Source organism: Hydra vulgaris, chromosome 10, assembly GCF_038396675.1.
Source record: "Hydra vulgaris chromosome 10, alternate assembly HydraT2T_AEP".
NCBI lineage: Eukaryota > Metazoa > Cnidaria > Hydrozoa > Anthoathecata > Hydridae > Hydra > Hydra vulgaris.
Genome location: NC_088929.1, coordinates 31,557,963 through 31,630,051, shown reverse-complemented (window position 1 = coordinate 31,630,051; position 72,089 = coordinate 31,557,963). Strand labels below are relative to the sequence as shown.

Below are 72,089 nucleotides of genomic sequence, written 5' to 3'. Positions count from 1 at the left end.
CAAAATGATCATTGACAACAATTAACATTTTGGCAAAGTTTTTAAAATTCTTAAAGGAGAACTGGGTGTGCTAATATTGGGGTGGGAGTGACAACCAGTCTCTCACTATCTGATTATCCAACCCTACTATTGAAAAAATAATATATGAAAACTCATTAGTCAAAAAAGAGAAGGGTTTCATTCATGAAGAACCTTCATATTATTTATGATATTAATCTTATCTATTCGATCTTTGCTTCTATTTTTAAAATAATCTGGATTCGGCATTTGGAAGGAAAGTAAAGCATCTGAAATGGCAATTTTTTTAACCATAGAAATATTTTTATCCAAAAGAGCCAAGGGAACAATCGTTGAATTAAGATACCATGTATCCTTATAAAGAGATGCTAATACAGAGTCAACTGGCTCCGGATTGGAGCAAACTTTCTTATACTCTTTCATCTGAAAGATTGCATTAAGATAAGACGTAGGAAATTGAATTGCTTTATGTGCTTGAAGGTACTACCTTGTGTAAAAAGATATGAATATACTATGAATTCACAGACGAGTTTCAAATCTTCGCGTAGATTATTATTTTCTTGCACAAATGTCAGTGCTTAGATAAAAGCTGAAGTGTATGGTAGTATAAACTCTTGTTTATAACCTAGTATGATGAACAGTTCCAGTTTTCTTTAATTTGCAATGTGCAGAAGGGGATAAATACTGCATGGTTAGTTCAGCCAACTCTCTTCAGTCATTCCTCATATTGCGTTTTTTAGTAATATAGGTCTCACAGTAATCTAAAGTTTGCCTTGCAGCTTCCTCAAAACTGTTCATTCTACGGTTTTTCGATCAAAAGAGGTCAGGTTATCTTTGTAGTATTCGAATTTAGGGTTCTCAAACTTATGTTTGAACTTTACGAATAAGGGATTTTCAGGCCCTATGCTATTCTCTTTTATCACTAATTCACAGAAATGAACCATTGTAAGCTCAATGATATGGTGTCTACATGCTAGTAGAAGAAGGTATTTGTCTACCTCTCTTGCAATCCTAATAAGTGATCCTTTCTTAGAACCAGTATTACTTGAAGTTGTATCAAGGCATACTCCGCATACATTTAAAAAGAGGTCTTATTCTTCTAGTATTTTTATGATTTCTATATACATATCTTCACCTAAAGAAGACGGCAAGGCAGGTACTCCAAGAAGATGTGACATCCCCTCAATGTTAACAAGCCCAGCTAATCTTTCATTCTTCTGTCTTTTTCCCTGATTCATTTCAAACAAAGTCTTTCCGTCAAAATGAATTATACATGGATAACAGCTTTTTTCCACGGCCTTTATATCTAATTTATCAATTTCTGCAGAATCCTCGGCAGTTTTTTTCATCTTCCTTAATGCTGTTAAAGCACTGGCTTTGCATTTTGCAATATCAACTCCACAATCTTGAAGAATTTCTCCAGTTACTTTTTGTAAGACATTGGGGGAGATATCATTTGCTGTAGCTATGATAGATACATTTCCATCAAAAATATTCTTAGGGAATTTGGCAATAATGTTACAACCATCTGCTCTTCTATGATGCCAAACTTCGGGTTCAAATTCTGAATCAGAATCAGCACTAGTGTCAGTGAAACTCTAATCTAGTTCTGAGGTAGCGTCAACCTTAAGAGATTTGTCTTCTAGCCTTGTCCTTTTCCTCACACCTTCAGAAACCTGAAATTTGTTTTAACATAGTGTTTATGTGTATTAACAAATAATTTATGTTAAATTAGCAAATTTTAATAAAATAGGTCAAATTAACCCACTAAAAACTACATAAAACCTTTTTGCTAAATTTTCTATCTTCTAATCCCAAAGTGAAATTTCTCGGTTGTTCCTGGTCTTCTAAAAAAGTTAAATCATCATGCTTATCTTTATCTGAACGTTTTTTATCCATCCTAATTTGGCTCTTCAAATTTGTAGAATCTTATCAAATCTGAATACTTCTTGTCCATCTTGATTAGGTTCTTAATAATATTTTTATCTGACATTACTTGAAATCCTGCTTTAAGCCATGATCTTTTAATCAAGTCTAAAATGCATTCACAATCATCTACTTCACATCTCTCTGGGACCCTTATAATCATCTACTTCACATCTCCCTGTAACCCTGTAAATCTTGTTAGGAGGACATGATAAAATTGCTGACTTTTTAATATTATGAGGAAGTAGTGATCTTCTGTAGGCAATGTGTTGAAGAATATCCATTCCAGTAGGGAGTTGAAGACCTTAAGAAAAAAAAATCAATATTTTAATTTTTTGAAAAAAATTTAAAATTCAAAACAATTTTTTTCAATTAGATATGTATATGTAATAGCTGGTTTAGCCTCACTTATGATAAAAAATTTGTTTTTGATTGATCTGAGAAATTTCCTCTTCCCAATATCTGTTACAATTTTTTTTCCATTTTTGAATTCAATCTAAATAGATTTAATGGTCTGTAATTAGTTAAACACTTCAATACAATTTTACTTTATATTGTAATTCGATAAATAACAATCAAGTAAATACGAAAGTTGTTTACAACAATAAAATAATGTAACGCAATTTTTTGTACATTTTGTTTATAAAAACTCTTAGCGACTTAAAAATACTGAAGATACTCAGCACATTTTCTCCAATATTATTTTAAAAGAATTTTTTTATTGATTTTCATAACCTAAAAAACCTGCGTAACATAAAATTTTCATTTTTCCTTTTGCAAATATTGTTTTAACAAAGAATATGTAAAATATATGATGACCCTTTTAAAATGAAAATAAAGATAAAAAATAACAACAACGAGAGAGAGAGACTCACAAATATAATACTCGTAAATACATGATGACCCTTTTAAAATGAAAATAAAGATAAAAAATAACAACAACGAGAGAAAGAGAGAGACTCACAAATATAATACTCGTAAATATTTTAAAAACAATTAAATTTAATAAAAATAATTTTTTCTTCAGGATGAGTGCTGCAGAAAGTAAAACTTACTTGAAAGCAATGTTTGACAATAAAGATGATTTATTAAATCATCTTTATTGTCAAACATTGAATCCATTAAATGGACTCTCTATTAGATTTGTTCCATTAAATGGACTCTCTATTAGTGAAACGAAGATTACCGCACTCTATATGTAATCTTTCAGCTTCAGATAACGATTCAGAAAATGAAGAAGCAGAAACTATAAATTTAGCAAAGCTAAACATTCAGAAGAAAATTTCCACAACCGTGAAGAGCAGAAAAAGTTTGATTCCTTTAGTGGTGAGAATGAAGAAGAAAATGAAGCAGAAAATGCATAGCCAGAAATTTCAGTAATCAACAGTTTTATTGCTAAAGATAAAACTGTGCTGGTGGAAACTTCACCAAATCAACATTAAGCTGGAGCTCACAATGTTTTACGACAGTGAAGTGGTTTTACGACAGGTGGTTACAAAGTGGTTCCCATCGCAGCACAGAGATGCTATTAGTTGTAGAAACCGTTTTTGGTTATCATAAAAAACAGTTTTTGGTTATCATGAAAAAGTGTCATTGTGTTCTTACGTACAAAAAATTAAACTCAATTCTACTATCAACACAGCATTCAGACAAGGCTGTGAGTGGCAATGCAATATAGAAACCGGATTTTATTAAATATTATAACAAATATATAGCTAGTGTTGATACTATGGATCAAATACTCAAAAGATACACAAGTCAACGACAATGTTCAAAATGGACAGTGGCAATTTTTTTTTGACATATTGGATATGAAAGTAATAAAATGATTAAGAAGAAAATTATGAAAAGGCGTAATTTTATGCACCTAATATAACTAAGTTAAGAACTTGTCAAGCCAATGATTAAATAACGAATGATAGTTGTGATGCGCAATTATAAAACTAAAAATGCTGTTGAAAATATCATAGGCCATCAAGTTACAACAATTTTAGTAGATCCCGGTTAATTGGCTTAGCGTGACACAACCGGAAGAAAAAAAGTCACGAGATGCTGTCACGTGTGCAACAAACTAATAATAAAAAGAAGAAGAAAAATACGTAAGACTTGTATTAAATGTCAACTGCCGGTTTATGATAAGCATCCAACAAATGTTATAAAATGTTTGGAATGCAAGAAAATTATTTTTATAACTAAATAATAGTTATTTTTCTTCTACTTTTTCCATAAAGTTTACTTGCATGCGTTCATAAACATACTTTTAGTTTTTTAGGGGTACAAAAACATTGTCGGTACCCCGTCGCTCTATTCATACCAGGTATGAATGGAGCGATGTTTAAAGTTTAAACAGATTTTTTATCCTTTTATTTTTATTTATTATTGCAATACAGTGGAAACCTGGTTATTAACAGGGTTAATCCTATTTTTTCAACTAAAAATTTTGATCAATAAGATGTTTTAAATTTCCTAAACAAAAACATTCTAATAGACGAAATAAACCCAAATCACAAATTATTCTCACAACTTGATTTTTAAAAACTTTTATCAACGTCACAAAAGAATAAATTAAAGATCAAAACAGCGTAAAAATCCATCAAGATAATTTCGCAATTTAGCTATAGATATATATAGGGTGTATACTTAATTTCTGACCCCCCACATGTTACAAACACAAGATTTGAGTTGCTCTCTTAAATGCAACTTTAGCCCGAAAAATACTATAGTATGTATTTTGGTGTAACTATACTTTCTGCACGTAAAACGCTCACTTCAGATAGGATATGACCTCAGAAAATGTTTATGGGAGCCATTTTGTCAACATACATAAAAATGATATTTTCATTCTCCTTGTCTTCCACGGCCTTTGGCATTATGACTATAGTTTTAGCACGATTTTTAAGTAAATTGTCCTTATTACTCCTTAATATGTGATCTTAGTTTGCCAATTAATAACACATTTTTTCTTCACTGTTTATGACGTATTGCTACTCTTCGAAACCGGGGTCAGAAATTAAGTTTACACTTTTTTAATGTTTAGAATTTTGGCTAAAAGAAATAATCAGCATTATTTTTATTTGCCTTATTTATATCAGTGATACTTAGTGTCTGTTTATGATTTACATTAATTACTCTGTGTGTATTTATATGTATTATATGTATATGTTACTAACATGTATTATATAACATGTGTTTTTTAGCAATTTACTCTGAAAATTTGTGCGGCCGTGGCGCAGTGGTTAGAGCGCTTGCTTTATAAGCAGGAGATCCAGGTTCGAAACGAGCTCTGGACAAATTTTCGCGTCATGGTAAGGAAGGAGGCGTGAACTTCCTGGTTAAATGCACTTCCGCAGTGCTCTGTGACAAGACCGTTAGGACTTCTTGGGGCACCTAAAATAAAAATTTAAAAAAAAAAAAAAAAAAAAAAAATGAGTTTTGATAAACAGTTACTTCGTCACCGAATTCAAGTTTTATGTAGTCAAGGATTAAGCATTAAAGAAATCACTAGACAGTGTAAAGTTTCTCGAAATACTGTAAGGAAGTGGGCAAGAAAACAAGAGGGTGACGTCGCAGATGCTCAGCGACCTGGAAAGCCAACAAAGTTTTCACCATGAACCAAGGACAAGGTCAGAAAGTGGGTCAAAGACAAAGTCGGAGTTGGAACAAGAACTGTAGCTAAGAAACTGAATTTTTCAGACAGTTACAAAGAAAGAGGAAAAACAATTTCACACAGTGCTATCAGTAAATACTTGCGCAAGACCACATGGGGAAAGCATGCCTATACACAGAAAGTGAAATCCATGTTGTCGCAGAAAAACATCACTTATCACGTAAATTTTTGTACTCGTTTGCAAGAAGAGGGATTCGCAGATGACTCACCGGATGGTAAAGTGAAACGAGCTCACGTATTGTGGACTGATGAGAGTCCAATTGAATTATATCCGGCTCCAAACCGTCAAAATCAAAGAGTACGTACAGCAACACCAGAGTCAATACCTTATGTTCGACGTCCGAAATTCGGTCTCAAGATTATGATAGCCGGCGGCATTTCTCGATATGGCAAAACTGATCTGGCTGTTGTTGAGCAAAATAAAACTGTTGATGGAAAATATTACCGTGATATTATTCTACCTGTGTACAAACGTGCAGCTGATGATAAGACCATCTTTCCTGTGAGAAATAAAGTTATTCTGATGCAAGATGGAGCAACTTGCCACACGGCAAGAGCAACAATGAATATGATCAACAGAGATTTTCCAGCAGTGTGGACCGACTGACCTGGCAACTCGCCCGACTTAAATGTCATCGAACATATTTTGTCAAGACTCCAGGACAGTGTTTTACACAATCCTCGACCTCGTAATCGTGAACAGTTGATCAGACGTGTTGAACAGGATTGGGCTGCCATTACGCAAGAAGAGTGTTTTCGCCTAGTAGAAAGCCTGCCAAGGAGAATTACCCAATGCATAGAAAGAAATGGACAAAATACTGATTACTGACTATTAACATATATTCTTTGTCTAATTAAATTGATATGACAGTAATAAAATGGTATGTGTTGAAATACCGTATTCTTAAACCGAGATATAGGGGGTCAGAAATTAAGTATACAACTAAAACTAGACATTAATAATATAAAATTAAACCCTAATATTTTAGTTTTTGCTGACAAAACAAGCAACATTTACCAAATTACCCCAGAAACTCATCAAAAAATACTGCGCGATAATATTTCTAATAATTATACAAAAGCACCAAAAAACTTGGAAAACGCCATTAATTTAGAAGCTCAAAACATCGTTAAAAATATTAATTTAGATGCGAGAATTGAATCAGTTGCACCAGCGCAAGCGTTTGTTACACTTAAAGATCACAAACCAAATTTTCAAAATAAACTCCCTTGTAGGCTACTAGTACCCTCAAAAAGTGAACTAGGGCACGTTAGTAAAATAAAACTAGACAAAATTGATAATTCTATTCGGAAAAAAAATAGGTTTACATCAGTGGAAAAATACCACTGATGTTTTAGATTGGTTTTCTAAAATTAACAATAAAAATGAATGCACATTTATACAATTTGATATTATTGATTTTTACCCCTCAATTACAGCAGAAATTTTAGATAAAACAATAGAATTTGGAAAATCCCATTTAGAAATTACTGAGGACACTATCCGTATAAGTAAGCACTGCAAAAAAACTTTACTCTATTTTGATAAGGAAACGTGGAAGAAAAAAACCACGCACGAATGCTTTGACGTAACAATAGGAAGTTACGACGGAGCAGAAATTTGCGAATTTGTAGGTTTATATATTTTAAATACCCTAGCTAAAATAATCCAAATTAATCAATTAGGTCTTTATCGCGACGACGGTTTAATAATAATGCATAAAAAATCAGGGCCACAACTCGATAAAATTAGAAAAGATATTATTAAAGTTTTTAAAAATATTGGCTTCCAAATTGAAATAAATATAAATTTAAAAATAGTGAATTTTCTTGATGTTACATTTAACCTCTCAGAAAGATCCTATAAGCCCTACAAAAAACCTAATGACGAATTATTGTATATTAATGTGAATTCGAACCATTCCCCTCAAATTCTAAAACAAATTCCAATTTCAATTAATAATAGGCTAAACCAAAACTCTTCTAATGAAAATATTTTTAACTCCTCTAAACGCGTTTATGAAGATGCCCTTAAAAAAAGTGGCTTTCAAAATTTCGAGCTAAAATTTGAAAAGAAAATTGCAAAAAAACGTAATAGAAATAGAAACATAATTTGGTTCAACAGCAAAAATGTTTCAACAAATATAGGTAAAATTTTTCTAAAATTAGTAGACAAACATTTTCCTCCCTCTAATAAATTACATAAGATTTTTAACAGAAATACCATTAAAGTAAGTTATAGTTGTACAAAAAATTTAGAAAGAATTATAAAAGGCCACAACTACGCGTTAATTAACAAAAATGAACATATAAAAGAAAAAAACACTGATTATTGTAATTGTAAACAAAAAATAGATTGCCCTCTAAATGGAAAATGCCTTTCGAAAAATGTAATTTACAAGTGCATTGTTTCCTCACGAAATAACCCTGATAAACAATATATTGGCTTAACCGAGGGGAATGGAAAAAACGTTATGCCAACCACAAACAATCGTTTAAACACAAAAAATATTCAAAAGAGACTATGCTGTGAAAATATATTTGGGATTTAAAAGAAAAAAATAAAAATTTTAATTTACAATGGTCTATTCTAAAATCTGCCCCTGCCTATAATAACATTTCCAAAAAATGTATGCTATGTTTGCAAGAAAAATTTGAAATAATTACTCATTTAAATCAAGAAAATTTATTAAATAAAAAATCTGAATTAATTTCTAAATGTAGGCACGAAAATAAATACCTCTTAAAAAATTATAAAAACAAATGACCAAATTAAACTATCCCCATTCCAAAGAAAATTATTTAATAATTACTTTCTGTAACTTCCAGTTAACAAAAAAATATAGTAATTAAAAATTTCTTTATAATAATTTATAACTTCCTGTAAAATATTTTTTTTTATAAATTGAATTTTTTTTGAGATTTAGTCACTCTTCCTGATGATCCAGCAATGGTGAAACTTAAAGTTAAAGATAAAAGTTAGATAAGTGTTTTTTACTAATTTATATATATATATATATATATATATATATATATATATATATATATATATATATATATATATATATATATATATATATATATATATATATATATATATATATATATATATATATATATATATATATATATATATATAGGGTCATTCCATGCCAAGTGGTGCAAAGGTCCCTTATGGACCATCTCAGATTTTATTGAAATTTTTTGATTTTGTACATATATATGTTAAAAGCATGTTTTGAAAATTTTAGATCAATATCTAATATGGTTCTTGAGAAAACGCTATTTAAGTAGTGGGCTATTTTGCATAAAATTTCACTCTACAAGAAAAAAGGGTTTTTTCATCATTTTTAACAGCCAATAACTTTTGAACAAGTTAGTTTTATACTTCAATTATTATAAGATAGCAAGTGTGCTGTGGATACTTTGAAAAAAGAAAAAAATATTATTTCTGGCATCTTAACTTTTTCCATAATGGCGGGCTAAAATTGATTTTTTTGTTTTAAGAATAAGTTTTTTTGTGATTTTAAAGACCTTAATCTTAAAAACTAGTTACAAAGTTAATACAAATCAAATTGCCTGCTGATCTACATGTGGTGGATAAACATTTTTAAAAAAATCAGTTGATTAAAGAGCTGCATTCAAAAGTTATAGGTCTCCAAAATGAGTCAGATTGAGATTTTCGTAAAATTGATCTGTGATGCAAAGCATCTGTTACCTAAGATGGCACTTTTTTTTTTATATAAAATTTTTTATACGCATCAATTAAAGACTGTTAATTAATAAAAACCAAAAAAATTAATGGGCGCTTATTTATAACCCCCAAAAGGTAGTCTCTAAAAGTCAGGTAAATTTTCTATAAAAAATTATTACTTTTTAAAAGTTTAGTTATTGTTTCATTTAATTCTATATTACTAGTATGTCAATCTAAAAAGTACTAATAAAACCAAATAAATTGTTGTATTTTAGAACTAATTAATAATAAGTAATATGCCTGAGCTTTCTACTTGCTGTATTGGTAAAGCATTAAATGAACAGTGCTATCTATCTAATAAAAGTAAACGCTACCAAGAACTGTCTAAACTAAACCAAGAGCTTATTTCTTTGAGAAGCAAAATAAATCCCATAGATTTTATTTGTAGCTATCACGAGAAAGTTTACTTGTCGAGGTATGAGAATGAACATCGCAGGTATTGTTGTAATCCGTTGAACAAGCATGCAAAAAATGTGAAAAGTAAGTTTCAATATTTAATATCTTAATTTAATAAAAATACCTTAATAACACTAAATAAATAAAAAAAAAATATTTAATAATTATTTCCGTTATTTTTTAGATTCTCTTAGAGTTATCAGTCTTTCATATGCCAAAGATTTTGGTTTAATACCTGGTCAAAAAATTTGCACTAGTTGCAGAAAAGTTCTGAATTGCAAACATAATACAAAAGAAAATGAACTCCAAGAAAAAGAAATTTATGTTGACAACCATACATTAAAAGAAGATCTTAATTCAAGTATTGCAAGTTTTGGATGCTCACCTCCAAAACTTGTTTCAAAAAAAGATAGAGTTGCATATGGAAAGCGTAAAATTGATAGCGTAAGAGCTCATACACAAAAGGCTGTTGCCAATGTGCTAGGTTTAGAAATAGCTGCACTTTGTGGAATTGAATCATCCTCAAAAAAATGTTTGAAAAAAACAAACACAGATTTAGACAATATTATGACTCAAATTAAGTCAAAATTTGAAAAAACATTGTCAAATTCTGAAAAAATCACACTTCTTACACTCACTCCAGACAGTTGGTCAATAGAGAAAACTCAGAAGTTTTTTTTTACTTCAAAAAAATCTGTAGTACAAGCCAGAAAATTAAGTAAAAAAAGTGGAATACTATCAAAACCTTCTCCAAAATCGGGTAGAAAACTAAGCGAAGATGTAATTACAGAGGTTGTTCATTTCTACGAATGCAATGAATATTCAAGGGTTTGTCCAGAAAAAAAAGAGTTTGTTTCAGTTAAAGTAGATAGTAAAAAGCAACATATCCAAAAGCGCCTTCTACTAGTCAATATGAAAGAGCTACATATTGAGTTTAAAAAGAAATATAATTATCTTAAAGTTGGATTTTCAAAATTTTGTGAGCTAAGGCCCAAGTGGTGCATTCCTGTGGGTGGTGCTTCTGGTCTGCATGCAGTTTGTGTTTGCCAGTACCATCAAAATGTAAAGCTCCTTGTACAGAAAATTCCTGGAATTTCTGATTACAAAATCTTATTAAAATTAATGGTTTGTAGCATTGAAAATAGAGATTGTATGCTGCATAGCTGCGATAAATGTCCTGCTAAAAAGGTTTTGTTAGACTACATTGACACTTTGTTTACAGAAAAAGAAATTAGTGAAGTTAACTTTTATCAATGGCAAAAATCAAATTACCAATGTACTTTAGTACCAGCAACTCTACCTTTAGATGAATTTATTGAAATGGTTTATGAACAGTTAGATAGTTTACGAGTGCATCATTTTATATCAAAAAGTCAAGCCACCTACTACCAACATTTGAAAACTAATTTAAAAGAAAATCAAGCTTTGGTTCTTCTTGACTTTGCAGAAAACTATAGTTTTCTAATACAGGATGCAGTGCAAGGTTTTCACTGGAATAACAGCCAAGCAACTGTGCACCCCTTTGTTGCGTATTTTATAAAAGATGGAAAACTTGATAGTCAAAGTTATTGTGTTATATCAGATCATCTGAAACATGGAACAGATGCTGTTCATTGCTTTATCGGTAATGTTATTGATAAACTTAAACAATTACAAACATTTGAACACATTATCTATTTTAGTGATGGAGCTGCATCACAATATAAAAATTACAAAAATCTTATCAACTTATGCTACCATAAACACGATTTTGACATGACTGCAGAGTGGCACTTTTTTGCAACATCGCATGGTAAAAGCCCTTGTGATGGTGTTGGTGGAACAGTGAAACGTCTTGTTGCACGAGCCAGTCTACAATCACTAAACGATCCTATTGACACACCAAGCAAAATGTACAGCTGGTGTGTTCAACACATCAAAGGAATATTTTTTTTTTTTGTTGACAAAGTTTCAATAGAAACACATACTACAAACTTCAATTTGGAAGAGAGATATCGTTCTTGTTCGACAATACCTGGGACACGAAACCACCACAGTTTTATCCCAATGTCACTTACCTCAATAAAAATAAGAAGAGTCTCATTTGATATTATTTGCACTAATGTGGATTTTTCTACTTGCAGAATTTATATTAATAAAATTTCCAGTTACTCACCAGGAGAATATGTGGCCTGCGTTTACGATGCTCAATGGTATTTAGGAAATATTCTTAGTATTTCAGAAGAGCATCAAGATCTTAATATGAAATTCATGAAAAAGTCTTTATGTAACAAGTTTACGTGGCCATGCAGAGATGATCTTTGTTGGGTACCTCTAATGCATATTTTATGCAAAGTGCAATCTCTTAAAGTCCAGTCAAACAGTGGAAGATTTTATAGTATTGACTTAAAAGAAATCAATGAGATTATTTTATTATTTGAGAAATTTAACTTTTTGTAAATTTTATTATTTTTGTTAATTTTCTTAAAAACATTTTGTTTGTTTTTCATTAAAAAAAATATTGTATTATAAAGAGGGGAGGGGACAGAGGGGAGGGGACTTTATCTATTGGGATTTAAAAGTTCTTTATCTAAAGGGATTAAAAGGCTTTAAGCATTGATATTTTTTAATTGATATTTCATAATAAATAACATTATATAATTCAATGCATTTATTTATTATGTCAATTTCAGAATTTTATGGAAAATTTACCTGACTTTTAGAGACTACCTTTTGGGGGTTATAAATAAGCGCCCATTAATTTTTTTGGTTTTTATTAATTAACAGCCTTTAATTGATGCGTATAAAAAATTTTATATAAAAAAAAAAGTGCCATCTTAGGTAACAGATGCTTTGCATCACAGATCAATTTTACGAAAATCTCGATCTGACTCATTTTGGAGACCTATAACTTTTGAATGCAGCTCTTTAATCAACTGATTTTTTTAAAAATGTTTATCCACCACATGTAGATCAGCAGGCAATTTGATTTGTATTAACTTTGTAACTAGTTTTTAAGATTAAGGTCTTTAAAATCACAAAAAAACTTATTCTTAAAACAAAAAAATCAACTTTAGCCCGCCATTATGGAAAAAGTTAAGATGCCAGAAATAATATTTTTTTCTTTTTTCAAAGTATCCACAGCACACTTGCTATCTTATAATAATTGAAGTATAAAACTAACTTGTTCAAAAGTTATTGGCTGTTAAAAATGATGAAAAAACCCTTTTTTCTTGTAGAGTGAAATTTTATGCAAAATAGCCCACTACTTAAATAGCGTTTTCTCAAGAACCATATTAGATATTGATCTAAAATTTTCAAAACATGCTTTTAACATATATATGTACAAAATCAAAAAATTTCAATAAAATCTGAGATGGTCCATAAGGGACCTTTGCACCACTTGGCATGGAATGACCCTATATGTAAAATTTGACCTAAAACATCAGTTTTTGTAATCTTGTTTGGCTATAATATTTGTCTTTTTTTGCCTGAAAAAAAGAAAAACTTCTTCATGTAAATGTAGTTTTTCCATTTGTTTTAGTCGGAATAATAAATTTTTTATATTTTAAAATAAGGTAGGTATGGGTATTAAGGCCCACCAAACAGACTTTTGGTTATCTTGGCCTTAAAAATTAAGTTTAAAAGAATATTTTTGATTGCTGCAAAAGATTAATCATTGTCAAAATGTAAAAATGTAAAAATGATATTGAGAAATTAATTATAACGAAAGTTATGTTTTTTTAACACCCCTTAAGTGGGCCTTATTACCCCCGTAGGGGGGTTATAAGGCCCATTTATAAACCCTCTACTTAGGTCAAATTTTTTATACAACAGTGAATAACAACAAAAAATTAAAAAATTCAATAAAAAAATGTTACAAAGAAAATCATAAATACTCACAGAATGGACATACTAACTCTTCCTAATCTTCAGGATCATACCCCATACTTGCCTCATGGTACCATACTTTACATTAACAACATTATCGCATACTTTCCACAGACTTTTGCTTGCACAATGAACAAAACCAATCACTCACATCCACATTTACAGACTTACTTTTCATTTGCTTTTCCTTTGCCCTTATTATTTTTATTAATAGCTTTAGAAATAAAAGGTTGAAAATCTTCTTTCGTCAGGGCTTTAGCAACATAGTTAAAACTTTTTCTGTGGCCGACCATAGCCATATTTTTCTTTTTAGCAGGACTCGGCATTAAATCAGTGAAACTTGCATTAAGTTTTATTTCAGATTGATCTACTGGAGCTGTTGAAGGACTAGGTTGATTGACTGAAACCATTGAGAGACAGGGTTGGGTAACTGAAGCTGTTGAGAGACCGGGTTGGGTGACTGAAACTGGTAAAGGACCGGGTCGGATGTTTGATGCTGATGAAGGACCTAGTTGGATGACTAGAGTTGTTGAAAGTCCTGGTTGGACAACTGAAGCTGTTGAAGAACCAGATTCAGTAATGCAAATGTTAAAAGATCATCAATTTCTGTCACAGTGCTAGGCAAAAAAGAAGTATCTGGAATGGCATTCGGGTTAAAAGGATAAATCCCAGTAGCCCTGAAACCACTAGTAATATTGCCAATTGACACGCACTTATTCCATGCTGTTATAAAAAGTTTGCCAAATAGAGATTTGGTTATTCTTCTGTCTGGATGTATCCTCAAATATTTTATGACTTCTTCATCCCAATAGGACTTGAAAGTTTTAAAGACAGATTTGTCCATTAGCTGCAGTTCATGAGTAGTATTGATTAGTAAACAAAAGGTGTGAGTTCCAAAGCTTTCTGCCTTTTTAACTATTCTAATATTGATATGGGAAGCAGCACCATCAATAATTAACAGAGTCTCTCCGCTTATTTTATATTTATTGAAGTGGTCAAGCCATAAAAGAAAGGATTCGATGGTCATCGACCCCTTCTCCGTCATTAATGCAGTTGAACCAGGAGGCAAATCGTCACTGAATTCACTCTTCAGCCAAATACCTTTAAAAAGCACCATTGGAGGTTTAGCATACCCCATAGCATTGGCACAGCTAACTACAGTCACATTTTCCGCATGTTCCTGAGCAACAAGACGAGTTATCTTTGCTCCCCGTTGTGCTAAAATAGCTTGCTGGTGATGAACTGTAAGTCTGACTCCTTTTTCATCCATGTTGTAGAGCCTTTCTGGAGTATTAAAAAAACCATGCAATACCATTAGTTTTTTTAATTTGGTGAAATAGTCCTTAACAATAAACGGATTCATTTTTTGTGCCCTTGCTAGGTTCATAAATTGCGCCTTTCGGCAGCTAATTTCTGGGCAGCGCCTTAAGAAATTAATACACCAGTCTCTACCTGCCAGCTTTTTGTTGACATTGAAGCAATTATTAATATTGTTTGCCTCCACAAACTCAAAAACATATGCCCTCAAGAGTTTTGGTGTTATTGGCATGCTAATGTCTGACAATCTGAAAATTCTTGATATCAGCTTTTGCTCCTACTCAGTAGAAAGTGTAGTTTTTCTTCCTAAAGACTTTTTCTGGGATCCTGTACACAAGTGATTTCATAGAGTTCTACAAGAAATTTTGTATTTTATGGCAGCTTCTTTTTGCGATGATCCATTTTGCACAGCTTTGAGAGCCTCCTGCAATTGACCTTCAATCCAATTAGCTCTACTTTTTCCATTAACAGTTGCCTATTCCAAAGAAAATATTTGAAAGCTGAAAGTAGAAGAAAAAATGTTTTTTTTTAATAAATATTATTTAAATCAATAAAAATAAACATATAAAATTAAAAAAAAAAGAAAAACATAAATATAAAAAGGAAAGCTAAATATAAATAAATATATAAAATTTTTTTTTTAAAAAAGCAACATTTTTTGAATGGACTGAAAAGTAAAAAATAAACTTCTTCTCGGGACCCAAGGGCTTTGTGTACGTACACAACATGAAATATCCATTAAAGTCAAAGACTGAAAATGTTGGGCGCCTATAGGAACGAGTTGTACTTAGTTGCCCAACATTTTCAGTCTTTAATTTTAATGGATATTTCAGGTTGTGTACGTATGCAAAGTCCTTGGGTCCCGAGAAGAAGCTTATTTTTTACTTTTTAGTCCATTCATAAAATGTTGCTTTTTTAAAAAAAAATTTTATGTATTTATTTATATTTAGTTTTCCTTTCTACGCATACACTTTAAAAACTTTAATTATTATTTTTAGTTACTATTTATAAGTAAAGTATTAAATCATTTACTTACTTTTTAAAAGTATAAAATCTATCAATTTCAGGTCAACAACGTTTTTTGTTATTTACACTAAACTAAAGTTTGTTATTTATTGTTTGTTTTAATTACTTTTCTTAACGATTTCTTTGGTTTACGCTAAACTCAAGACAGTTTCACGTTGTTTGTTTTAGTTACTTTTCTTAATGATTTCTTTTATTAACGCTAAACTAAAGTTTAGCGTATTTAACGCTAACACTAGATAACGTCAGATAACGCTAGATAACGCTAGATAATGCTAAACTAAAGTTTAGCGTATTTCTTTTATTATTACCGCTGACCTCGTGTTTAGGTTTAATAAGCCGATTGTTAATGGGCTTTATTACCCGCTTCGGAACTGCCACATTTATCGATAAAGAATCCTTTTGTTTCAACACGTTTATAAATATAACAAATGCAAATAAATGCACTCAAAAAAAAAATAGAAGCATTATAAAATATTTAAAAATGTAAAAATACGTACCTTAAAAAATAAACTTGAGCAATTATTGACGGAACCAACGAAGTAATCTTGCTTTGTCGAACGCACGGTAAAGAAAGGCTGAATTTTTTTTGCTGCTAGTGATAAAAATAGATAACTCTAATATTGCAATGCCGAAAAAAAGTTTCGCATTTTATATTTTCTCGTAGTTTGGACTAGTGGGCCTTAATACCCGTTAGGGCTTAATACCCACACCCACCTTATTAATCATGACCAGAACTCTATTGGAAATATTTTATTATACGGTTTAGCTGCCAATTCATACAAAAAAACTTGCAATTTTATTCATCATTTCATATTTGGTGGGAAAACTAATTAATAAAACACAGTTAAACGTTTACTAAATTGTCTCCAATAGAATATTAATAATAACACTCATCAAAGCTGAAACACATCTCTGCAAAACCTACCATTAGGTTATTGCAACCGCTGCTATAAATATAACCATACAACCAAAGCCGCTGCTTGAGGAGGACAACTACAAAACTAACCACTGCACCACTTTGCCGTGGCGCAGTGGTTAAAGGGCTTGCTTTAGAAGCAAGAGATCAAGGGTTTGAAGCTCTGGGCATTTTTGCGTACGATAAATTTTTTAATTTTGAAGGGATTCTTGTTACTTTGTGTTAAATTTTTTCATCCTTTCTATATCTCATTTTAGAAACGGACACCATATTACATTTGTGTATTCTAAATATGTTCGTGCAAACAATTTACACAAAATTTCAATCATTTATGTGTTTATTATGCTAAATGTTCTTTTTATCAGACCAATTATGGCATTTACTTTATTACATGTGTTTAGCACTTGCGTATTCCATTTCAAATCTGATCATAATGTGATTCTTGAATCTCTTTCTTTGTTCAATGATTCGAAAACTAGTTGTGTGCCATCTACTTTATGTATACTATAATAGTAGAATAAGTTTGGAGCTGTCCATCAACTACGTCAACAATTTTTTGACAAATTTTACCTCCCCTCCCCCTTATCAACAACGTGTCAAACTTCCAGAGACCCCTTATAAAATTACGTCAACATTTAATAACCTCCCCTCCCCCCTCCCCACGCACACACCTTCTTCCGAATGAATCAATAGTGATAATAGTGTTAAACATTTATCATAAATTATGTACAGTTCAGAGTCACAATCTGATAGGTCTCTAGACCTAATCCAATTTCGCAGCAAAAGCTTATTATTTCTAAGAGTCTTGTATAACAAAAAATGCATTTAACAAATTATATTAACCTTTTAAAAAAGAAGAGCCAAAAGTTGCAACTTACAAAAATTTTCAGTTTTAAAGGAGCTTTTAACATCTTTATTTCAATATTATATTATGATTTATGCATGGAACTAAAAAACCCCATCTTGACATCGGAAGAACCAAATGAGGCTTGCGAGTCGAAGGTTGTTTACCTCTGGTATAAACATTTATGTATGTAATGTAGAATATGCACTTTTTTGTTTGCACAGCAGACAACCAACAACAAATTTGAAAAATTAATAGTGTTATGAGTAAACATCTGGTGTGAGCCTATTTAGTTCTGTATATATATATATTTAAAAATATATTTAAAAAGATCCGATATATATCGGGTCTTTTTAAAGCACAACTTTTTTGAAAAGTAGAAATATAAAACCTTTATTAAAATACTGAACGTAGAGCGAGTATGTGAACGTAGAGCGAGTGTGTGAACGTAGAGCGAGTGTGTGAACGTAGAGCGAGTGTGTGAACGTAGAGCGAGTGTGTAATACAGGACGGCAAACGCTGCCTAATTTTTCTTTTATTAAGTAATTAAATTTATTTAAAAGAGTAAAAATGTTAACGTGAATATAAGAAATCTAAAATACATTTCGATAATTTGCCTTTTATACTATAAGCTGATAATTTTAACAATAATAATGTAACGCGGAGTTACTTTGACACGTGGATAACATTGGCATGTATTAGATTAAATGTTTTTACCAGTCATCCCTTGATTATTGTTTACAGATGTTGTAGCCAGATATTAAATGAACTAATATAACTATTTTTATTCACTTAGAAAGTGTACAACACAATACGGAGAGCATAAGTTAAAATAATTTCTTGTTTTTTTGTTGCTGAAAAACTTTTATCAAAAGATAGTTAAAACCATACATAATATCATTTTTACATGTTTTTGTGATGTTGTCTCTAAATACTAAGCATTTAAAGTAAACACATAGAATTATTTATATATTTATTCTTTTCATCACCTAAAATTACAGGTAAAAAATACAAAGGCCATAAAACTAATAGTTTATACTCTAAGTTGAAATTCTAATTTAGAATCTTCTTGGAATGCTTTCCTCCATTAAGTTTTTGAATATCATTCTTTGTTCTCTGATTTCCAGAATTCAAAGGGCTAGTTTAAATTTTCCGTCATATTATTTTCTACGTCATCATTATGACGTTTGGTAATGATTTTTTCCCCTTAATCAAACACTGAATGAAGCTTAGCTCCAGGCGGTTGCAAATTTTCATTACTTCGTTGATAAAGCAGCTATCCTTATTAACCTCAGATATTTGAGTTAAAATCAAGAAAAAACAAGTCGGATTGCTCAGTAATTTGATAAACAAATTCAATTTGTTTTGAACAAATATGGTAAATACGTCATCAATTTTAAAGTAGGAATGCAGATAGTTTTTGCTGTATTTTAAAATACCAAAAAGAAATTTTAATGGTGATCTTCCAACAGCGTCTAATTTATTAAGAAAAGTATTGCTAGAATCACAAATTTCTAATCCGTATGGTAGATTTGGTGTATAGCCAGAGATTTGGTGTATAGCCAGTATGGTAGATTTGGTGTATAGCCAGAGATTTAAACAAATGCACTATAGTTAATGGTTGACAAAAACGAATTCCAGATTTTATAAGAGCTCTAATAATGATTGTAGTGCGCGAACTACTGATAGCGGTAAGTTTTTGTTGTAATAAAGTTTCTCAAACAGCAAATTCCAGTTACAGCTATCGAAGGCCTAGTTTGCGTCTAAACTAAATATATACTGGCGAGTTATTATTATTATTGTGTTTTAATGTCTCACTCGGTAGGAACTCTGCATGCAAGGCGGAGCTACTTTGATTGAAACCAAATTGATGAGAGTGGCTGCCTGATATTTCTAGACATACTTGCATGATAATATATTCAAAGAGTTTTGTCAAGATAAGTGTGATACTAATACCGCGATAGTTATCTGAATTATTAAGAGATTTTTTATAGGATTTTACTATTGGAATAACTATGGAAGCTGATAAGTACTCTGGCACTGCTCCATTATTAAAGATACTGTTATAAAACTTCGAAAGCCATTTAAGGAGGTTGTTGTTAGAAGAGTATTTGAGATGTTCTGCAGTAGTTCCACAAGAGTCACGTAATCTATTAGACTTTAGCTTAGAGTACAAGATTCAATGTCGAAAGTTGATAGGAGTGTTTTATAAGGTTCAACTATAAGTTGGGTAATATTGCGATGTTTGGAATTGTTGTTAGTAATTGTGAGAGCGTCGAGAATCGTATTAAAGTTTTGTCGAAATTCTTCTACAATTTCCTTTCTATCTTGTGTCTTATTTATTGTAAAAATACTAGTGTTTGGGCTAAATTTAATTTTTAGGATATTGTTCCAAAACTTTTGAGGATTAGTTTTTCGAAGATATTCAATGTTTTTGGTAATTTTATTGATTTTTAGGTTTTGAGCTGCTTTTACAGTTTTACGAAAATTTTTTACTAGCTAGCTTGTATTTATTAAATGAAATGGATTCCTGTGATCTGTTATAGTTACATACATGTTGCATACCTAATTTAGTTTGTCACAGCTTAAAGAAAAATATTTTCTAAAGGTGTCAATGTTACCCCGATTTACCTTATCTGATGTGACAGAATCTCTGAGTCAAAGGTTTTAATAAAGTTGAAAAAATAATATTCACAGACTAATTTTGGGATAAATAATATGCAATTAAGTCCAAAGATTCTACTAAATTAGCGACGCATGATTTATTTTTCAAAAGTCTATGTTGATGTGTTTGATGTTTTTAAAAGTCTGTGTTGAATGTTGTTCAATAACTTTTCACCATCTGAAAAGTAAAGTATGCAGCCTATTTAATGGATTCTATTATTTTACATACAATAAATCTTAAAGATACAGAATAATGATATAAATAATAATGAAAAATATTTAAAATTTATAAAACTAATATACAAAATTATTATTCTTACTATATATATATATATATATATATATATATATATATATATATATATATATATATATATATATATATATATATATATATATATATATATATATATATATATATATATATATATATATATATATATATATATATATATATATATATATCTGTGTGTACAGCTTTTATACATATATATATATACGTTTGGATATATACTTTCTCATAAAATACTGCATCATTAGATAAGATTCTTGCAACTCTTTTTTTACACTGCTTTTCAAAACATTAAGTAATTTGAATCAACTCCGTAGTTAAAAGCATTGACATCACTCTATAATTATTAAAACTAATATGATGATTATTTGAAAAATAATCATTTGACATCCATATTTGACATAAATAATTATTTGACATCTTTTCACACTTTTAAATATCTTATTATCTGGTTAAAGGATATTTAAAAGCAAGTAATAAGCAAACCTTTTGGATTGATTTATTTGACTCGATTTATCAACACAATACTCTTGTGTTTTTATAAGTTGCAGTTTTCAGAAAGAAACCTATATTATATTATAATGTTTCTTTTTACGTGTGTTTTTTGTATTTATATAATCTATATGAAACCGCCCCCCTTCCTCCTTCTATAACACCACTGAATTCTGCATCTATTTACCCATCTAGTGATGGTTAAATAGATTATATAAATATAAAAATAATACACACCTATTTTTGATCGAACATGCTAAACAAATGTATCAATTTTTGTTAGAATAACTACAAATTCACAAAAAGAAATACAAAAACATGTTCGAGTTTTTTTTTTTTTTTTTAATGAAAAACAAATTTTTTACGTAAAGAACAACCAAATTGGAGGTTAGGTGGGGGGGGGGGGTAAAATCCATACTAGCTCCTGTGCATCCGCACCTGACCCTACCAGATGCATTGTGTTCAACTTTACTTGATGTAAAAGTCTGATAGTGATTAAACTTTATTAATTGTGATATGTTCAACCCGACTAGTTATAAAGTTTATATAAATTCTTTCCGAAAGCTTGTGCTTAAATAATTTCTGCAAACTTATACTAAAATTTTCTTTTATTAGTTTAAAATTTCTCTATATATTATACTTTATATAACCATTAGTCTTCTCAACAATTAATCTCTTCAACAGTTTTAAATAATGTTATAATACAGTATTATAATTACAGAAATCTTAAGTATAAATATAAAAAAAAAATCATTATTTTATATGTTAATGCTTTTGATTTTTTCACGTTCAGAAGGAAACAATAAACAAAGCGGTATACAGCGGTAAAATATTACTTTTTAATGTCTTCGAAATTAATGGCTTGACATATGATTATAACTTTCTTTTGAGTTGGCTGAAGTATTTTGAAAATTGATAATTTTGATATATATTTTTTTTAATTAAGCAATGCATTGTTCGAATATATTTTACGAATTTTAAATGAAATAAGTTCTTTAACGAATATCGAGTCTGGCCTCTCTGTTCTGGCTTAAAATTAAACACATACCAATTGTTTTTTTACAGCAGGCTTGAACCCAAACTGGGTAAACAAATTCTAAATAGAGATCATTCTGTTACGACATATCAAGAACTGGCCACACAAACATAAATTTATATTGCTTTTGAAGTCACGTATTGATGACAACAATTTTGTTTAAATTAAATTTAAACTCAAGCATGGCCTTACCAATTTATCTCAATTTACTTTGGATTGGTTCTACAGTGGTCAGAAATGCTAGAAAATGCGAATTAATTGTTTTCTTTCCCAAATTATTTAAACTGGGGAAAAATCAAAAAAGAAAAATTTTAAATAAATAAAATTTATTTGGTTTTTAACACTTTTGACACATTATAAAAGTAGTTAAGCTTTCCAATGAATACCCATGGGTATTCATTGGAAAGCTTAAAATTTAAGCTATGTAGTTAACATGCTCATTTTTACGAAATGTTTTCCAAAATTTTGCATTTTAAGAAATCCAAATATATTTATATAGAAATTTATAAATAGCTATCGATAACGGCTAGTTATAAATTTCTAGTTATGGATACAATTATACGATGCTCTGTGACCGTTAGTTTTTTTTTTTTTGAGCACAATAAAAATTAAAAAAAATTTAAAATAATCTAGTTTTGATCAATAACTGAAATAAATAAAATATTTTCATCGAAAACATCAAACTTTAAATTTTAGTATATTTTGTTGTTTGACTCGACGACTCAAAAAAAGTGTTTAGTCATGAATGACTTTTTTTTATTTTTTCATTTTAATAGCAATAACCCTCTTTCGGAGTCACTATTTTTTTCTTTTTGAAGGATGTTAAAAATTATACGTTGTTTATAAATTTATACATGCCCACTAAAGATTCGATTTTTTATAGAGTTTTTCTTTAATTTTTTTTTTGAATCTGTGTTAAGAAAAAATAGTACAGTTTTTATGCGCTTTTCTATAGTAGAAGTATTTTATTGCAAGTATCCAATTTTAATATTACTATGTTAGAGTTAAACAAATAGAATATATAATCTTCAATATAACTAAATGTTTTTTAAAATAATATATTTCAAACTATATACACAATAACATTTGCTATTTTGTAATAAAAATTCTGGTAAAAATAGCTAAAAATATTTAAATAATTTTTGTAAAAAACATTCAAAGTTTTAATTCATAATCATAAAAAAAAAATATTTAAAGTTTCGATTTATTAATACAAAATCTAAAAAAATTTTAAAGTTCCGATTCATTATCGCAACTCATATATTCAAAATCCATGTCTCTTCTATTTCTATGCCTTCTTTCAGACTTTCTGTCTCGATTTTTCAAGTCAAAAATACGATCATAAGAGTCAACTCGGCGTCTTTTTTTATCAGATAAACGATAACGATATTTACCCTGTTTAATATCATGTTGCTCATTAATAAATTGGATTGTTCGATCATTGTTTGTGACGTTTACTGGATACGATTCTGTAAAATCTGCTTTTCTTATTCGATCCCTTGATGAATTTAATGCTCTTCGTGGTGGGCTAAGTGACGATGCGCGTTGTCGATGGTGCTTATGCTTACGCCGACTCAAAATTAACTGTAAAAAAAATTTAAAAAATAATAACTAACAACTTATTTTTTCATCATAAATACTATGAAAAGAAATTGTAAGCATAATGAAAATTACCTCCGGTTCACTACCCCTAAATCGCTTATTAAGCTTTTGACGAACTTGATCAACAATTTGTTCAAATTCGTCAGAGCTTCCAACTATACTACGATGCTCTTTTCTGATATTTAGATCCGTGTCACTCTTTGTACGCCGTCTTCTTGAATGACTTCTACGTTTTATTTTCGCATCTATAGGAATTTCCATTATCGCATCAGCGTACACATAAGGGTCCTTATCTATTACGGTAGTTTCAAAATGCTTATTATTTTGATAATTTATTTTAGAAAGATCACTATCACTTTCAAAATGCGATACCCGACGATCTCTGGATGAAGAACGATATGTTCTACGCCTTGAACTGAATGGAACAGGCAACAACATTGGAGCACGAATTGTTGCTATTCGATGCTTTACATGTTCATTACTTTTTGTTAAGACGTCTTTGTGTCTTTCTAACATATCATCACTCGCTAATTTTCTATTATACCATTCATTATTTATTTGAGTATTTTGCCTGTAGTTGTTACTTACATTTTTATTTTCAAGGTAATCTACTCGCGTATTTTGTATGTAGTTTGGATTGTTAGTATTTTCATTTCGTCTGTATATACTATTACTTCTATCTTTGCTTTGTCTCTCATTAATATTATTACTATTTGCAGCATTAAACTCACGTTTCGTTCTGTTTATAGTATTATACTCATCAATGTTCGTCCTTGGGTTGAAATCTCTAAGCTCTGGATTAACTGGAAGCTTCCTCCTTGGATTACTAAATGATCCAGGGTTATTGGGTAACCCAGTAGTATTTGAGGAAAAAGGATTATCATCTGTTAGATCAAACCCATTGACATTAGATGGGCGTCGTCTTATATCTGATGGATCAAACGGTTTGTCAAGCTATTAGAAACAATAAAAAATTAAAAACATCGAAAAATATTTTTTTATTATACCCTAAAAACTTACTGGCAGCCTGATACAGAGCTATGTTTAAGAGAAGTCGAGATGAATGAAATCAATATTTAAATACTATAAAGTATAATACTGCTAATAAATAGAAACTTACATAACTTTTAATCACTAATATTTAAACAGTAAAGACATTTAAACAAAGGTTTTAGTGAACAAACAAAATTATCGAGACGAAATAAAAAAGGTTTAATAAACAAATTATTAAAAATAAATTGCTACATACTTTGTCAGGGTCTGGATAATTTTCTTTATTTGAAACTCGTGGATTGTTGTCTCCTACAAAGGTAATATAAAACAAAATAAAAAAAACTATTTAGTTGATTGTGGTAGAGGGTTGCACAGATGTTGCTGTAGAGTGCTTATAAACAAACCTAACAAACAAAAGCTTTAAAGGGAGAGTTAAAAGGAAACCCCATCACTGGTAGTACAGTGCACAGTTTCACTGCACAGAGGCCTTGTTTATTTAGAATTGCGTTTCTGTGTCTATAGAGTTGAGAGACGGTTGGAATAACATTAAAAAAAGAAGTTGTTTTCATCAATATCTTCAAAAATAACTAAAATATTTGATTAAAGTTAATCATTCAGAATAAATACAGATATATCTGAACAAGGATTAAAAGTAAACAACATTGATTTCTTATGCATGTAATTTATTTTTGTAAGGTTTCAAAATTTTGAAAAATATTAGGAAATACTTCAAATAAAACTTTTTAACATTATGAAAAATTCAATGAAAGTTTAAAATTTTAATTTTTTAATTCTTTAATATCTTTTATTTGCCCTGAGCTCATGAATCAAAAAAATCTCCAAATAAAACAGTCATTAATCTCCCAAATAACAGTTTTCTGAATACAATTTTCTGAATACAATTTTTTCTAGTAGTGTATAACAAAATTTAGGCTATTTTATAAACAAAATTTTGTGAATCTGTCTATCTAATGAATGTTAGTCTTTATTTAGTGAATGTTAACTTTATGTAGTGAATGTTAACTTTATGTAGTGAATGTTAACTTTATGTAGTGAATGTTAACTTTATGTAGTGAAAGTTAACTTTATGTAGTGAATGTTCGTTTTTATGAGTTTTATGAGTGAATGTTAACTTTATGTAGTAAAGAATGATCTAGACCACCTAAAGAAAAGTAAGAAAGAGCTGATTTTCTTCCTTATTTTTATTCCTAATGCTTCTTCTATTATTAATCGTAATCAAATTGATTAAATCTTTTGTCAATATTTTTACCATTACCATTAAACTTGAACTAGGTTCAAGTTTGGGTAATGGTAAAAATATTGACAAAAGATTTAATCAATTTGATTATAATTAATAATAATCAAAACTGAAAAGCACTAAAATTAACTTGAATCAAACATAATACTACTAGATACATGACTTGGCACCTTAAATGATAAACAGTATAGTTACTTTGTTCTTGTTAAAAACTCTAAAATCTTAACAATAAGCTCGCAACACAATAGCAGTGACACAACTCATGTGCAACATGATATTTGTATGCAATTTGTAGGTTGTATGAGCAAGGAAAATATAAAGATGGGAGGGGGTTCCAAAGCGTTGAAGTGCAGGAAAAAAACTCACAACACAATACAATAGCAGTGACGACTTATGTGCAGCAATTTGTAGAGGTAAAGAATCAAGAAAGAGAAAATAGTGAGCACAATAAAGAGAAGCAAACTTAGCAGATGTTAATTTAGCAATCGATTGTATATATGGTTTCCATGAAATGTCGGTAGTAAACAATAATCCAAGAAGACGTAAAGAAGAAGACTCAGTGAAAAGGTTGCCATTCATTAATATAGAAATATTGACAGTATTGCAATAGATGTTTGCAGTAAATAACTGAGTTTTGTTGGAGTTAAAATTCACAAGCCACTGCAAGTCTCAATCTGTTACAGAAGCAAGATCAGATTCAAGATCAGCTGCCTGTTCTAAGCGATTGAAAAAAGAAGACAATTTATCAAGACAGGAGTATAAATTTGAGTTATCAGCAAATAGAGCCGCTTTAGATGTGTAAATAAAAAAGAGTGTTGGTCTTCGAAGGTGAATAATGAAGCAGCTAGAAAGAAACAATTTGATAATCTTAAAAACTAACCCAGATACACCATATGAAGCAAGCTTATGGAGAAGACCAGCATGCCAAACTTTGTTGAAAGTTTTAGAAATGTCCAGAGCAATAGCCCTAGCCTCACTGCCTATATCTAATACGTGATAAAATCTTTCAGTCACAGCAGCTAGCAAGTCAGCCATAGAGCAAGAGGATCGAAAACCGTATTGATTGTCTAACCATAAGTTATTTGACTCAAGACAGGATATGAGAAATTTGCTGATCAAAGACTCAAAGACCTTGCTAATAATAGAGAAAAAACTGATCAGACAATAGTTGGAGGGGTCAGAATGTTCTTGAGAGTTTTTACAAATTGGAACTATTTGATGCCATTTTCTAGCAGGCAGAAAAACAAGATTCATTCAAGCAATTATTAAATAGTTTGGGGATATAATAGGATTGAAGAGAGTTCAGGAGAACAATTTTGTAAGACTATGACAGGAATTTTGTTTGGACCACAAGCCGAAGAAGAGTTCAATTGAGATACTTTAGCAATGGAAGCTGGAGCTACTTAAATGTCTAACGATGGGCTAACCTGTTTAACTGGAATGGCTGGAAGAGTATGGCCATAAAATTCAAGAATTAAATTAGAAGAAAAGTTCATTGCAAATAGTTCTGCCTTATCCTTGGAAGAGGTAATAAGATCAGTTCCATAGATTAGAGACTGATAGACTTACAGTCCCTGGCCACAATATTATGATCACATACAATTTTTGTGTATTTTTAACTTCAAGGGTTTGTAAAAAGTATAAAAAAAGTACAATTGCAATATTAGTTATATTTTATTGATAAAACATGTTTCCTTAATAATAAAATAATATTTCAAAATCATTATATACAATTTTAACAAACAATTACTCCTTTTGATGGAAAGTCATTAAAAAAAATTAATATTTTTTCATTCCTCCTTTCAACGAAATGACTTTAGCTATTCGGTCTGTCATACTTTCAATACAGTTTATTGCTGCTGTCTTAATTTTTTCGTTGTGGTGCCAATGATAGAGTAATTTTTCAATCAAATCCCTTTTGTTTATTAAAACCTCGGAAGAGATTTCCTTATTGAGAATGTTCCACAAATTCTCAATCGGATTCAAGTCAGGAGAGTTCCCTGACCAATCTAAAACAGGGATATTTTTTGTTTTAAGAAAGTTTTTGATCCTTTTAGCTTTATGGCATGGAGCACTATAATGCATAAACGTAAATGTATTGTTATTTGGATACCATTCTTGTATTTGGGGGATAAGTTGGCTTTCCATAACCTCTTGATATTATATTTAGTTCATCATCCCATTGACAATATATAGCCTTCCTGTGCCTTTACCACTGATAACTGACCACACCATAACTTTAGTTGGATGTTTAATAGTTTGTACAATGCAATCTGGATGATATTTTTTGTTTGGTCTTCTTCGGACGAAGGTGGCTTTGTCTAACAAGATCTCAAAAGTTGATTTGTCTGAAAAATGCACCTGAAAAAATCATCATAGTATGGTTGTAATTAAGTTTATGTCAAAATTTAAACACTTTTTTAACAATATTTTAATCAAAATTGATAAACTTACACGTCCCCAATCTCCAATAGCCATATACTTATGATTTTTTGCCCATTGCAATCTCTTGCTGGATTTATCATTGCTGGAGTTAGCCTTGGTTTTTTAGCTGGTTTGTGTGATTTTAAACCAACTTCAGCCAGGGGTCTCCTCACAATTATTATCAGCAAGTAATAACTATTGTCTACTTACTATTATTATTACTTACTATTATTATATCTACTTACTATTATTATTAGCAAGTAACAACTATTGCCCAGTCTACTAACAATTAATATTAACAAGTAACAACTATTGCTAATCTACTTACTATTATTAGCTCTTAAGTTTAATTAAATCTTTGAATCTGTAATTAACAAACTTCTAATATCTCATCTTGAGTCTAACAACATAACACTCAATAAAGATTTTGATTCTCTTCACTGCTTGACCATTCACTTGTTAACCGTTATATTAAAAAATTTCTATTCTGGAAGCGGTGAGGCAAGGACTATTGCTCTCAGCATATCAAAGGCTTTCCATAAAGTTTGGCATGCCAACCTTTTCCATAAATGGAAAAGTCATGCCAGTCTTTTCCATAAAATTTTCCAAATGATATATATGGAAAAGTTTTTAAATTGTTGAACCATTCCTATCTAATTGCAATGTTGAAGTTGTCCTTGATAGATAACATTCTCCTTCATTTCCAGTAAATTCTGGGGTACCACAAAATTCTATCCTTGGTCCTGTAATGTTTCTTAATCTATATTAATGATCTTCTTGATAATCTTACCTTGTGACTCTAATTGCTGATGAAACAATTATGTACTCTAGTTTTTTCAGTTCATCATGTTCTCCTGACTTGACTTCTGTTAACCTGACTTGTTGTTGTTGTTGACATGACTCCTGACGACTTTTACAAGGTCTCCTGACAACTGCATGTATTCTCTTTAATTCTCTTTGTTTTCTGTGAACTTTCGACTTAAACAGTGGTTGAAAGTGAATTCATTAAAAAAAAAATCGATTTCACTTTTTCAATATACAATTTAATTTGGAATATTTTTGTTTAATTTTAAACAAAAATCAAAAAATTTATAATCTAGTCAGAAAAAAAAAAATTTATGTTTTTATATTTTTTTACATTATTTATGTGATATTTATTTAACTTAAACTATATGTATATCAATTTGGAATTTTTTTAATTTCAGACCTCTGGTTCTATCTACTGTTAAATATAATTTTAACTAATAAAGTTAATTAAATTAACTTTAAATCTATAAATTAATAAAGCTTAAATGAAACTTTTAACTCCATTAAATTTAACAGAGGTGAAAATATAACCTAAGAGCAGTAATAAATTAGCAATAATTAGCAGTAATAAATTAGCAAAACACATAATTATATAACCTCAAAATTTTAATTTCTCCTGTAAAACGATCAGTAAAAATGTCTAAACCTTAAAAAAAATTTAAACTAAATATATTTTAAAAGATGTTTTAATTATTTTCTTAATTTGTGTTTATTATTTTGAAAGCAGAAAGTTACAGTAACAAAATTAAATTGACTACAGTATTTTAAGAAAATTAATTGTTTTTATAATTTTTTAAAAGCAACTTATTTTCATGCATGCATTCAGAAATTAATTCTAATTTTTTATTTTCTTCTAATTTCAAGCTTTCTGTTTTTAGAAAAACTCTTCTAGCTTTCTATTTCAAAGAAAAACATAAAAAACAAAAAAAAAAGTTAATTATAATTATTCCTAACTTCCTGTGAAATATTTTTTTCTATAATTTGAATTTTTGAAACTTAGATGAGTCTCTAATAAATGAACAGTAAAATAAAATTTAATAAATGCCAGTAAAAATAGAAACTGAAATATTTTTTTGCTTATTTATTACTAATAAGAGTAAAGTTTAAGTGAGTGTGAACAAGTGCTTGGTGTGCCCTTAATAAATACCTTCTTCGTTTTATCTTTTTTTTTTTGATATTAAGATTTTCTTTTAAATCTAATGTCTCAAAAGAATGTCACATTTTTATATTTTGATGAAACTTTTTAACTGTCCCAAATATTTGTGGTATTACTCAATTTAAGAAAATCCTTTCTTTTTTGTTCTTTTTTCATATTCATTAAATATTATAAAAATTGTTAAATTAAAAATTTTAAACGCAAATTAAAAAAATTAAAATTAAAAATTATAAATGCAAATTCTAAACACTTTTTCTTATCTAACTTGTTTCACTGCAATCTTTTTGGTATTTAATGTTTTTTAATCATACTTCACACCAGTTTGTTTAGCATTCATACGAAACAAACAGTTTGTTTAGTATTCATACCAAACAAACAGTTTGTTTAGTATTCATACCAAACAAACAGTTTGTTTAGTATTCATACCAAACAAACAGTTTGTTTAGTATTCATACCAAACAAACAGTTTGTTTAGCATTCATAGGAAACAACAGTTTGTTTAGCATTCACATGAAACAAACAGTTTGTTTAGTAAACAAATTCATACCAAGCAAAGTAATACCAAACAAAGTAGTCTGATACAACAAAGTAGTCCACTATGTCCAAACTAATTCCACTATGTCCAAAGTAAGTTCACTATGTCCAAAGTAAGTCCACTATGGATATTTCATTATGAAAAATTCAAGAGAAACTAGTTTTTTTTTGTCAATTACAACTGGAAAATTAATTATCTACTTCTGCAAGATTCAAAGAACTCGTAAAATCTTTATTTTAGTTGCATGGGTTGTTAATGCCAAACATCTTTTCATCAAAAAATAAAAATAAAAATTTTATGCTGAAATTGTTTTGTATCCAATTTGCTAACATAATTTTATTTGGTCTTTTGACTATCAGTAACTAAAGGTTTTCTCCATTTTTGTATGCTTGACAGTGTCTGTCACTTTTAAGTATTTAAAATTGAATTGAAGTTGACATTTATTTGGCTGATATTCTGAGTAATACCTATTTTCACAATTTAGATTTTTACTTTGTAAACGTTTGTTTTTGTTAACCCAAAAATAATCTTAAGTGAAATGCAATAGCACTTTTACCCTTGATCATTTCCACCAATTTTGAACTGTGTATAGAATAACTGAACCATTTAAAACATTGATTTAAATTATAGCACTTAGAAAGTACGAAATTCATTTATATAACAACAACAATATATCAACAAATAATTTGTTGTTGAGGAAATTTGAATAAATCTATTTATATATTATACATTTTACTTTATTATAGTTAAATTGTTTATAAACAAAATTACTTTTTGGTCCATCTGGATCATCCCAAGGTCGTGACATGACATCTAAACAAAAGTTTTTTAAGTTCTCAACAAAAATTTTATATAGTATATAAAACATATATATATAGATATATATATATGTATATATATGTATATACACATATATATATATATATATATATATATATATATATATATATATATATATATATATATATATATATATATATATATATATATATATATTAGCAAGATTGCTCAATCAATGATACCAGAGGTTTACAACTTTTAAATAAAAATTACTTTTTTAGAATTCATTGTAAAAAAATCATATTTAATAAATTAAAATCAAACAAAAATAAGAAAAAAAATAAGAAAAAATAGAAAAATAAGAAAAAATAGAAAAAAGGGACATTTTAAGACATTTTTTAACAATGTCTGAATCATGCAAAAAAAGCAGTAACATATTTCAAGACAATCAAATAAACAACTTGTTTAGCAGTAATCTTTACCACACAGTGGGCCATGGTGTGTTAAATGTTGAAATTATTTTTATTCATTTTTTGAAAATTACTATTCTATGTATGCAACATATTGAGTCACGTAAAAACAAAAGTTTATCAAAACATAAGAATTGTTTATCAAAGCACCTTCAATAAAATTTTTTTGTTTTAATTTGTCACAATGAACAATATTTTAGGTGGTTAAGAACTTTTAAGTTATCAAGATTATTTTTTTGTATGTAGGGGAGCCCGGGGAGACTTCGGAGAATTTTTTACTCTAATTGGACTTATTAAATAACTTTAGCATTTTTTCAAAGTAACAAAATTTTTTTGTCAAACTGCAATACAATGATTGTATAATACAATGATGATGCAATGGGAGCGCGGGGAGATTAAGGTATCTTTTAACATTTTGACTTTCTTTATATTTCTTGATTTTCAATGTTTAAAAACTATTTCAAAAATGTTAGTCAAGCGCCTGAAATTACCCTGCATAGACTTTGGGCATGTAAAGGGATATTACGGACATAAAATAAATAAATATTCAATTTCAATAATAATAGTTTATTTTTCATTTATAAATTTTTCCAACTTTTATTCATCCAAATCAAGCAGTTTCTGGTCGATCTGTTACGTAAGATGATAAGTAATTTTCATCTGTAAATATAGTTTTGTCAAATGCCAAATCTAAATCGTGATTTTATATTTTTAGGAGTAACAGCTCTATCCCAAGCTTGGAGAAAAATTTGTGAGATATCATAAAGGCTAACAGTTTGACCAGGGTGTGATAACTTTTTGTTATAATTTTTTGTTTACTCAAGCAACTACTACTCTTCAGTTTAGCGCTAAGGCTTTTATATACATTCATTCAAGAATTTTTTCATGCGGAATTAATCTACAAAGGAATTATGCTGTTGGAATTGTTAATGATTGTGCAATTAGAAATTTACAAAACTTCAATAATTGTCCATTAGGTATTGTTATTTAGCAATCATTACAAAAGCATCAGAGGAGACTTTGGACAATGTCCAAAATGTCTGAAATCTCCCCATAAGTGGTAAATTGAATAAATCAAAGAAATTGTTACAAACTTATTTATAAATTACAAATACTTACACCCCCAAACTTCCGCAGGTAACTGCTTGTTCTAAAAAAAATTGCATCAACTCTTGCAGAGTTCATAACTAGGATCTAAATGATTCACTTGGAGTTGAAAATTTTACAGACAAGATTGTCCTAATGTTAACAGGGTAGGATATTTTGAAGTGTCCATTCTCTCCCTGTGTCTGAAGTCTCCCCAGTCTTCCCTACTTAGCATCTGCTACTCCAAAAATAGTTAGCAGTCCTCTTAGTAGGCTTACTTAAGTACTTTTCTTTTCTTAGAGATCTAAGTATAGAAAAGTTGCTGAAATGCCATACTCAGGCAGACAACTATGATTTGCAACTACAGACAAATTTGGAAAAAATGGTGGGTCTAAAAAAGCCAAAATATCATAAAAATTGTTAATGGATATCTTTAATCTTTTAAACTATATCTTCATCTTTTGTCCACTAATGAAGCTTTGGCACTTTGTTTGGATTGTAATTTGACACAGACATCTTACTAAATGATGAAAAAAAAAAAAGCAAATAAATTGCAACGCTATCAGTATAGTTATACTGCTAGTGTTCCACTTCAAGATGGATACCACTACAACAAGGCATTTGTAGGCAAATAGTGATATTGTAAATGCCAAGAAGTATAAAAGAGTAACTCTAATATACAAAGCTGGTTTTGATGGCTCAAACAGAAAGTCTCTACAAACAAGAGGGGGGCACATTAGGACACTTTTTAAAAAAGATATTACAGCTTTCATACAGTTAGACAAAAAATTTTTAAAATTTAAAATTTTTGCTGAAAAAGGAAATTTAGCTATGTTATTTAATATTTTATTTTATTTAATAATTTATCTATGTAATTTAGCTATTAGGTGTTTAGCTATTAATTCTTTAAAAAAAACTAGTTCAAATAAATTAGTTATATTTTTACCTGAAAAACAAAGCTACTCATTGTCCAAATTATTATTTATAATAACAAAATCATTGGCGGTAAAAGATTTTATAAAGTTCTCAAAATCATTAAATAGTTTTCTTGTATATTATACTCAAACAGCTAAAATGACAACTCTAGTCAATATGCTATTACTCTCACAAAACAATAATACACAAATAAATAGTGTAAATGTAAAGCAGGTATAGATAAACATGAAAGTTTTCTGTAGTTCAATTGAAAAAATAAAGTTCATAACATTCAACCAAGTTTGAATGTGGAAAAATCAAGTTTGAATGCCATACCAGAACCTCTCAAAATGCTTTCTGCATTGTTTGGCAGAAAGTTTAGTAAAGACTTTTACAATTGGCGCAGACCACTTATTTTATATATCAGAAAAGAAAAAAATATTAAATCCAACTCACACCCATTCGCAGAAGAAAAAAATTACTCTGGCAAGCTCCAGAAAAACCCTTTGGTGGGAGCAACTTTGACACTTTCCTGATCTCAAAACTATAAAAACTAAAATCATCTATTACCGTCCGCAGAAGAAAAGTGCGTATAAAATTTTGCTTATTCTTAAAAAATTGAAAATGACAGCATTCAATATTTTTTGGCATTTTTACAGTATTATAAATATTCTTTATTCTAGATTGGCATGAAAAACACAAAAGGTTTAACAAAAAATTGCAAAAGATTATATAACAAATCAAGTTTTTAAATACTTTTTTTTTCTAAAACAAAAGATATTCAATAGTTGCTATAAAATAATCTGCAAAATCAGAAGAAACTACAATGGAAAATTGCATCTTTGATAGTTTCATCAATGATCCTTAAGCAATGGTTGAGTATAACACCTTTTACTCAACTCAAAGTTATCCAAGAGTGAAAAAAGCAGTTTTTCTCACTGAAGTATTATTATATATTATTATGTATTATTTTAGAAAATGTGCACTATTTTCTAGTATTCATACTTTTCTCTTCCTTACAAGCTTTTGCAGTTGTAGTCAAACAGACAAGTTTGCAGCCACTTCCCATACTCAGGGTGATCAATTGGCCTTTTATATCTACTCCAGTATAATTTGAAATTGTGGTGCAAAGCCTCTAACGACTGCTCACTGTATTTTCCTAGTGGTTCCCTTTGTTTTTCAATAAACTCTTTCACATGGAAAAATACTGCATGAACCTTTGGAGTGATGCTTCCTCTTGTCAGAGACAAGTACGCAGTGTAAAATTCATCAATTCTTTCTACATAGTCAGGTTCCAATTTGTCAAATTTTCGCAATGTGTCAATTATATTAAAGATGTCAATGCGCAATCTTGTTCTGCCATTCTCTGAAGAAAATCCACATTCTTCAGCATTTTCCTGCATTCATTGCCAGCAAACTGCCCACCATGTAAAGGCTGTGGTTTGATATGTAGATCCTTTAGCCAAGCTGAGACTTTTGGCCAAGACTCCCTTAGAATGTTGTAAAGATGGTTTACAACACCCAGAAGTAAGTGGAGTTCCATTGGTGGAATGATGTCCAAGACAAGTGTGCTGTCTGGTACATTTAGAAGTGGCAAGTTGACAACATTTTTGCGGTAACATTGCGGTAATGGTGTCGTGGTAAAGCGCTCGCTTTATAAGCGAGAGGTTCTGAGTACGATTCCCACCACGTCTCTGGTAATACCACGCTCAACTTGTTTCTCCGCACAGCGATCTTGTTCGTCAAGGTTCTTGTTTCGGAATTATAAAGTTGAGAGAGGGTTATAACCACAAGTAGCCTCCTCATTTGTAGTGGCCTTATCGGCCTTGGGGAGGTGAAGTAACAAAACAAAAAAAAAAAGAATAGCTTAGCTTTCTTCAAATCCTGACCACTTGCATTGAAATCCTCAAAGCATTGTCTCAAAGAGCCAATTGTTCGAGAAGTGCCACATTGGGCGAAATTATTAAGAGAAGCATCACACCATGTGCAAAGGTGAAAGCTGACATGTGACTGAAGGCTGCAAACAATGTTGGCTAACTTCAAATCTGTTGAGAGAAGGAGGTCAATTTTCTCGATTCCAAGAAGATTGAGGATCTTTTGAATATTACTATAATTTTCAGGCACATCCTCAGCAATTGCAACTAGCAGCTACTTCTTGACTCCACTGTCCCTGGCAGTTAGTGTGGCTTAAGTTTTCTTGCTTGGTGGTGACCCTGCCTCCATGCTCTGCTCTGCCTCTTGAATGCCCAAACTTACTTTCAAGAAACCACCACCACCATCAAGGCCAAGCTTTACAATGTGTGATGAATAGATTTGTCTTTTCAACAGAACATCACATCATTACATCACATTATTGTCTTGATTGTATTACATTCATAGTAATGCACTTTTTTGGAAAAATATATGTGATAATTGATGATGAATCATTTCTTCCTTTGTGCAACACAGAGCTTTCTGGCAACAGGTTATTGATATTATACTTCTGATCCCGACATAACTCCTAATGAGGTCAAGCTCAAAAGAAAAAGCAAGTATGAGCCAAAATAATTTGTTTGGATAGCCTTGTCAGAGAAAGGGGTCACAAAGCATTACATTGTTCCTTCTGGTCAAGCAGTAGACAAGAATGTGTACATTTCAAAATGCCTGGTTAAATTAAAGAAGGGTTTATAAAAACAGGGTTTATAAAAACAATGAAATTTTATTCTGACTTGATCTAACCTCCACACACTATTCAAACAAAGTAGAAGATTACCTAAAAAACACATATTGAATATGTGCCGAGAGACATAAACCCTGCTAACGAGCCCGAATTGCACCTGATCGAAGATTTTTAGACTGAAATTGAAAGATTGGTGTATGCAGACAATTGGCAAGCTAAAAATCTCTGCTAACTAAGAAATCAAATAGAGTGTGTCAAATAAAACCCAAAATTTTATTAGGAATTATTTAATACTTAACTCTGTAAATTCAATTAGATTAAAAATTTTTTAATGAATTTGGTAGCCTAGTAATGAATACTAACTAACTAATTAATATAACAAATAATTTTTATAACAAATAAATAATTATATAACAAATAAATATTGTATTAGTAAATAAACAAATGTTACCATCAAAAAGATCATTTTCTTTAGGCATAACTACACCTAAATAGAAAATTAGGAACATTAGGAAAATATTTAAGTAAGCAACATTTTTTTTATATATATAAAAAAGTAATTACCTTGACTTTTCCTGCGACTTACTTCATTTTGGGGAACAACTATGACATCTTGAAAATAATAAAAAAGAAGTTTAAAGATATTTATAGTGTACATAATAATTCTCAAAAAACTGATATATTCTACAATATATTAAAGTCTTTTATTAGTTAAAACAACAATAACAATAATAATATTAATACTGATAATAACAACAAATGATAACAATAATAAAATATTAATAGATGATGATGATGATGATGATGATGATGGTGGTGGTGGTGATGATAATGATGATGATGATGATGATAATGATGATAATGATAACAATAATAATAAAATTAACAATAAAAATAATAATATAAATAGCAACAAAAACAATAAAAAGGAAAAACCTCCTTCTCTATTATATGGATCATCTGCATATAGAGTAGAATAAGTTTCAAATTCTTTATTTTTTGTTTTGCAACAAGTACAACAAGGAATACAACAATTTGCAAAAGCACCACCACAACAAGTTGCACAAAAGGCTGGGCAACATAAAGGCAGACATACCCAGAGTAGCCATATCAATAAAAATAGTAAAGCAATTGCTATTATCAACCACAAAATCCATAAATAATCTATTATTGGACTTGGGCTTATTAAGCAATCTGCAGATTGAGTAACAGAAACAGAGCTCACGCTATAATCAGGAGCCATAAAACTTACAAAATTCATATATCCAGTAGTGGTTGTTAAGATATTTTTTATTTTGTAAGCATTGATGCATGTTATATTTCTATAGTTCCAAGAAATTTTTGTTACCGTTGAATTTATTTGGTTTATACTAACTATGAAAACAGAATTCTGAGAATTACCACTAAAGGAAGTTATTTTTGAAATAAGAACTGACATCGCATAGCAGTTGGACATAATGTAAAGTTTACTTTGGGAAACTAACATACTAAAATCAATTAATGAAAAATAGCTTTGATAAGAGATAGTTGTAGTGACCAATTTTGATACTGAATCACCACATGTATTTTGAACATATATTATGTATTGAAACATATTGCTTTTAAAAAAAGAGTCTTTTAAATTTTGATAAAATTGCATATCAACTAATGCACAAACTTGCAAATTTACTTGATCAAAATAAATCCATGATAAATTGGAATAGTCTGAACGCAAACTCACAGTCAAGTTTCTTGTAAAACCTTCTTCTTTATCAAAAAAACTATCCTCGGGTAAATAATAAGTATAGAAGTCTCCAACAACAATCATTTCTGAAATTTGAAAAAAATTCTCGACAGGTTTACTGTAAGATGAACAGATTCCATAGAGTTCATCACTTGTGGTCATAAGAGTAAATTCTGGTGATAAAACATCAGCAAAACGTTTTTGCGGTAAAATTAGGCTGCGATAACTTTTAACTGTTGAACAGAAACAAACCTTGGGAGAATCACAAAAGCCCCATTTAAAGAGTCTCATACTACTGTTGATAGAGGAAAATGCAACATCATTAATAACTTTCATTTGAAAAAAACTCTGAAGTTTTGATATTAATAGTAACTCTTCATCAACAAGAATCTTATAATTTGTTAAACTTAAAAAACTAGCAACATAAACAAAGCTCAATGAAGGATTTTTAGATAATGTAATTGTTAAATCAATAAATGCATAACCCCCTAGCTTATTAGTAGCTTTTAATTTATAATAATAAACATACTGAACAACATTTTGCGTTCCTAATCGAGGATATCCTCTTATACTTTGCTTATTTGAATCTAAAGCAACCCATTCATTAAAAGGTAAAGGTTCATAATTAAAGGTAAATAGTTCTAAATATAAACTTTTTGTGTTACCATAGATTCTATCAAAAAAAGTGTTTTCATTAATTTCAAAGTAAAGTTCCTGGCAAAACTGGGCTGATATATTCGGTGGATTTTTTGGATCAGGAGGGCTAATAGAAAAATTACTACATGAATTAAGAAAAACCTCCTTTTCATCCAAATATATGAATTCAGGCTGAAACATTTGACTATAAATTGAACTAAATGATGTTAAAGTTTTAGATCGAAAACTTAAAATTTTTTGCATAGAACATTCATCAGACACAAATATAACCGAACTCCATGCCAAAATAATATTTATATAACTAGTAGTCCTTATAACAGAAAAGCTGTCAGTTATAAACGAATCAACAGAAAAAATGCCTTGAGATTGTGATATAAAATATGGAAGTAACTTTTTCTCATATATATAAAACAAAAGCGATACATCTTTCATATCTATAAACAAAGGAGAAAACGATCGCACTGTTAAACTTCTCATATAGTTCGGGCCTAGAGGTGGCAATTTAACATTAAAGATAAACTTTTTGATCCCAACATTTTTGTCACTGTCCGTTGCTTTCAACAAAAAAACCCATTGCGCTTTAGTATAGCTGATGCTGCTAACAAAGCCATTTAAACGAAAGCTACTTCCCGATTGAACAAACTCTATCCAACTGTCAACAGAAACAGAAAGTCCACTTTCTGTAGTGAGCTCAACAGCCAGTTTCGTCATGTCACCGTCTTTCGCATCTACAAAAGTTGTAACAGGTAGGTTAAACGAAAAGCGGTAAACATTGATATTAATTGTATATTCTTGTGACGGCTGATCTGGAACAGGTGCGTTGCGATCAATAGCGCAATTGTCTGATAAGTTGACATCAACTGAGTTGAGGTAGAAGTTTATGTTTGCTAAAACACTAACCAAGTCTGGATTGACTTTACCGTTTGCATCAAGAAATCTCTGTGATATTGACGAAGCCAAGGAACTGTCACAACTCGCGCTTGTGAACTGAACCATAGTCCATTGAATTTTTGTTTGCAATGAGCTTGTGTCGTAGCTGATTATAAGTATGGAAGATGCAGAATATGACAGGTACTTTGATATTGCCAAAATAAATTGATTAACAAATACAGTGAAAGAAGTTATTGATGACGATGTCGTGAACGTGATAACAAACTTTTGTTGAATAGGCTTGTATCCTACAATGTTAACGTTAATCAAACGGTATGCTTCAATTTGTAATGACGTCACAGCAACAAGCCTCAGCAAGTAACTAGTTCTTTGAAGAGCGATCATATTGGATGCATAGGCTTCTATTCTCAGACCGATAGCTAAGTTGTTATTGCTCAACGCTATCCAATAAAAATCCGGCAAAGCATTTCCGTTTTCGTCACGCAAATAAACTGACAAACGTGTTGCAACCGAAGGGGAAGAAAACAAATTACTCGGAAGAGTGATGGAAAAAAATTCACCGAACTTTACACTAATCGGGTTCAAAGTAGCTGGGCCAATTATAGGCGGATCAATAGACAAATCCATACATGGTCCAAGGAACGATTCTTTTTCCTCTACGTACATAAACTCAGGTTGAAACATCTGACTATACATAGAGCTGTACGCTCCAGTGGTTTTAGATCTAACGCTTATGATTTTCTCCAAAGAACATTGATCAGATACAAAAATATTCGAACTCCACACCAACTTTACGGTGATAAAACCATTTGTCCTTGTAACAAGGAGACTGTCTGTAATCAAAGAGTCTACCTTCACAAAGCCCTGGTTTTGTCCTATCGAGTAGGGAACCAACTTTTTTTCTTGAATATAGAACAAAACTGAAACGTCTCTCAGACTTAGCATAGCTGAAGAAATAGAACGCACTGTTAAACTTCTCATATAGTTCGGGCCTAGAGGTGGCAATTTAACATTAAAGATAAACTTTTTGATCCCAACATTTTTGTCACTGTCCGTTGCTTTCAACAAAAAAACCCATTGCGCTTTAGTATAGCTGATGCTGCTAACAAAGCCATTTAAACGAAAGCTACTTCCCGATTGAACAAACTCTATCCAACTGTCAACAGAAACAGAAAGTCCACTTTCTGTAGTGAGCTCAACAGCCAGTTTCGTCATGTCACCGTCTTTCGCATCTACAAAAGTTGTAACAGGTAGGTTAAACGAAAAGCGGTAAACATTGATATTAATTGTATATTCTTGTGACGGCTGATCTGGAACAGGTGCGTTGCGATCAATAGCGCAATTGTCCGATAAGTTGACATCAACTGAGTTGAGGTAGAAGTTTATGTTTGCTAAAACACTAACCAAGTCTGGATTGACTTTACCGTTTGCATCAAGAAATCTCTGTGATATTGACGAAGCCAAGGAACTGTCACAACTCGCGCTTGTGAACTGAACCATAGTCCATTGAATTTTTGTTTGCAATGAGCTTGTGTCGTAGCTGATTATAAGTATGGAAGATGCAGAGTAAGATAAATAGTTTGCTATTGTTAGCACAAATTGGTTTACAAAGGCTGGTACAATATTTACAGCAGTAAATGTGTTTACAGTTACATAAAAATTTTTATTAATTGGCCTATATCCTTGGATGTTTATATTTATTATGCGATATGCTTCTATTTTTAATTGGGTTACAGCAACTATCCTAAATTTATAATTAATTTTTTGAATAGCTATCATATTTGATATATAGCCCTCTATTCTTAGATGAAAAGACATAATATTGGTACTTAACTGTATCCAGTAAATATCTGGTAGGGCCTTACCATTTTCATCAGCTAAATATACATTAAAACTTGTTTTAGTTGAAGAGAAAGTAAATAAATTCTTTGGAAGATTAATGGAGAAGAATTCACCAAACCTTACTCCTATAGGATTTAATTGAGCTGGGCCGATTATAGGTGGGTCAATAGACAAATCCATACATGGTCCAAGGAACGATTCTTTTTCCTCTATGTACATAAACTCAGGTTGAAACATCTGACTATACATAGAGCTGTATGCTCCATTGGTTTTAGATCTAAGGCCTATGATTTTTTCTAAAGAACATTGATCAGATACAAAAATATTTGATGTCCACACCAAATTTACAGTGATAAAACCATTTGTCCTTGTAACAAGGAGACTATCTGTAATCAAAGAGTCAACCTTTGCAAAGCCCTGGTTTTGTCCTATCGAGTAGGGAATCAACTTTTTTTCTTGAATATAGAACAAAACTGAAACGTCTTTTAGACTTAGCATAGCTGAAGAAATAGAACGCACTGTTAAACTTCTCATATAGTTCGGGCCTAGACGTGGGAATTGAACATTAAAGATATACTTTTTAATCCCAACATTTTTGTCACTGTCCGTTGCTTTTAACAAAAAAACCCATTGCGCTTTAGTATAGCTGATGCTGCTAATAAAACCATTTAAACAAAAGCTACTTCCTAATTTAACAAACTCTATCCAACTGTCAACAGAAACAGTATTTCCACTTTCTGTAGTGAGCTCAACATCCAGTTTTGTCATGTCGCCATCTTTAACATCTACAAAAGTTGTACTGGCTAGAATAAAGGAAAAGCGGTAAACATTGATATTAATTGTGTATTCTTGTGACAACTTATCTGGAATAGGTCCATTGCGATCAATAGTGCATACATCTGATATAAAGATATCAGCAGAATTCAGAATAAAATTTATGTTAGCTAAAACGCTAAACAAATCTGGATTGATATGTTTACTATTTTCATAAAGTAGTTTTTGGGATACTGATGAAGCTAAAGAACTTTCACAATTTGTGCCTGTAAACTGAAACATCGTCCATTGAATTTTTGTTTGTAATAAACTGGTGTCATAACTGATAATAAGTATAGAAGATGAAGAATATGACAGATATTTTGATATTGCTATTATAAACTGATTTATAAATGTTGAATAAGAACCTATTGTTGACAATGTGATAAAGGTAAAAACTACGTTTTGTGAAACTGTCTTGTATCCTATAACATTGATGTTAATTAAACGATATGCTTCAATTTGTAGTGATGTTACTGCTACAAGCCTGAACAGATAATTTGTTTGTTGGGCAGCTATAACAGTTGATATATAGCCTTCTAATCTTAGATTAATAACTTTGTTACTGCTGATTGATATCCAATAAAAATCAGGTAAAGCATTTCCATTTTTGTCACGTAAATAAATAGACAAACTTGATCCAACAGAAGGGGAAGTAAACAAATCATTTGGAAGTATAATAGAGAAAAATTCACCATATTTTATTGTGATATCTGAAATAGTTGAGGGGCCTATCATGGGTGGTTGGCTAGTTAAAAAGTTGCAAGCATTTAAAAATTCCTCTGTTTCACCTAAATAAGTCATTTCAGGTAAGAATAAGTCAAAATATAACTTTTCAAAGTTGAAATTTGTCTTTGACCTGAATTTTATAACCTTAGGAATATCACAACTACTTGAAATAAAAATAGCTGAAGTCCAAACTAAATGAATCACAAGTAACATATCATTCCTTGTTACTTGCAGTTGTTCTGTTATTAATGTGTTTAAATCTGTTACACCTTGGTTTTGTTGTAAGGAATAGGTAAACAGCTTTTGTTCCTGAATGTAAAAAAGAATTCCAACATCTGTCTTCTCGTATAAAGTTGGTGAAAATGAACGTATTGTTAAATTTTTTCTATAATTTGCTTGCATTTGTTTTTCAACCATGATAAAATTGAATTTTTTGAATGCAGCATTTCCAGCTTTATCAGTTGCTTTAATAAAATATGTCCAAGTATAAGTGCTAGATATTAAAATGTTTACATAACCAATAAACTCATAGCTGTTAAATGATTTTTGTAGTTGAACCCAGTTGTCAATTGGCACTGGTATTTTGCTTTCCATTAAGAAATCAATCTTTAACATGTTCATATTCCCATCATTTTTATCAACAAACGTTGTTAATGGTAAAGTGAGTCTGAAGCGATACACATTATTTTGAATGATTATGTCTTCTGTATTTGAATCAGGTATAGGTGATACATTATCATTGATGCATGCAAATCCTAAACTGTATGTTATACTTGTATTTACAAAATTCATATTATTTAATACAGATATCAAAGAAGGATTTAATGCTCCATCATTCTTGATTTTTGAAGTAATTGCTTGAATTAAAACATCATCACAAATGGAGCCAGTCAATGGTAATAGAGTCCACTGAATATCAGTTGAAGATGTCGTGGCTACAAATTTTATAACAATAACTGAGGATATTCTAACCGATAAATAACTTGATAATCTTGATATAAGATTTGAAAAAAATATATAGTTTCCAATAATATATGACTGAGAAGAAAAAGTAACAATATAGTTTAGTTGTAATATTTTATTATCTGAAATAATAACAGTAAAAAAATTAACAATTTCTTCAAGTAGCGGCGTTATTGCTGCAAGTTGGAATATAAAACTTGATTGTTTAGATGCAATATCAAAAGGCACATACCCTTCAATTCTCAAGCCATATTTAAATATATTGCCATTTAACGTAATCCAAGGTAATGATACAGGCTCACCATTTTGATTTCGAAGTTCTAAAGTAAGTATCATTGAACTTCCGCTCAAAGGAGGTCTAAAAAGATCACTTGGAATGCTTACAGAAAATAGACTACCAGAATCTACGTCAACTTTTTGGAACTGTTGTGCTCCAAATATTGGGGGGTCAGCTGATAAATAGCTGCATGCATCAAAAAAACTTTCAGTATTTTTTATTAGATTAAACTCAGGGAAAAACATGTTAGAATATGTTGTATAAAATTTTCCATTGTTTTTGCGTCTCAGTTGTACAATTTTATCTAATTCACAATTAATTGTTACAAAATCTGTTAAACTCCATAGCAGAGTTATTAAAATTTCACCATTATTACGAGAAACTTTGAAATCTTCTGTAATAACTGAATAAACATTGCTAATTCCTTGAAGGTTGCTTTGAGAGTAATTCATCAATTTAAAATCTTGTATATAAAATAGAATCAAAACATCATTACTATTTACAAAGTTTTGGTAGTTTGAACGAAGTGTTAGAAGCATTTTGTATGTAGCTTGTTTGGGAGAAGATTCTAAGTTAAATATATAAAGCTTAGTCGCAAAGTTTCCATCACTGTTTGTTGCTTTTAAGATAAATTTCCAAATTAATTTGTTATACACATTCAAGGGTATATAACCAATAAGACTATCATTTCCATTAAGTCTAGAAATTTGAACCCAGTTGCTTAGTGAAACAGGTTCCCCATTCTCTAACAGCAAGTCTATCTTGAGATTACTCATATCACCATCTTTAGAATCAACAAAAGTTGTTCGCTTTAACAACAAAGTGAATCTGTATGTCTTACTAGACACATTTATGTTCAACAAAGGTTCATCAGGAACAGGATGACTATTGTCAATAGCGCAAACACCCAATTTTTCTATACTTATAGAAGTTAAAGTAAGCATCACCTTGCTTAAAGAATTAAAAAACTCTACAGTTGCTTGTCCATTATTGTAAACAAGTTTATTAGTTATTCGATTTAATTCATTGAAATTACATTCAGATGCTGCATATTCTTTAAGAGTCCACCTTATGACAATACTATTTAATAAAAAAGTTGGCTTTAAAATTACAAAAGAGTCAATGGGATACATTAAGTTATTTGAGATGGTCGTCAGAAAAATTTTGATAAATGTTGAGAAAACAATAACATTATCTGATGTCAACCACATTGTAACCACAAAATTTTCTTTTACTTGATAATAATTTATTATATTTACAGTAAATAATCTACTAGCATTTATTAACAATGGTGTATACGCTACTAAGCGAAATGTATAAACAGTTTGCATTGCAGCCACATCATTTGAGGCATATCCAACAAGAACTTTACTATTAGATAAAGTGTTATTACTCAAACTTATCCAGTATAAAACAGGCAAATCATCTTCATCTTTTCCTTTTAAATGAATATTCAATTTCATGCTACTTCCATCAGCTGGCGGAGTGAAGATATCATTTGGTATATTTATTGAAAATAATGAACCAAAAGTAACATCAACTTTGATAAAAGCCAGGTTACTAACTAAAGGAGGACTTGCAGATAAATAACTGCAATCTCCAATAAAACTTTCAAGGTTGCTCATAACAGTAAACTCTGGTGAATAAAAACCATTATACGCAGTTTTAAAATAATCAAATTCTTTTGATCTGAATCGAATAATTTTACTTACATCACAAGAGAAAGAGAAAATGCTAGAGCTCCATAAAAGCCTTGCAGTAATAAAGTTAAAATTTCTTTCAACATTTAAATCTAATACAATTAATGTATTCACATCAAATATTCCTTGGTTTTGAAGTAGAGAATATGGTAAAATCTTTTTTTCTTGAATGTAAAATGCAAGCTCCACATCATTCAGTGAAACAACTTCAGCTACTGATGTCTGAAGTGTCAAAGATATTTGATAATACAGTGATAATGGTTGTGTATCAATAAAAAAATTGTAAGACTTGGTGGCATAATTACCATCACTATCAGTAGCTTTAAGAAGAAAACTCCAACTTTTCTTGCTGTATATTTCTAAACTTAAAAAACCAATCAATTGGTCTTTATTATTTGATCGCAGCAATTGAACCCAATTACTTAAAGGAACATTTTCACCATTTGGTAGCAAAAGTTGTAAAACCAACTTACTCATGTCTCCATCTTTTGCATCAATAAAAGTTGTACTTGGTAATGGCAAGATAAAACGATATAATCCATCCTTAATTGATATATTTAAGTATGCTTCATTACGCACTGGACCATTTTGATCATTAAGACATGCTAATTGTGCTGAAAAAGTAATATTTGTAACTATATAGTTGATTGTCATGTTAATAACATTTTTTAAATCATTATTTGGTAACCCATTATTATCAAAAAGTTTTGATTTTAATAGTGACACTTTATCAAAGTTACAATTTTTTAGTGTAAGATCAAACAAAGACCATTTTACAACAATCTGACCATAAAGTGTGTTCACATCAAATATAATAATCGATGAACTAATAGATAAATAATCAGACATTATGGAAATAAACCTAGTAATAAAATTTAAGTACGAAATTGAAAAGGCCACAAAACCTTTGAAAGAAACAATAAAATTTTGCTGTATTATTGGAAATGAATTTATGCTTATATTTAAAACCCGATAACTTTCTTCCAATAATGGTGAGCTTGCAACCAGCTGAAAAATGTAACTAGATTGTTGCAGAGCTTGATTGTAGGATATGAATCCATCTAAAGTTATCTTACTGGATATATTATTTCCATTTAATTCTATCCAATAAGAGGAAGGCAGTTTTTCGCCATTACTTGTGCGAAGGTAAAGTAATAAGCTCATGAGTTTTCCAGTTTCTGGGGAGAAAAACAAATCTGAAGGAACAGCAATAGAAAAATAAACTCCAAAATCAACTTTAAAAGGATTAAGAACATAATTTGAAACTACTGGTGGATCAATAGAAAGATAGCTACATGCTCCGTAAAATGATTCTGTAGATTGCTTTACATAAAATTCTAAATTAAAGTATTGAATGTATGTTAGATTATATTCTTTAATTGTTTTTGATCTAAAGTCTATTATTGATTTCAAATTGCACCAATTTAAAAGAAACATGGATGAACTCCATGTTAAGTAGATAGTTGTTAACCCATTATTTTTAGTAATGTTTAAACTATCAGTAATGATTTGATCAAAGTTCGGTATTCCTTGTTGGTTTAATTGAGAATATGGATAAATCTTTTTTTCTTGAATGTAAAACAAAATTTCAATACTTGAACTCTGAAATATATTCGATGAATTTGATTCCAAAATTAGAAACCTTTTATAAATTGGATCTTGAGGGGGCAATAAAAATGTAAAATTATATAATATGGCAGCAGAGTTTCCATCTTTATCAACTGCTTTTAAATTAAAGTAATAATATTTGTTTTGCCAAACACTTCTATCAACATAAAAAATTAACTCATCTTTGTTTGAAGATCTCCTCAAGCCAATCCAATAAGAATTAGGAACTTGTTGATTATTAGCAAATAACCACTGTAGTTGAAGATTCCGAGTGTTACCATCTTCAGCATCAGTAAAACTATCTTGAGGTATTTCTAAGGAATATCTATAAATAGTGTTCAGTACATTTACAACTTGATAAGCTTTATTTGCAATAGGAACTCCACTCCAAATAAATGATGCACTAAACAAAAATAAAATGTGTACTAACTCATATATAGCAATGCTGCACTAAGACGAACCATACACAGTATATATGCATATAAATACATGCATATATATATATATATATATATATATATATATATATATATATATATATATATATGTATATATATATATATATATATATATATATATATATATATATATATATATATATATATGTATATATATATATATATATATATATATATATATATATATATATATATATATATATATATATACACATTTTCAGCATTAGATGTCACACTTATGATCTGATACTGAAGTAAGTAGCTATGGGGACTTCAGTACATACATCAACTAGCTGGGTAGAACATGCAATGGAGTGGCACAACATTAACTGAGGGGTTGGGTAGAGGGGGTAGTTTTTTTTTGTTTTTTCCTTTTTGTCTGAAAAAAGTTTTTTTTTGTTTTGAAAATCTCAAATTATTTTTTGACATGCCATTTTAGATTTTGAGCATTTTTGGTATACAAGCTTAAATAAATTTAAAAAAAATTTCAGTGATATAGATACTCTTTTTTTTTTACTCACTATTGTTTTTTTCATCACTATTGATTTGTTAAGTTAATTGTGATTTAAAATTAGTTTTAAGTTTTACATTAATATTGGTTTTAAGAAGAAATGCATTAACCTTTAGACTCATGGCTTTTAGATTTATGACTTTGGCAATAATCTTTAGGACTAATTACTGTAAAAAATCCTTTTCTTATATTAACAAATACTAAAAAAATTACTTTATTATTACTGATATTGCTGATAAAATTTACCATTAACATAAATTTAAAAAATTCTTAGCATAAATCACCATAAATCATTAGCATGTATTAACAAATAACATTAATTTTTATTATTAACTTTTACTTTTTTAAATTTACTTTATGAGATAACTCTTGTAAAAAACTTAATTTAATCAAACATGTTGATCAAACATAGGCTTCAAGATATTTTCACAATATTTTGATAGTTAATACATAATATCTGAGTTTTATTAATGAAAAGCTTTGTTGTGCTTCTGAAACCAATTCAAGGTATTTAAGTAAGAATTGAGGAAAAAATAAAATTAATGCAGCTATGATATCAAACAATTGCTATTTATAAGAAAAAATAATTTTGCTGCCCTATGCAAATTTTTTAAGAGGAAAAAATTTGCATATTTATAAATTGAAAAATATTTATGAAGCAGAAAATACCAAATGGAATGGGAAAAGCTTTTTTTGTTTGATCACAATAGTATACTAGACAATATTTTAGACATGTAATCCACCATCAATCAGAAAATTATTTTCTAGATGGAGAAATTAAATACAGAAGTTAACCTAAGTACCACATACAACATCTATAACTTAAAGCCAATGAAATTTACAACCAATGAAGCTGAAATTATTTACCCAAACAAAGATATTTTGATAATAACTTTACTTTGATTAATTTGAGTCTCAAAAAAATCTTGGGCCCTAATGTGAAAATTCAATAAAAGTTATAAATACTAGGCTGTAGCATTAAAACTAGGACATAGTCCTAGTTTTAATGCTACAACCTTGGTATCATGTGGTCATAGCCTTAGCTTTCCTATCTTTAATCATAATACCTTTAATGAAAGTTTGGTTTAAACATTGAGCTCATAATTTAACTTATAGTAGCATGTATATTGAAGACATAATATTTCATTATTTAAAACAAATACAAGATCACTTACATTGGTCGCACCACCAATAAACAAAATAACAAACAATCAAAACAGAAACATTAGGAGTAAGTAAAACAAAAATTAAACAAATGATTAAAACAGAATATTTAAGATGTAACACAGAATTTAGGAAAAGTCATACCAATAAAATTATTAAAATCGCAAAGACTTAATAAATCATTATTCTTAAAAGTTTGAGGTCCAATAATGCAAAATCTTTTTAATAGTAATGGACCTTTTTGTTTGCTACCCAAGTTGTCTGATTAGATCAGATGTTGAAAGCTGTAACAAGAACTCCTGACACAACACTGAACTATACAAAGAAATAAAATAGATTGGGTATTAAAACTGCTACAAAACATAAAAAAAAAACTGATTGCAAAAAAAAAAATAATTCAAAACTAATTGATTTGTTTAAGTTCTTTACATTACATGAACCAACTTTTCTTCAAGTTTAACTTAATTAAATTTTGAATCAGATGAAAGTGTGGTGAAGTGAAATTAAATCTGAAGTAAAGTTGACATTAACATTGTTAACAAGTAACATTGACAGGGATGAAACAGTAAAAAACATTTAAGTTAAATGATCTAAATTTAATTATTTAAAATGCTTATGGATAAGTAAAAAAAACATACTTAAAAAAAGTCTGTCGAACAATTTTGTATTAATTATTATTTTGAAATCAATGAAATAAGAAAATTTAATGAAAATTTCAAAAGATTAAATTTCAAAATTTTGCGGAAGTTAATTTGTGTATATTTTGAATCAAAAAATTTTTTTCAATAAATAAGCATGCATAGTAATAATAACAACAATGATATTTTAACAACGCCCTATAAACATTTAAAAGAATTTTAGGACCATTTTATCTATCTATATATTATGTAGTATGATACTTTTCAGCAGTAATCTTTTAAAAAGAGTAACTAAGAATAGAAAGTAAAATTGAAAATAAAGATCCTGGAGAAAATTAATGAAATAGCAAAAAAACACAGAAAATTAGTTTTGGTAGTGTGACTCATCAATATATGAAAGCAATATTGTTGTCAATTATAATTAATGATTTCCAATTTAAAATATGAACTTACATCTATCTAAAAGCCTAAGTAACAAATTGCAAAGTCAAAACGAGTTCTAGCTGTAAACCAAAAGCTAAGGATTAAAAACTAAAATATACTTTAAAAACATTGCTTTTAAAACTTTCAACTATCACTGCTTTAAGCTTTCATAAATCACTGACACTAATCAGTATTCTATAAAAGTTTAAGATATCAAACTAATTCATGTGTTAAATTAATTTGTAAATTAATTAATAAAAAAAAATTAACATGTATACGTTCAATTTTTTATTTAACATCACGTTTTTTTTTGTTTTTTTGTTGTTGTTGTTGTTGTTTTTTGTTTATTGCTAGTTTACAAAATCGATTCAATTTTTGTCAAAAATATATAACTTTTATATCAACTTATTTATGGTATGTAAAAAATTACTTTTTATGGAGTGTAAAAAAATTTATTTGAATGCGTTTGTTTAATAACATGTAAATAAGACATTCAAATTTAAAATCGAAACAAGCTACAAGTAACTGATTTTAAATCTAAACTAAAACGATAAACTTTAGCTATCCATTATGTATAAGTAAAGTTTATTGTACTAATTCATATTTAAAATTGTTAATAGTTAAATGTTCATATTTAAATTCATATTTAAGATTACATTTAAAATGAACCATAATGGCTAATTCATTACGGATAAGTTAAGTTTATTATCGTTTTCAGTTAAAAAAATTTTAAAAGATAAACATGGTAATAAATTAATAAAAGGCTCTATAAATGAAAAACTTTACAATTTAAAGCATAACCGAAGACAGCATTTTCAAAAAATTTATTGTGCCGATTCGTTGTTGTGTTTATTTTATTATTTTTAATTTTTCGTTTAAAAATAAATAATCTGCAAACTAAAAAAGTTTTATTAATGAAAAACCAATATTTTTTTTTTTTAATTTGGAATGAAAAGTTCAAACAAAATGTATATTTATATAAGGGAAATAAATGTTGTAATAAAAAATAAACTGCATTATATAAAATCAAGTATGAGTATTGAGGATCTTCTCTTTTAAAAAAGAGTCAACAAGTTTGGAATTCATGTTCAAATTTGTTGACTCTTTTTAAAAAAAAAAGAAAATCTTCAATACTCATTCTTAATTTTATACTACGTAGTTTATTTTTTTATACACTTATATACAATATAGTTTATTTTTTATAAAACTTTAAAATGTGCAAAGTTTTTTAAATTTTTTAACACCGATTGTCACAAATTTTAGCATTAAGGTATTTTTTTTATATATATATACAGAGGTGTCTCTAGGGAGTGGGGGGGGGGAGGGGGGATGTGTGGACCGTACCGGGTGAAAACATCACGATCTGATACAGAGGGGTGACACCGAAATGAAAAAATGCAAATCTGATAAAACTGATCATGCTCATGCTCTCGATAATTTATTTTTGCGTTTTGCCTAAACAATAGTTTGCAAGTTTTGATTTTTCAATATTCTTCATTAATAACTCTTTTATTTCTTCATTTCACACAAAAATCTTTCATTTTTTATTCAAGATCAAAAGATTGAATTTTGTTTGCCTTTTACAAAAGATTGTTTTTCGAATGTTTTTCACAAAAATTAAAATTTTTGTGAAAGACATCCGAAAAATCTTTTGGTGATTTTCTGATTAGCCATAATGTTTTATTATAATTTTACGGTTTTATTATCTTGAATTTGTTTATCATAAAACAAAGTTTTTTTAATGTTTAATTTGCGACGAGAATTCGTCTATATTGTAGTCAACTTGAGGATCAACCTGGACAACAACCTAGTTTTTTTTTTTCCTCGTGTCCTAATGAACTTGTTATTGCGATGTTGGTTCATTTTTCTGTTCTGTTTTTTTTTTTTTTTTTTTTTAGTTTATCTTGTCTTCTATAATATTAATTTATTTTACTTTTTAGTATTTTTACTTTTAAGTTTATAACACCATTCTAAACTTTGGTACTTTTAAAAATTTGTTATTTCATAAGTTTTACTTGATATCCTAATGTAATGAATAATTTCTAATCTCATAATGTTAAGATGCAAATTCTTTATTTTACTTTCTTTTTTTTTATTTTTAACCTTAGACAACTTTTTTGATTTTTAAGAATCATCCAGTCAAAAAAAAAACACGGAAACGAAATTTGCAGTCATCTGTTCACATCTATAGAAAAGGTTTGTTATACGTAATACTTCAGCAGTTTATTTCGTCGTGAAAAAAAATACTAAAATTGGTTAAATATTACAATGAAGTTCAATGAAAACAAGATTGGTGATTGGATATGCAATGTTTTTAAAAATTGACATATTTAAAAAAAAAAAAAAGAAAAAAGAAGAACCTATTAAAATATGCTCTAAAACAGAATACTTGCTAAAAAATAAATTCTTATATAATTTTTTTATGTTTTATTTTTGCTTACCATTGAATGAACACCAGCAAAGATAACATTACAGATTTTGTGTTTCATAAATCCGTCACACAAAAATCTTCAAATAAAGAATATTTCATTCAACTAAATGTTTTCGAAAAGAAATCTCCGTCTTTTTTTTAAATCAGTATTAATACCTGGCTAATTACTTTATATATATCTATAGCCAAATTCCATTTTAAAATTATTGCATATTGAATTGAAATTTTTTTTTTAATAAATGTGAATACTGCTTGTACCCTATTTTTTATGTATATTCTTGAACACGCGTATACTTGAATAATTTATTACAGAACATTTAAATCTCGTAAGCGTCTTTTCAGTTTCAAAGCCAGATCGTCGAAATAAATGCCTACGAGCCTATTGACTGATTTTATATAAACTAGCAATATATCCCATTTTAATAAATTTAAATAAAAATAAAGTTTGTAAAACAAAGATTATGTTCACTAAATATTTAAAATAAGAAAATAATAATAATACAACAAAAACAGTAAAATTAGAATATTATTTTTGAAGTCATGTCTAAAAGTAAAGTTATCTAAATCTTTATAAAAAAAAGTGTAATTAATTTCTAGTGTAAAATACTTCAGATGAAAAAGTCACAAATAGTGTGGAAATTAGAATTGTAATTTTAAACTATTTTGTGTTCATCACTGATATCAAATGAAAGCAGTTATCAAGTTAAAATTGTATTTAGAATTTAATCTAGATATTGTACTATTATCATATTTGTTATTTAAATAAATGTCGAAAAATTTTTTAAACCATCCTCGTCTAAAAATATTTTGAAACGTATTGCTGATATACGGAATTCTATTCGAAAGGTTTATTCTATTATTTTTAAAAAACTTATTTAATTCAATAGTCATATGAGCAGTTTATGTTACAATAATCAAATCGTGTTGAGTTTAATTCGTTAAGCGAATAGTACAATTCGTTAAACGAATAGTTAGAATAGAAAGCAATTCGTTAATCGAATAGTACTCGCTTTTATTATTGTAGCGAATAGTATTCGCTTTTATTATTATATTTACTTATTATTATTATTCTTTTTTATTTACACTGTTTTTATTATAATATGTAATTTATAAATTTTTAGCATCACTTTTTAGTGTTTTGTTATACATAATTATACATGATATAATAACGTCAGTTATGCATCCCAGTGGGAACAAGACGTGTTTAAGACGTATAAAATATGCATTTATACAAATAACTAGGTTTTTTAAATGTCTATGTCCACATGCCCACATGGATATTTTGGGCGTATTGTTATTTCGGATGCGTAATTAAAACTCAAATTTCAAGGTTGAAATTTAAGAGTTTAAATAGTTTTTTTTTCCTTTTAATATTAAGAAAAAAATAATAGTTAACAGTCTAAAAAAAAAAAAGAAATCTTTTATCATTTTTTATCATTTTTGAAGTTATAGAGTAAAAACGGATAAAAAAAAACAAACATACACCGAAGATCAAATCGCGCTTGCAGTATCAAAAATAAAAATTAACAAACTTTTACTCAACAAAGCAACAACATTATTCAGCATACCAGTAGTAATTCTTTATAGGCATGTCAACGGCATAGCTGAAACAATTGGTTTTAAGAAACCATTATTTGGGGAGAATGAAATATGGAAACTAATGGGTAATTAAAAGAATACTTAATTCAACCAATGATTACAGTTAAAAAAAAACAACCAATTAATAAAGAAAATATTTTTAGTTATGTTAATATGTTGACTCTCTAAAAGGTTTTGAAGGTTAAGTTTAGTTGAGTTATTTTTTGTGCTGAACTATTTGGTGCAATAAAACTTGGTGCTTTTTTATATATCGCTTTGGAATACATGTTTGACAAAGCCAAAATTTGCTATTTGAATTTTCTTACAAATACCATTCACTAATTTGACTTGCTGAAGCGTCGCTAAAAATATTACGGCGCACAGTGACTCAAAACAACACAAAAAATGGCAATAAACCCCTCACAACTTTTCTCTAAATTAAGTGCCTTTTTTTGAATAATATTAAATTGCAATAATTTTTTATTTCAAAAGTATAAATAACTTTTTAATAAAGCTTTTATTTTGTATTTTATAGTAAAAAGAAGTGAAAAAATTTGTTATCATTATTAAAAAAATCTGAAAAATGTGAGATTTTTATTTAACTAAGAAAGAGTAGTTTTAATTTAAATAAAAGTGTATATTTATTTTGAAGATAATCTTTTGGCTCTATATATTTCAAATTTACTAAAAAGAAAAAAAAAGTCTGATTGTTTTGTTTAAGTTTAAAGACTTTTTGAAAAAAAAGGCAGCAAGTAATTGTATTTTTTTGGTTTATATATCAGCTAAAAAAATGTTCCACCGAGTTCCAAAAATATTTTTTTTTTCCTAGTTAATTAACATTTCTACTTTTAAAATATAAAGGGAATACTGCGGTCTCCTGCGGTATTGGAAGTTATAAAAGAAATACAAATGTTGTTAAACACTTAAAAACCTTGTTGTCCGCCATTTTTGAAAGTATTTTGTTATAATCAAAACAAATGAAAATGGGAAACTTAAATTTTAATTTTTTGCTTGTATTACTTGCTCTAATATAGTTTTTAAATCATAAATATTAAATATAGTTTTAAAAAATGTGCTTTTGTCATTATATACTATTTAAAAGTTTGTTAAAATATTTATTGACAATTTTAATAAACGATTTATTATTCGATAAGTACAACATGTTTGAGAAAGGTTAACTGAACAGCATTATTTCCTATAATATAGTGTATAGTGTTTTTAATATAGTAATATAGTGTTTTTACAGGATGTAACAACGTGACAATTGTTAAAGCCATAACAAAATAAAATTTTAAACAGTGTAAAGTAAAAGAATATATAATGTAATTTAAAATGTTTCTGATATATAAGTTTTATTATATTGATGGTTCTTAAAAATAATAGCAATGAAAAGATTAGATCTTATCCCAAATATATGTGAATTAGGAGTGGATAAATTAAGATTATGGAAGTTATTTCTTAATGAAATAAAAAATACTGAAGAAATTCGCAAAGAAAACTTAAATAAAGTAAAGGTTGCTTTAGTTATATTTATTTCAAAGGTGAAGAAAAAACTAAAACAATGTGGACGAAATTATGATACATTTATACAAAAAGAAAATCATTGGCTTCAAAAAAATCTTATGAACAATAAAAATAGCCATTTTGGCTCTGGAAGGCCCCATAAACAATGGAGTGTTCTTGGAGAGCGAAGCAAAAAAATAAAAGAACTAGCCACTGAACATCATGAAGCTCTATTTCTAGCTTCTGCAAAAAGTGCAAATGCTGCTGGAGAAAATATAAAAAACAATATTTCTAATGTTTAGAGATAGAAAAAGTTGATAAAACTTTGGATAAAACCTTTCCCATTAATATGAGGGTAGAGGAAGCTCTTGCGTTAAAAATGAACACTGATCTCAGCGATAAACAATATCAAATGATCAAAAACTCAGCTCTTGTACATAATGTGCATATTTATCCTACCTTGCACGATATTTTCGAGGAAAAACTGAAATGCTATCCTGAGAATATACACTTTTCTGAAATTTCTGCAAAGTGTACTCTTCAAAGCATGTTAGATCACACTGTGAGTAGAATAACTGAAATGATTGATATGCCTAATTGTGGTCAAGGTAACGAAATATTTGGAGTTTTATATGGAAAGATTGGTTTTGATGGAGCATCAAGCCAAAGTATTTATAAACAAAAATACGAGACAAGCAACACAAGTATAGAACTTAAAAGTGAAGAAAATCTTTTTAGTACAGCTTTTGTGCCTCTATTGCTCAAAGTAGAAGACGTCAAAATTTGAAAAAATGGAAATCTTTCAAGTTGTCACTTTTGTAGACCTCTTCATCTACAATATAAAAAAGAGAGTCCAATTTTATCAAGAAAAGAAGAATCAGACCTAAAAAATCAAATAAATACCTTAAAGACGTTTACCAAAGTTTTTGATATTGCAGGAAGAAAGGTGACCTTTAATATCAGCTAAAGAGTTGATCTTACAATGTTTGATAATAAAGTAGTTAACGCACCTACAGAGACAAATCCACTCAATCCTGCAATGTGTGCGATGCTAAACTCAACGAAATGAACAATATTGATTTATTAAAAGCAAAAACTGAGAATGAGTCAGACTAGGGGCTCGGAATTTCAGCTTTGCATTGCTGGATAAAATGCTTGGAATTTATTCTCCATTTGAGTTATAAAATTGAAATTAAAAAATATAAGCCAAAAAAAATTTAGGAAAAATTATCTGTAGACTTAAAAAAAAAAAGGAGATTCAGGTACTCTTCAGATAACGGTTAAGCCTATATGCTGACATGCCTAAAACTGGGTCTGGAAATACCAATGACGGCAATACTGCCAGAAAAGCATTTAAAAATAGTGAAGTTTTTTCTGAAATTATTAAAGTTGATTGTGGTATAATTGAAAGATTGCATAATATTCTCATAAACATATCTTGTGGATATCCTATTAATATCAATGAATTAGATTTATACTGCACTGAAACAGCTAAACGTATAGTGAGTTTGTACGACTGGTATGTTATGCCTCCTACTGTACATAAACTGCTACTGCATAGTTCTTCTATATCACATAAATTACCTTTGCCAATTGGGGTATATTCGGAAGATACATTGGAGAGTTTAAATAAACGGATAGGAAATTCTAGACTTAAGCACACGGCAAAAATATCAAGGTTAAACACAATGATGAATCAGATGCACAACCTTCTAGTAAGATCAGATCTAAAAATATCAAGCATATCTTTTAGAAAACATAAGAGCTATCGAGGAAAACCGTTACCAGATGAAGTTATTAAATTAGTTGTAATGTAAATAATAAAAAAAATGTAACAACATATAGTTTTATTATATTATATTTTCTCTATGTATCAGCATCCTTTAAAAACCTTTTTTTTTAAATATCAAGTAGAGTAATATATCAAAATAATATGTTTGTCTTGAAGATTCTAAAACTTTAAGAAAAATTTTTTTGTACGCGTATAGTCACCTTTAATGCGCGCATACGCGCATTATACGCGTTGAAGCTGCGCGTAAAAAAAAATTTATCAAAAAATTTGAAATCTTTGACCCAAAAAATATTATTTTGATATATAACATTATTTATTTACAATTTATGTCAAACTTTATTTAATTTTTGCCGTTTTTTGATCGTCCTGAGTCACTGTGCGACGCTTTTTATATTTGATCTGGTTCGCAACTGTTTTTGTTGTTAGAGTTGCTGTTGTTGATTGATTTATCTGCTGCTTATCATTAAAGTCAAGCTTACTTTGTTTCCTCGCTTGCTTTGCTGCTTTTAGCTGCCAATATATTTCAAATTTTCGAGTATCTTATATTTATTGAGAAACTACCCATTGCATTTTGACACCTCTACATTTCTTTTTTTTTTTTGTATTGACATGTTGAATGCGAAATATATGCTACAAAGCTGCGGAAAGCAATTGGGTCGATTGCAATTGTTTTTAGCTTCTTTTTTATATTGAATAGCTGGAGTTCTATTGAAGGTTGGTTTCAGGTAAGTTGGCGGTGGAGTAGGTTTTAGAGAAGTTGCTATACGATGTATGCAGATGTTGTTGGTGTAGATTCATAAGAAAGTAGCCGAGATGGTGTAGCTATTGGTTCTCGTGATGGTGGCACTGGCATAGATTCTGGTGGTTGAGATGACAAAAGCTCAGATTGAGATGAAAGTGTTTCAAACGAAGGCGGCTTAAGCAGAATTTGAAAAATAAACATTAAATCAAAAACAAGAAGCTCAAAAATATGGCATACCAAAATCCACTTTTAAAGACCGCATAAATGGAAAACGTCCTGGTACCGTGGGTAAAAGAACAATTTTAACTGAAAAGCTTATGTTAGTTGCATATAGAGGTTACAGATATTATACGGCTTGCATATAGAGGTTGCATATAGAGGTTACAGATATTATACGGCATGGGCAAGAAGAAGACAAACTCAGTCTTACCGTCAAGCCCCTTTAAAATAAAAATAAAAATAAAAAATTACGTTACAACGTTAAATTACACATTTTTGTTACATCACAATGTAATATATGCAAATAGTACATATATAAAAATGCAAATATAAAAAAATTTTATTATTATTTTTTTTTTTTAACTTTTATTAAAAAAGATTTCAAATTTCAAATAAATAAAAAGGAGATAAAACGTGAACAATAAAAGAAGGGAAGTTTGAAGTTAGTATCATGAACAATATTTATATATTATAACGTATACTTCATATAAAATAAATTTTTTTTAGAAACTTTTATACAAAACACAAAATTAAAGAGTAAAAATTGAATATAACGCAAAAGAAGTATATTTATAAGAAATAAATAAGTATAAAAATAAATATTTTAAAATTTAAGAAATAAATTGTTTAGAAACTCTATTACACAAAACACTTAATATATATTATAAAAATTGACTATAATATACAAAAAAAATATATAGGTACTCATTTGTTTGCACCTTTCAAAACACATATTTTATAAAACATATTATTGTTACAATTGTTTATAGTTCAGATTAATAATGATTCAGATCAAGATCAAGATTAAATATGATCAAGAATATATTAAAAAATAAAAGCAAGTAAAAAACAAGGGGTTACTCCTATTTAAAAGTTTTAGAAGAAGTCTAATTCGTTGTCAATTATCAAAAAAATTTTAAGTTTATTTTTAAATTGATCAAGGGAACAAATAGATTTTAACTCGTGTGTTCCTTAATTTAGGTCAATGATTGTAATCGAGAACTAAGTAGCAGAATAATTTGTTTTTGGTTGAATATAACTGTTATTCGAAAATTGTGTTGGGTATAAATAATTTATTTTTAAAAAAATGAGTTAAGTAGGATGGGTGCCATTTTATTATCAACTTAATAAAATGGCATAAAGTCAAACAATTATCAACAAGCTTGTTTTCTTGTTTTAATAGTTGTTTGACTTTGTATAGGAGGATATTTATTATTTTTTGATATTTTATTTTGGATTATACGTATGTGCTCCGTCCACGTTACATTTTCATCTAAAACTACACCTAGAAACGACGAGGAATGCTCTTTTTTGACGTAAGAGTTGTTAAAAAAAGATTAGGAAGTTTTGAGGGCATATTCATTTTTTCATAAAGACAATGGAAGAAAGTATATATATATTTTTTATATTTGTTGACAATTTATTCGATATAAACCATTTTCTTAGTTTCGCAAGCTCTTTAATTACTGTTGCAAATAAAACATAAATATCATTATTATATTAAAATACGTTAGTATCGTCGGCAAATAAAATTGATATTTGAGAATTTACTTAAGTTATTTATATAAACGAGAAATAAAAGCGACTTCAGAATATGACTCTATTAACTCTATTAAGAACATTGACTCGTTGATACATTAGAAGTTGGAGTGCTAAAGTATACTCTTTTGCTAGCACAGCTAAGTATCAATACTTGGTGTGATGATTTTGCCAAAACTATAAACAATCCTGTTCTTCATCTATTGTAGGTGTATGAGTAAAAAATTATAAACAATCCTGTTCTTCATCTATTGTATGATTAAAAAATTGCTCTATTTCCAATTTGACTTGAAATTTTTTTCTGAAGAAAAAACTTTTCTTCATCTCTTGAAGTAGTAGTCGCTTAGCATTAGGACTTTTTTTTTTTTTTTTTAGGTGCCCTGCGAAGTCTCTTATGGTCTTATCACAAAGCACCGCGGATGAGCATTTAATTGGAAATTCACGTCTCCTTCCTAACCGATGTTATGAAATTTGCCCGGAGTTGGGGTTTGAACCACGGATCCTTTGTTTCTGAGGTGCGCTACCACTGCACCACGGCTACTCAGATACAAAATTAACATTCGATATCTTGTTTTTTTTTTTTTTTTTTTTTTTATAGTGACTTTTTATGACTGTATTGTAGCACAACATGTATTTGTCTTTTTGTATTTTTATTTCCTTTATGATTAATACTTTTAAATCATCAGTATCAAGTCACCTCAAGATAGAGGGTGAATTGAGGTTTTATCAAATATCACTTTAAAAGGTTAGTGGGGTCAATTGAGACAAAGTTGGTGTTTTTAAAAAATTATTATTAAAGAAAATAATACAAAAAAAGTCAGTTGAACGTTTCACATGAAAATAGAAGTTCAAATAACATTTTCTGGAAACTTCAATTGTCCGTAACGAATATTTTCTGGAAGAGGCTTTTTTCAGGGTGTTTTAGCTCCCTTCAACAAAAATTTTTTTTTGTTACCTGGATCATATGTCAGGTTTCTCTCATCATAGTTGATAATACTGAAAGGGTGTATTCTTTCAAGAGTACACTCCAAATTACCAACATAGGTATTAATTACTTCCGCTGATACAGCTGCACGAACTCTTTTAATAGTCTGCGACATTCTTTTACTTAGAGGATTTTTATGTCTTTTAAAAAATGACACAACCCAATCCTCACCTAGTAGATTGTTATCAAATTTTGTCATATTTTATCCGGCTTTATTTACATACCCTTTGACTAGAAGTTGAACGTCCACGTTGGTTAATGGGAATCCTCACTTAGCCAGTAAAAACATCTTAGCTGAAAAAAAAGAAAAATTAATAACTTATAATTTAAATATTATAATAAATATATATTATAAGAAATAATGTAATAAATATTATAAGTAGCAACGTGAATACATGGAAGGAACTGGTACATAAGAAGTTGTCTATGTCTTGCTGAGTTGATGCCTTGTCTTGATGCCTTGCTAAAATACGTCTGTGTGTAGTATGTCTGTATGTAGTATTTAATTTTTATTACAAAACAGGAATTAGAGTTTCCTGCTAGAACGGCCTCCTCACGATCAGATAAAATAGTTTGCCCACCACATTGTTTCTGGTAAGTTTGCTTAAATTTTTAAAATATTTTCATTTTCTCTACACCATACAAGTCTAATGTTTCTTTGTAAGTTAGCTTTCCTTATTGAACTTCATCAACAGGCTTTCCCAAGTCATCATTATTAATAACTTTTCTTGGAATTGTCCCAGGAAGCCGTTTATAGAATCTAGGCATAGTTTTATATCTGTAAAGAAAAGTAATAAACTGTAACAAAGATGCTCACAGTTCTGGGGTGATTTGAAACATGTATCAAGTTACCCCAAAAAAAAGGGTTCCAAATGTCTATACTTTTTCATCAAGATACATTGAACAAAAAGTAATTTTAAGTCATTAATACTAATTTTATAATTTTCCGTTCTACCAAATATAAAGCTGTCAGCAACTCAGGAGCTTCTTCAAACAATCAAAGTTTCCAAGAACTAAAACAATTGCAAATTCATAACGTCAAAAACAAATCAGCTTAGATTAGTTATGAAGATGGCGGGAAAAGTTTCAAATTGATCAGCTGATAAGCTGAACAGAACAACATTATTTCAAATTATGTTCATACGAGTAGTTTTGGTAATGGTCTCAAAAATACAAAACATACAATCTGTATCCACTCACCTCAGTGCACAGTGGCCCAGAGGTGAGCAAAACCCTTCAAAACCGAATTTTATATTGGAGTAATTTATTTTTGTAAATGTAATCTAAAGACCCTCAACACTCTAAAACTGATATAAATTTTTCACCTATTGTGATTTTTAAGCTCAGTATATCAATTTTACTACAAAAATGACAATATTTTATTTTTTCAAATATTGATGAAAATGTAAAAAATCATATAAAAATGAAATATGAGGGCAGCAAAACAGTTTTACAACATTTTATTTTTTTAAAAGTTATTTTTTTAAAAATTAGTCTAACGACATCATATATTGAAATAAGAAGAAGAAATATAAAAATTTATTTTTTATGCTTGTTTTTTTTCAAGGGGTGACGAAATTTTATGGCTTATATGTTCTTAGCCTCCAATCATTGCAATTTTTTTTGCAAAGCATCATTATTTGACAAAGTATAAACATACAAATGTTTGGAGTTTCTTAAACATCAAAAAATCTCAAACACCAAAAAATGCTGGGTTCGTCACTGAAGAGAATATCTATGTATTTATGTATGCAAAAAGTGTATGTAAAAAAAAGAGTTCAGTAAAGAGTTAAAATTAGCTTGTTTACGAGAAAAAAAGATTTTTAATTTCTCGTTATGTTGAAAGTGAAAAAACTACATCATCTAGTACTTTTAGTTTTAATGTCGTCTAAATAACTTTTCTAAAATGCCGTTTCCATCTAGGAAATTGTTCCTTCAATGTGTCAAACGTGTTTCGTTCATTTAAATAACGGCCATAAAATGGAAAGATAGTAATTTAATTGCGAAAAATATTCATTTCATACACCCTAATATCAGTGTTTGGACTAAAACAAAAGAGAACACTACACAATAAAATTCTCCAGGCCTCAAACAAATTATGATCTTATGATGAAAATGCTTTGCAGCTACGTTACTAATGTATGTCACCACTTAGATTCTTATATATATATATATATATATATATATATATATATATGTATATATATATATATATATGTTAATAAAAATTAACTTTAATAAACGTTATTTGTTTATATTAACAATATCAAAGAAATTAAATACATAAAATAAATAAAAATTGCGAAAATATCTTGAGAATCCATGATCACACCTACCTGTGCAATTATAACCACTTCTGGGGACCAAATATGGCCAGATGTAATTTTCCTGAAACGAATTACCTATATTTAGACTTACAACATGTTACAACAGGACCACCCTTGACTACCCTAAAATGATCACTTGAGCGGTAATGACCAATGTTGAAGACCGAATATGCCCAGTTTCAAATTTCTTGACCGCAATTACCTGCATTTAGACATACAATATGTCCCACCTAATTGAAAAATATCGGACATCTCAGGACCTTTGACCATACTAAAATGACCATTTGAGCGGTCATGACCACTTCTACAGACCGAATATGCCCAGATTTGAATACCCAGACAGCAGTTACCTATATTTTTATATAACATGTCCCATCTAATTTAAAAACCATCAAAAAACCTCATAACCACCGTTGACAACCTCTAAAATAACCCACTGTGCAGTGTATCAAATCATCTACTTTTACGGTAATTGTTGCTAAAGCAAAGATTTTATTGATATAATGATGTAAATTATTTAACTATCCAATTTTCTTTAACTAAACAATTGTCTGTACAAATAATTGGTTTGAGATAAAATACCCTGAACTGAATCCAATCGGACCAATTTCATGTTTAAAGGATTCTTCAACAAACTCTCCTTTATTTCATCTCTTGTATATAAGCTTTTTGTGGCTCTTGTATATAAATTTTTTGTTAAAAAACAATATTTTTTTACAGAAGTTGAAACTTATATCTTTGGTCAATTTTTGTTGAGCTACTTTTTTTTATAAATACATATTTCTTTATCTTTTTAACTTATTCAAATCACAAGAATTTGTTGCAAGAAGCTTTAGTATTTTGTAATCAAGACTTGTTCATCACTATCTAAACAAAATTCTTCCCTATCACATTTTTAAAGTACATTTTCTACAGGATCTAATAACCGCCTAATTGGTTCTATCATAAAGGGAGCTCTGTTCCATCTTGTGCGTAATAGCTGTTTTAGGTTTTAATGCTATTTTTTTATAAAATTATTCTCAAATTTCTCTTCACATGCGCTATCAAAATATTTTTCTTCAATTATGTTTGAATCATCATAAACTTAAATTGAAGAAATTGAAGATTGCTGTACAATTTTATTTCTACTTTACTATGAGATACCTCTTAAAGTAAAGCTAACTTGAAGTTTAAGCATGTTACAATTCTTCTACATTTTTCTAACAAACATTTTATTTCGTTACAATTACTTATGCCATCACATCTCAAGATATGATGCAGACATTATTGTGGATCCCTAGAGCCAAAGAGTCTAGAATAGGGATGGCTTTACTACTTACTTCTTTTTAATTACACAAGTTAATTTTTATCAAAAAGTAAATTACATAAGTAATTTTAAACGTTTAATGTAAATTTACATTTTCGTATAAATGATTTTTGAAACAACTTTTACTTTATAATTTAAGTTTTTTTACTTTCAAAAGTAAGCTATGTAAAAGAAGATTACATCAAGAAGTAATTTACTTTTACATGTTAAAGTAAGTCACATGAAAAAGCTGTTTACTTTTACATTTACAAGTTAATTACCACTGCGCCAGTGATGCGGTTCATATTCCAACGGTTGGCCATGTTCGTTTTACAATCGGCTGACTGTGCCAATCAACTTGATCTGCATTATGTTATAACCTATGACAATATTCTTTGTTAAATAGTATAATCTATGATAGTATACCGTCAACCGGGGTAACTTTGGACAGCCGGGTGACTCCGGAAAGAGCATTAGGATGGCGCGAAATTACAAACGTAAACTAAACTTAAAAGTGTTGTATAGAATAAGCTCTAAACAAGATATTAAAATCTATAGAAGATCAAAGTAAAGACATGAGTATTCGGTAAGCTGCTGATAAACATAATCAAAAAACTAATATTGCATGATCACATTAGAAAACCCACCTTAAAGAAAGTTGGCGACCAGACAATTATAACAAAGTAGATGAGAAACTCATTGCTCAAATGCTAGAAGCTGTTGCTGATTGGGGTTTTCCTATTGGAAGATTAGAAGTCAGAATGATGGCTTTTGATTTCCTCAAAAATCGTAATGGATCAAACAGTTTCAATTTGCAGATACCTGAAAATGACTGGTTCAATTCTTTTATGAAACGAAACAATATTTTTGGCAGAAATGCTTCTAATATTAAACAATCGAGATCAAAGTTAGAAGTAGAAATGATAAGTAATTTTTTTGATGAACTTGAAAAAACTAATGAATCTTTTTTGTGATATTCAACTTTTAAACATATTTAACTTCGATGAGACAAACCTTTTAGATGATCCTGGAAAAATATTTGTTTTAGTTCGAAGAGGAAGACGACGTGTCGAAAACGTTCAAGAACATAGAAAAACTTCAATATCTATTATGTGGTGTGGCTCTGTTTCAGGAGTACTACAACCAGTGAGAATTCTACAAATAAAATCAGGGAGGGAGGGTTGAAAAGTACCAACTGGCTTCTAATATATATATATATATATATATATATATATATATATATATATATATATATATATATATATATATATATATATATATATATATATATATATATATATATATTTGCGTCAAATGTCCAACTAGCCAACTAAATTTGTAAAAAACAGACAATAACTTGAAAATCGTCTTCTTTGGAGAGGTGTAATACCTCCCCCCCCCCCTACACACACACGCACACCCGTAAAACCGCCTCTGACTACAACCACCTATGGTAGTTTGTAAAGTATCGAATGTTTATGAAGGTTGGGTAACAGAAGGGTCAGAGGGAACAATATACAGTTGCACAAAATCAGGTCGGTTTGATATGGAGACATTTGCCAAGTGGTTTGAAACATGCTTCTTGCCGAACGTTCAACATTTATATAGATCCAAGCTTCTTTTAGGAGATAACTTGGCCTCTCATTTTAATTCAGATATAATTAACTTGCTAAGGAGCATAATGTTTGCTTCGCTATTTTACCACCATATGTCACACATTTAATGCAGCCATTAGATGTGTCTGCATTTGGTCCAATGAAGCGTTGCTATATGAGTGGAGGAAACAAAGCCGACAAACTGGATGTTTCCCAAAGAACATTTTTCAGGTCTATTAAAAAGTTTATCGATTAAGTTGCAAGACACAGTGTGTCAGAATATGGTTTCTCGCTTAATTAAATGGGGGCTGTATCCAATAAACCGTAAAAAGGTTTTAAAAAGAATTCCTGAACACAAGGAACCTGGTGCACCAACAACATCCATTTTAAACGATTCGGTTACAACTTTGCTAATATCTCACCGTGGTGCTTATGAAACAAAAAAAACCAGGGGCAATAATTTTAACATTGCATTTGAGGCAGTTTTAAATACCGTTGAAGATATTGAAATTTATCTTTGTTTCAACTGTGGAAAAGAAGATAATGACGAAAACGATAAAATCAGTGAAGAAGAGGAAGTTTTAATTGATTGGACTGGTTATGAATGTTATGGTTGTTGGTATTATTCAAAGTGTTTGGAAAATGCTGTTGGCTAACTGCATGATATGTCCAAAACGATAATTTTTTAAAAAGACAATGATTTGCATATGATTTACTTTTACAGTTGTCAATAATTTAAACAAAATAAGAAAGATTAGTAATTGGTTCTTCATAATTAATCATTGTAGTTGTATCATTAATTATGTGTAAATTTGAAACAGTTTATCAATAGTTGTTGTTTTTTATTTTGTTATTTAAAATTAAAAAAATTTTAATTAAGCAGCTTTTTTACATAGTTGTACATTCATTTTAAAATCCTTGATGTTGAAATTTCAAAATCTCAATCTTTAAAAATCTCAAAAATCTCAAGCTTTTAGAGTTTGGAATCATCCGATTTACAGATTTTGATTTTTAAACCGTTTTTTAATGCTAATAACATATTGGGAAGCTGAAAGCCAAAATTTCTTCGTATTCTTTATAATTACAGCAGTACGATTCAAGAAAATATATAAAGTTTGTATTTATTTTAATGAAACAGTTTAATATTTTCTTCAGAAATTGCCCGAAGTGACCCGGGTTGACGGTAATCTAAATAATATAGTATAACTTATGACAATATATTACATAATATCATAATATTTGATTTTATTTTAAAAGTAAGTAATTGTTTTTTGAGGATCTCAAATCATTTATATTTTATAATATAAAGTATTAATGATTTGAGATACTCAAAAAACATTTACTTACTTTATAAATAAAATAAAATATTATGATATTATGTAATAAGTTATACATAAATTATATTGTTTATTATATTGTCATAAGTTATCTTCTATATATATAAAAGGCAATGTGTGTGTGTGTGTTTGTTTGTTTGTTTGTTCTCTATAGAAATCCAAACCGCCGGACCGATCTCGATGAAATTTGGCATGGGGGTAGTCCTCGAGGGGGAGAAGGTTCTTAGCTGGGTTTTGACCCCGTACCCCGATCCCCGGGGTCAAGGGGGCCCAAAAATGGGCCCCCCTGAACCCGGGGTCAGGGGGGACCATTTTTTGGGCCGATTTTTTAGGCCCATTTTTGGGCCCATTTTTGTGTACAGATATCAGGTAAGCCAGTTTAAATATTGGCCCGGGCAACGCCGGGTAACTCATGCTAGTTATATATAAATTATACTATTTATTTTATATAAAATAAATTATTTATGATTTAGTACCTCAAAAAACATTTACTTAGTTTTAAAATAAAATAAAATATATGTGCCACTACAATTTGTTTTGCTATAAAAGATTTCTTATCATTCGTTAATGAATTCCAATAAAATTATAGAAATCAATAAAAAATAATAAGGAAACTGACATTTGTTAAAAAGTTGAAGGTTTATATCTTTATTTTAGATTTTTATTTTTTAATTCTTTACTAATTTTTTAACTCTTTAAGATTTTATTTTTGATTTCTTTATTAAAATAACAGATGCGCAAACTCATTTTTTTTCAATTACAAACATGGTTTAAGTCTGGAATAAGATCAGCATGGTCGGCACAGTCAGCCGATCGTAAAACAAACATGGCCAAACAGTCAATGAACCCCATGGACCAATCATGGAGAGTTTGCTGAGAAATTAAATTAAGTTAAATCAAATTATAGCACATTTGATACTTGTTTTTCTTCCTTTAATCAACGATGTCTAGTTAGCAAATTTATTTTTCTAATTTTTTGTATTGTCTATTAGTCTAGATATTTCATAATTGAGTTGAGTTTCATTGGTACGGAAGGAGGCGTGAACTTCTTGTTAAATGCTCTCCCGCGGTGCTCCGTGACAAGACCGCAAGGAATTTTGGGAGCACCTAAAATTAACTACAAAAAAAAAAAAAAAAAAATTCATTAACCTAGAATTGTATATCAAGACTATCAAACTTTTTTTAATGATTTGCTGGTTAAAAAAAATGGTTCCATTACTATACGCCGTAAGAACTTAAATGCATTGGTTATCAATATTTTTGAAGTTAAAATATGGATTGAAGCTTTTTCAATGGAAGAAGTTATTGTATCAGGATACTAACTTAATAAGTAATAAATTTGCGTCCAGTATCATTTGAACCTCGAAATATGGTCTAGAGTCTCTTACACATTTACCATTGTTAACTCGGAATTAGGTTCCGACGGATTGCCAATAAAGCAGAATTTAAAATTAAGTTCCAACACACATTCTACTCAAATTATGGATGATGTTTATTAAGGATGTTGGATACTTAAACTAGTCAAAAGACTAATCTCTGCAATTTTAAATAAGTCATTGTAAAGTTTGTGTTTAAATTATCAATATCATTTATCTCTACAATGACTTTTTTTCTTTGTTTTCGTTTTTGTTTTGACTTTTTTTTATTTGACTTTAGTTTAAATAATTAAATATAGCATAATAAAGAGCTATTACTTGAATTTATATATATATACCATAATAAATAAATTGGAAATAAATAATGCTTAATTTTTAAGTTCGCACAATGCATGAAAGTGTCATATCTGAAACATCAAAAATCTTGCACCCACTAATACTTTGAACAGGTTTTAGCTGATACTGCAAGATTGTAAAAAAATTATAAGCAGAAGCAAAATTTGAGCCCAAAAAATGTAGAAGATGCATTAACGGTAGTTTGTACATGAAGCTCAAGACGAGGCACCACAAGATCCAAACAGGTATTCAAAGCAGAATTCTACAATACAATCTAAGGCATTGCTGTACATACTATTGAAAAGAGGTTCCAGAACAACATAACATTCTATTTGTCTTACTTTAAAATGTATCCAATATGAACAACATGAAGCCTGCACGCATAGTTACTGACTGCAGACATTTAGAAACGTTTTTGACGCATAACACTAATAAAGATATTGATACTTATGATCTTTGCAATGAGCTTGAAGTAGTATCTTGAATCAGTGATGTTGCAATATGTTTTGCCCTCTGTCCTCCAAAAGATTTATATTGGGCCCCTTCTTTAAATTAAAACCGATCATTAATGGAGCTATCTTCCGTAGCTTATGTCAACATAAAATGTACTTTTCTATAAAGCAAAACAAAAAATGGATGGTTTTGTACAAAATATTTTTGTTTCCTTGTGAATACTATTAACACTTCCAATGTCAGTGACTACACCTTTCTGAGATTTATTGAAAATATGCAATTTGTAATTAAGAAACGTGAGATTTAACTAAGGACATAAAAGTTATAGTTAAAAAACATTAGATGTAATTCATAACATCAAAGTTGTATGTAAGAAATTGGAAGATGTAATTAAAAACATGATAGTTTTCAATTGCATCTTGCAATTTAGAAAAGTTTTTAATATAGATACTTAAAACAAAATTTTAATTTTTAAATATAAAGTTTTAATGTTTGGTAGCATTTATACAATTTTTTTTTGTTCTTTGTCTTGACACCATTATTATCTTGGGGTCAAGGACACGTTTGTCTTCTTTTCCTCTGCCTCTCGATGTCCCTTATTATCGAATGATGAATTTAAATATCAATAACATTATTTTATAAATAATTGAAAATCGCAGAAAAAATTGTTAAGTATTTGGTAAAATGCAAAATGAGGAAAATTTCAATAAGTAAAGTGCAATATAGTCCGGAAACAAGGTTTGGGGCTTCAGAAGATACATTTACTAAGGAAAAACATGCGAAGAAGTGCTGCTACATCGCTTTGGGTTTGGATCCAAACAGTGATGGGGTTAGGGTTTTACAGTGGGGCAGTATAGCGATTTATAATTATAAGAACCATAAATAATGACAAACTTGTTGCTGACACCTTAAAAATTGGTAGTAAAAGTTTTTAAATTTAAATTAAAACTTAAGAACTAGATTTATCAACATTTCAGAACGAGACGTTTTCGCAAATAATAATATTCAACAACGCCAACAGAAGCTTTTTTGATGAAGCATTTTTCCTATAAGATGAAATAATTTTTGTAAGATGCAGTAAGCCTTTTCATGACATCTTCATCAGTCTTCATTCTGTATCTTTTACTAGAATGATGTTTTTTTACTAAAATAAATGATTCCTATACTTTTTGAAATCTTTTTTTCTAGCTTTTTGAGCCTCTTCTTTTTTGTTCTTTAACAAGAGCTTTCTCTGCGTCTTCTTTAGCTTGCCATTTTTTGATTAGTGTTTTGTATGAAATATAAACAAAAT

General features: G+C 29.2%; 1 protein-coding gene across 2 annotated transcripts; it reads right to left on the bottom strand.

Moving 5' to 3' along the window:
* Positions 1–23,357: 23,357 nt before the first annotated feature.
* Positions 23,358–54,031, bottom strand: LOC101235176 (uncharacterized). 2 transcript variants are annotated; one of them, XM_065807784.1, is made up of 8 exons: positions 53,742–54,031; positions 37,840–48,509; positions 37,468–37,515; positions 37,355–37,390; positions 31,765–31,806; positions 25,070–25,122; positions 23,893–24,774; positions 23,358–23,802 (listed from the first exon to the last, which is right to left on the bottom strand). In XM_065807784.1, exons 1-8 carry the CDS (start codon positions 53,768–53,770, stop codon positions 23,449–23,451), a joined length of 12,114 nt encoding a protein of 4,037 aa, XP_065663856.1. In that variant the 5' UTR covers positions 53,771–54,031; the 3' UTR covers positions 23,358–23,448. The 2 variants fall into 2 exon arrangements, with proteins under 2 accessions (XP_065663856.1, XP_065663857.1); XM_065807785.1 differs by lacking the exon at positions 53,742–54,031 and adding an exon at positions 51,331–51,680.
* Between the last annotated feature and the right edge of the window lie 18,058 nt (positions 54,032–72,089).

Bases quoted from the DNA above. Each gene is read 5' to 3' on its own strand.
- LOC101235176 (XM_065807784.1), bottom strand. From the start codon at position 53,770: ATGTTATCTTTGCTGGTGTTCATTCAATG. The intron at 48,510-53,741 runs GTAAGCAAAAAT...ATTTTTGTTTAG, and splicing joins TTGCTGGTGTTCATTCAATG to TGCATCATTTATTTGGAGTG. The intron at 25,123-31,764 runs GTAATTTTGTTT...TTACCTTTGTAG, and splicing joins TGATCCAGATGGACCAAAAA to GAGACAACAATCCACGAGTT.